At 40.4% G+C, this 62,280-nt stretch overlaps 1 protein-coding gene across 1 annotated transcript; it reads left to right on the top strand.

The window, feature by feature from the left end:
• Nucleotides 1–5,541: 5,541 nt before the first annotated feature.
• Nucleotides 5,542–34,195, top strand: LOC104626741 (neurexin-3-like; the record flags this gene model as incomplete). Its single annotated transcript, XM_010294753.1, has 6 exons — nucleotides 5,542–5,661; nucleotides 13,075–13,456; nucleotides 14,814–15,004; nucleotides 15,490–15,663; nucleotides 32,443–32,562; nucleotides 34,042–34,195. Coding segments are annotated over 6 exons (1,141 nt in total), but the record flags the coding sequence as incomplete, so codon positions are not given.
• Between the last annotated feature and the right edge of the window lie 28,085 nt (nucleotides 34,196–62,280).

A 62,280-nucleotide genomic window follows, 5' to 3' on the forward strand; every position in this document is an offset into this window, starting at 1 on the left:
CATTCCTGAGGGTTGTTGCCCTGTATAAAACAGACACAAAAATGCATCTTGCCACTGAACAAAGCTGAGATGGCAGCTGAGCATTTTAATTAAAAAGAAAAAAAAAGCAGATAAAACCTTTTTATTGCTATTGAGGGTTGTCTTCTCTAAAAAGCACTAGTGTGTCATTGTAGAATTATTTACTGTTGTCATTGTAATGAGGAAGAGCTTTTTTCATTTTCACCAATCTGGCAATGTCCTTTCTGGTCATCTCTTCTGCTGTTCTGTAGCCTTGAATGAGCTCTTCTGTAATGTTTGGTAAGATATGCAGTAGTGAAGATAGTCTGTTTTCATGAAGGTCATTTCAATCATATGAATGGATCAGATAATGACAGCCTGCACTAATGGTAAAAGCACACTTTTTGATCTACCTGTGAGATACTGGTGAGGGGATTAACCCTCTTTCTCCTTTGCCTTTCACAGGTGGAAAATTTTGTGTACTGTTAACCACTGAGGGTGGATAACAGCTGGTGTTTTCAGAGCTATTGTTTTAACTGCATCTCTCTGACTAGTTGTTTGTTCTAAATGAGAGGGTTCTTGGAGGCCAGATGGAAAGTAACTTGGCATTTTCAGAAGGCATGAACTGCGTTTTGATTCTTGATAATTTGGCATGGCTATTCTTGGCACTTTTATATAGTCTATTTGGGCCAAGCTATTAATTAGCAGCAGTGCACCTTTGATACAGAGATAACGACTGTGACATCCTGGGCAGACTGGATGGAGTTCTTCCATGTTTGAAAGCATATACTAGTTGTTTTTTATGAACAATATGCACACAAGTTTTGAGCAGATGTCAAAGGAGTCATGAGAGCATAAGGAGTCGCTGCTGCAGCTGAATCAAGTAATACTTGCTCAAGAAGCTTGAACTGCAGCTGGACAAATGTCCAGAATATGGGGGTGCCAGAGAGAAATATTTCTGCTTCTGATTAAATGGTGTTTGCCACTTGTCCTGGTTTCAGCCAGGATAGAGCTGGTTTTCTTCATAGAAGCTAGTGTGAGACTGTGTTTTGGATTTGGGATGAGAAACTGTTGATAATGTGCTGATGTTTTGGGTTGTTGCTGAGCAGTCAAGGACAGTCCAGCTTCTTGTGCTGGCCTGCCAGCGAGCAGGCTGGGGGTGCATGGGGAGCTGGGAGGGGACACAGCCGGGACAGCTGAGCCAGGCTGGCCAAAGAGATATTCCCTACCATACGACGTCATGCCCAGTACATAAACTGGAGTTGGCCGGGGGGTGGAAATCGCTGCTCGGGGACAGGCTGTCGATCGCCGGGTGGTGAGCAATTGCTGTATTGGGCATCACTTGTTCTTGTACATTCCTTTGTTGGTATTATCATTGTTGTTTCCTTCTTTCTTTCTGTCCTATTAAACCGTGTTTATCTCAACCCACGAGTTTTTTTTCCCAATTTTCTCCCCCGTCCTACTGCGGGAGGGGGAGTGAGCGAGCAGCTGCGTGGTGCTTAGTTGCCGGCTGGGGCTAAACCACGACAATACTGCAAAGTACCAAAGGAATATGTGCTAGTCTGCCTCATTTGAATTTGAAAATGAGAGTTAGTGATCAGTTCTATATGATATACAGTTTATTAGAGGACATTCAGAAGGGGAATGCAATGACCAAGAAGGCTAGAGACACCAATCTGAGTCATGCTCTGGCAGCTTAACTATTAAGCTATTGCTACGGTAGAAGCTTATTCTTTCTACTCTTATGTTGGTTTTTACTTTTCTCACACATAAAAATTAAATAAATTGCAAAAATTACCTAATGCCCAACTGCCATCTCATCGAAAGTGTTATAAATAGAACGTGTTTCCAGGCATCCAGCTCATAACACTGCTCCAAGATTTCCTTGTCTTTCCTTGTCTTTTATCATAAAAGACTGTTGCACAAAGGGAAGATATAAATATTAGAGGGTTTTTTTTCTCTGTCCAGCTAACCTTCTGCTTTGCTTCATCTGCATTATTTGAGTTGAAGGGTGATGTAGGTGCAAGTAGCTTGAAAGGAGGAAAAAACCAAAATACAAGACCACAAAAACCCCACCAGCCTTCTTCTAAACACTTGGTTTTGCATATTTGCTGTCTGACCACAGAAATGCTTTACTGGGTAGGAGATGGTATTTAGGGAGCGCATTATTCTTCTTCTACATGTGGCCCTTTTCCTTTCTATTTGCCCCAGAATCTGCAACTGTTGGATTAGGAATCTTCAAGTCATCTTTTAAAAATGGATCACACGTAAATGTCTGTATAGTAACAGCACATGTAGTAATCATGCTCAGTGAAATGAAGGTTGGTGTCCAGATGTGGGAGTCCCTCTGTATGCAGTTCCTGGAACCACTCAGAATTCAGTGGGAGCTTACACAGGGAGCAGCAATTCATTTGCACACTGTCAGTGTGCATTGAAATATGGGGGCACAATTTTGCTGCGTTTCAGGTCAACCCACCTGCTCTGTAAATGTCTTGAAAGCATTTGAAAAGGAAACAGTTTGAATAGAGTAAAATAATGCTTGTTTAGTGCTATTTAAACTGAAATGTGCCTGGTTTGAAAAAACTTAACTGAATGCTCTTGAGCATGCTGATGTATTGAATTTTTTGCATGTAGTGTTTTTTGAGTAACCCTACTAAAGGAAGCCGATGCCTGTTGTTGCATACAAAATGGAGGTTTGTGAGGTTTAATACTTTTGTGAACAAAAGTATTAAAACCTTCTATTTTTTTTCTACTGATCAAATATTAAATTGGCTGATCAAAACACGGTCTTAGATAACATGGAATAGTTTGCATTCACAGTGCTTAAATTTCAAATTTATTAGACTAAGCTATTAATCATTTACCTCTAAATAACAATCTTATTTGTAGACAACCTTATTCATTTGGAAAAAGAAGTTGGAAAGCTGAAACTTTCTACTCACTTATTTCTGAACTGGTTAAGTTAGATTTGCTGAGAATCTAGTCAGATAACTTCTCTTGGTGTCACATTTTTCTTTTGAAAGTATTACAGTGGGCCTCAAGAGAGTAATGACAAGCCAAACCAGCTTGTTTTGGCTGACCCCTATTTTGTCAGCCTAGGGTTGAAAATTGGGAACTAGAAGGTCGGCAACTTTTGAGTTACTCAACCATGTTGAACACAGAGCTGCTGCATAGAAAGTGGTGTATCGTCAGCTGAGCAAAGTCAGCACACCTGACTTTCTCTTGACTGTGCTCTCCATAGCTCTAATAGATCCATGGAAAAGTTGGGGGTTTTTGTTAAGGTTTTGTTTTGTTTTTAAAAAGCATTTGCTGCCCCTCTGCCCCACTTCCAGGTGACATTATAAAAACACACAGGTCCAGATGAACTGTTTTATCTCCCTACCTGGGAAGTGGCTGTATGAAACTATAGTTGATGGAGTATATTTTGATGTAGGCTGGCCATCCAGACATGACATTTTGTGGTATGTACCCTGGGATAAAATGTACTCACTCACTGATGGAAATCTAGCACAACTTTCTTGGACTCTATTTAATAGTGTTTTGGTTGTCTGGTTCCAGAGAACTTAAGCTTTCTGGCCATGATCTAGCTGCCTTTTACAGCTGGATTTACATGCTTGGTACAGCATGCCTTTGGCACACGGCTGAGGAACTGCAGAGGTTATGGCTTTCTCTTGTTAAGGAGATATTTTCTATAACTGCAATACATGACTCCCCATCCTTTTAATCCAAGAATGGCTCTCTTATTTTTAAGGTCCCTGTAGAAAAACACTGTTTTTTCCCCTCTTGCTCTGCAGTAAAATTGGCTAGCAATGGGCTTTATTTGAAGGGGTATTAAACTCCCTTTTTACTAATGTGAACTGCATGATCTGTTAAGGGGAATAACAGAATATTCATTTTGGTTTGGTCTCCTTCCATAGGATTCCCCTACTACACATGTTACGTGCTAGCTGAATGAGACACCACCTCCTTTGCCCACATCCCCACTCAGTAAGAAGCAGTTACAGTAATGTTGCTAATTAGGCAATGTGCATGCTGTGGACTATGTAAAGTCCCTGGATTATTTTTCCTACCCCTTCCTGCAATTCTTTCTCACTACAGAATAAGCTACTCTTGGTTGTTAGTCCACACCATGACACAGATCAGAGTGGGTGCATCCCCTCGTGCAGAGTTTCACTTGAAGTTGTGAACAACATTTTATTCTGTTACGTAACCAGTCCATTGAAAACTGATCAAAATAAATGTTATTCACAGGCTATCTGAATAAAAAGGTTGATTTGCTTGTGTTGAACAAACATAGAGAAATAATCTACATATCTGACATTAATTTTACCAATGCAGTAAGCTGAGCTGTAGCAGTGCCTCTTGTTGTCCTGTCTCTCTTAGTATGTTCAATGTTTCTTGCTTTTTCTTTCTTGGGTTCCTCCTTTGACAGTTTGGGCAATGGGCCCAGACCTGATGTGCAACAAGTTCTGCTGTCCTCATTCTGTGTTTCTCTGATATACCTGGGTCAAAAAATAGTCTAGTACTGTGCTGAAATGAGCATAGATGCTTTTAATTTAGCACACACCATTATTCAGTTTCACTTACCATTTGACATGAGTGAGACACTCCAGTCCTGTAATCTGAACAATTAATATTTTAAGTAATTGCCTGTCAGCTGTGATGGGTGAGCAGCAAAACTGGACAAGTATGGGTAGCACTAATGCTGTTTTACCAGGAGCATTGTTTGCAAGGGCAACTGTGGTTTTACCTTTTGGAGAAGAAAGGGCTCCTCTTTCCCTTTTGACCTGTAATTCAGGGGGTGAAGTAAGCCCCTTATACCCAGGCTGCTTTGCTAAAGAACTTTAGCGCAATCAGCCAGGTTGGTGAGTGGTTGTCTTTCTGTGGTTTTAAATTATATTTTTTTCATTGTTATTTTTTGGGGGTGGGTTTGAGGTTTTGTGGGATTTTTTGGTCAGGAGTTTTTGGGCTTGTGTGGTAGGTTTTTGTGTTGTGGGTCTTTTTTGTTGTTTTGTTTCTTTTTGGGGGTGACGGGTGGGTTTTTTGGAGAAGAAAGACTGAAACCAACGTGGTGTTTGATACTGAAGTGTTGAGAGACCAGTGTGATTAACTTTGAAAAGAATCCTGAGCATCTCGGGGCTGTTGTAAATCCACATTCTTGGGAGAGCAAAATTCTGCTGTAATGGCTCCACTCTAGAGATGTTTCTGTTACCAGCTTGTGTTTTTAATACTGCAGTGCCCTGTATGATGTGACATTTGGAAATGAGTGCCATAGCACAAGAGAGGTTTCTATCCCTGTTTTAAATGGACGTGGCCTCTGGGCCCTGTGGAGGAAGGCACTTAACCGAGTGGAAGGGTTTGTGACCCCGACTCCCTCTGAGCGGGGAAGGTGTAGGTGCGAGGGTTGATTACAGGGTCATAACGCACCTACACGATCTACTGGTCTGTATCACACCAGGTTGATTTTGGTGACTTTTCCCATTGAGCATATACCGAATTAATTGGGGGTTTGGCTTTAACTGTTGTACCTGTCACCATCCCCAGGCAAGGGACCTGAAACCCTTTATGCTGGGCAGAAACTGAACGACAACGAGTGGCACACTGTCCGGGTAGTTCGGCGAGGAAAGAGCCTCAAGCTGATGGTGGATGATGATGTTGCTGAGGGTAAGTGTGATGTATGCATATTTTTTGGTCATTATCTTTGTATACCTGTTCCCAGTCTTGTCTCTGCTGTTACACCTGTTCTCCCTGTTCTTGTGTGTGTATCTCCACCCCCCGCCCCCTGCCCCCCGCCTCTTCCTGTTACTTCTTGTGTATTTATTGTTACTGTGTTGAAAACGAATGTTCAGTTTTGAGAGACTAACTGTTCCTAGCACCAGGTATTTCTGTGACGACTATACCGATGTGGAAATGTGGGATTAGGGGACAGATGAGCTTGCACACACCCCAGAGTGCTGAGGTGCTAAGCAGCGCTCTCTTGTGCCGGGCTCTGCTTGGGGTACACTGTGAGTATAGCTCATTCCTGAGCTGCAGATGTCATGGTTTCCAATGCTGTGGAATCAAAACCAGGGTTCTCTAAACCATTCCTCTGCACCAGACTTTTCCTTGATGGTAAACCCACATTTGGTAGATACGTTAGAAAATACGGATTTCTGTCTCTGCTGGGTTTTGGTTTTGTGGGTTTATTTACTTATTTATTTATTTTTCTCATGTTGCTGTGTTCATCCAGAACACAGAAGAAAGAAGAAAAAGAAGAAAAAGCAAATCAAGCAGTTTGTTACCAACCTTGTTTTAGAGATTAGGGAGGACCCTGACTCATCAAAGTATATCATATCGTAATGTATAGAGTGTTTGACTCCTTCCCCCTCCGCCGCCTACTTTTCTGCATTTCCTGACAGCTTTTTGAGCTCCTGCTTCTTTTTTGTAGAGAAATGTAGTTGAAAGGGGGAAGAAAAGATCAATTGCTCGGGAAAGTTGGTGTTTCCCACGTTATGAGATTCGCATTGAGATGATGCAGGGTACTTTAGATAGATGTGTTTGTTTTGTTTGTTGTGGTTTTTTGGTTTGGGTTGGGGGGGGACTGTTCAAATTTTGAGAGGGGACACTTTTCTGGTCCATTTCCCCACAGCTGCCAGAAACTTATTTTTCTTTTTTTGAAGACCTAAAATTCTCATAGCTGTATATAAATGTAGGAATTGGGTTTTTGAGGAAAACACTAGCGGTCTGAAGGCTGATAACACAATCAAAGAACAGTAACCCTGGATGCAACACTGACATGGGTATGTTCATTTAGTTGTAATCCATGCTGTTTTGCCAAATGGTGACGTCCTCTCCTCTGAGTAGCTTCTGCTCAGAGGGCGACTAGAAGGAACGACTGCCATAGGCAATGCCAGAATATTGTATCCTATCACTGCAAAAAGTTCTTTTCTACTGTGTGAATGCAATTAATTTTAATGTGGTAATTAGATTATTTGGAAAGCCACGAGTCAGGATTTTGAATTAAGCCCAAAGAAGTGGGTCTGCAGGAAAATTACTTGATGTATATTTTTCCCACTGAAGTAACTACGTATTGTGCTATATAGGCTGAGACTTTGTAAGAGAGAATCAGAAGCATATGAAAGAAGAATCTGTCTCTCTCCTTGTTGGAATTGGCAGATGCTTGGTCAACACTAGCTTGTAGGAAAACGAAAATCTGTTTAAGAGCGAACTTTCTGAATTAGTGAAACATGCTGGTAAACACTTAATCCTGATTACTTCTGCATTTAAGAATTCTTCTGGATATGCTTTTTCAGCAAGCACCATGAGGTGGCGCGCTCTGCATTGCCAACTCAAGACCCAAAAGCCATCTGTTTTTGAAATCTCTTTTTCATGAAACTGAATTTATAAATAATAACGATACAATCCTATACTAAAATAGGATGTGCATATGTACATGGATATGAATTACATAATTAAAGATGCATTACAGCTAAAAATACCTATTAAAAGGATGCCATCATGGTAAAGTCAAAAGTCAGAAAAACCAGAGTTAAGATTTTCTGTGCAATCTACATCCCACTTCCTTGTGCAGATGATACAGTCTTCAACGATGTGGTTACATAGATTTTTCCACAGGATTCTTGCCGTCTTTAGGCATAGATCAGAAATCTAAATTGGGGCCCCAGTACAAATAAACAACCTATTAGATTGCCTCTTCCTTTCTTATTGCTTGTTTAGAACAATGCATGCCAACTAAGTTTTGTTCTAAATATACAGCTGCCTTCCCTCTTTTTGGTGTGTGTGTTGTGTGCTACCCATCAATATGTTCATATAGATCTAAGAAGCTGTAACTGGATTTATTCCCATGTCTACATTTTATATGAAGCGTGTAGGCATCTCCTGTTTTACGGGTTTGGAAACAGTGCACAGGATTAAAGTTGGACGTATTTGGTACCGATTTGGCATGATTTTTCAGTCTCTTGCATGCACAAATATTCAACATGTCTACAGATTGGATCCTGTAACCGTACCACTTGGAGAATTAGGTCTAGACAATTAATGACCACCTGTGAAAAATTTGTAATGAAGTGATTGACTTGGCTTCCTGCAGGACATCTAAGGCAGAGACAGAATCCAATTCCCCTGGACAGCGTTTTGCTGCGTTATCACAAAACCCTCCTCCCACATAACCCACCCCCCTCAGAACATACCTCAGAACATCAGTGATAAATGAGAGACAAATATAGCAAATATCCCTCCCTACAACATCTTGCTAGCACCCCGATACTGCAGTGGAGGCAGGATTTTTTTCTGTGTGCTAACACTTGAACTAAAGAGCTGCTGGTTGCTGTAGTAGTTACAATACTCTCTACAGAGCACAGCAGAGGAATTAGAGGTGAACTCTGCAGGTGGGTCTGACAGCTAATGAGATCAGAAAATACTGGGTTTCATTCCATGATTTCTTAGGAAAATACATCTCTGTCCTGATTCTGGTCTTACATTGGCATGTCCTTTTCAGCTTTTCACTGAACTACTGCTAATTTTTTGCACTACCACTGCTATCAGTGTCCTATTTTTCTTAAGCCAGTCTGAGTTTTCTCATTTTCTAAAATAAGAAGATTTCGAAATTTTTTTTCCTAAGTTTCTAGGTTCTTTAGAAAATGAATTATTTTTAAAGAAATTCCTTTTTTAAAAGGAATTCTGGAAGAATTCCTTTTCTAAAATTCTAGGTTCACCTCTTCCAACCTCCCTCACTCCATTTCTAGTGCCCCCTATATTTGGGTTCTCTGTCCCAGTGTACGGCAGATCTCACAGGCCTGACTTTTCTCTGCTACTGTGGCAACAACAGCTTCTTTGCATTTATCTAAGAGTAGAAGAGCTAAGGAGAAGAGTTTTCTTATTCTTGGTCCTCAATATATCTACATAATATTTTTCTAATCTTTTGAAGTAAAGCAGCATAGTTCTCTTTTAAAAGTGATTATTTTTTTTTAATTTTATTTTTAAGAAAACATAATTCTTCTGGCTTGGAAAATCAGAAGTTTTCATTTGATAACAATACAACTGAAACAGCCTCTGACAATCACAGTAGCAGAAGTGAGATGGTTTGTCTAAACAAACTTTCCCATATACAGTTTCAGGTCCTGTGAACTGGCATTTTTCAAACTAAAATATTGTTATTTCTGGTAAAGAACTGTTTCAAGACTTAAAAACATTTGCATTGATACTGACTCTTGAATTTCTGAATAGTCAGAGATATCACAGAATCACAGAATCATTAAGGTTGGAAAAGACCTTCAAGATCATCAAGTCCAACCGTCTACCCAACAGCACCGTGCCCACTAAACCGTGTCCCGAAGTGCCATGTCCACACATTTTTTGAACACTTCCAGTGATGGTGACTCCACCACCTCCCTGGGCAGCCTGTTCCAATGCTTGACCATTCTCTCCGTAAAGAAATTTTTCCTAGTATCTAATCTAAACCTTCCCTAATATGTGACTCTTCATCTGCTTGTAAGTTTGTCCACCTGTATCTGCTTGGGTTGAAGCTTTCCATGTCAATGGTCTTTACATAATTGTCTTTAAATTTAAATCCACTGCTAAAATTGGGAATAAGTGAAAAAAATACATCATTTTGCATAATATTTTCTCTTCCTTTTTGGCATAGACACTTGAAAACATTTTTTCTAGTAACAACTGTGCTTGTTTGCTACCATTGCAAAAACTTGATCACATTTGGACAAAGTATAAACTGAAGAATTGCATTTTGTACATGATCATGAGATGTGAGTTAGGTATATATCAGTGTTTCAAGAGAACCTAAACAAGAAAGAGAGCATCCATTAATTTAATGTGACTTTTTACACACCATAAGCCAGGATGTATTATCCAAGTGTCTTAAACATTTTCAGCTTTCATTCTATCCCCAACAGAAAAAGAACAAAGAATGTGAATAGGAGGAAAAGTCATGAAAGGCCTATCTTTTTTTCTTTTTTTTTTTAGGTGAGAAATGCTAGGGGATTTCAGGAGATAGCACAGAATATGAGAAAGCTTGTAAGTCCCAGTTTATATGACCTGAGGGAATTAAAAGAGGAGTTTGTCCTGGAATCAGCTATGGTGATCAGTGTGACTCCCAGGTATAATCCCCATGACTCAGAAATGCCTCTTGCAGTGCCTAGTCGAGCCGTGTATATATGCTAACTGACTAACAGATGGGATCAAGCAGGATATTATTGCTAAATTTTGTCTGTCTATAGCACACTGGAAGCATTTATTCAGATCTAAATCCAGGTGTCATTTTTTCACAAAATTAGTATGAATTGATATATTTTTGACATTCTGTCCTTCTGTTCTTTTAAACCTGATTGAATTTGACCAGCATGTTAAAATGTTGTTGGAGATAGAAGGACCAACAGGTAGCATGGCCATTTCCTTTGGAAAACCTAAAATGAAGGACTTTACTTGTGCAGTAATTATGTTAGCAACATACTAGAAGATTAAGTAGAGAAATGTGCAAAAGCAGGGAAAAGTTGGAAGTAGATAGGTCTGTGTTTGTATGTGTTTTGATGTTGTCTAATTTCATATTTGCCGCTATCCTTTTTCCCACAGGAGCTTTGTTCTTCTCCTTATATTAAGAAAGAACAGTACAGCAAAACGGTTGACATTAGGTCTCTGTAGTAAAGGAGGTGCCTGTTTTTAAGATCCCCTTTGAAAAGTCTGTAGTGAATGAGACAGCATGTTAAAAGAGGAAAGGAACCTCTGTATAAGGCATGTGAAAACAGCCCAGGGGAATTGACTTCTCTACCTTAGAATTCCTGTGGAAAGCTGGATAAGTCACTTGAAGTCAGATCCTTCACAGTTGATTGTACCTGACCTTTTGAGGAGTACTTATTTGGCATTGTGGATCTTATTTCTGGAAGTACTAGGCCTCAAAACCAGTGAGTGCTCTGAAGTTGTTACATATTCCACTATTTCTTCTTTGAGATCCAAAACTATTTATATGTTGATCTCTCTGTTCCTCAGCTTTGCGTATATAAAATTGAAAGTAATGTTCCTTAGTCTTGCAGGAGGAATGCAAGGAATGCAATAATTCTCTTGTTCTAGAAGACTAGTATTTGAGGATAATTTGCATACTGTGCTGCTGAACTTGTGGGTTGACTGTGGCTGGCTGCCAGACACCCACCCAGCTGCTCTCTCACTCCCTCTCCTCAATAGGGCAGGGGGGAAAACAGGATAAGAGGGCTCATGGTTCAAGATAAAGATAGGAAAGTCACTTACCAATTCCTGTCATGGACAAAACAGACTTGACTTGGGGAAAATTAATTTTAATTTATTGCCAGTTAAAAATAGAATTGGATGGTCAGGGGAAAAAATCCCCAGAAAGTAAAACACCTTCCCTCGCCCCCTCCTTTTCTCAGGTTTGCTCCATCATTCCTGACTCTTCTACCTCCCCCCACCACCCGTGGTGCAGGGGGATGAGGTATGGTGGCTGTGGTCAGCCTGTAACAGCTCTTCTCTTCTGCTCCTTCCTCCTCGCACTTTTCCCCTGCTCCAGTGTGGATCCTTCCCATGGGTGGCAGGAAGTGCTCCAGCATGAGTCCTCCACAGGCTGTCAGGAAAACCTGCTTCACTGTGGGGGCTCTGTGGGATGCAGTTCCTTCAGGAAATATCCACCTGCTGTGGCATAGGGGTCCTCCATGGGCTGCACTGTGGGTGTCTGCTCTACCATGGTCTTCTCCATGGGCTGCCAGAGAACTTCCACTCTGGTGCCTGGAGTGCCTCCTCCAACTCCTCCTTTTCTGACCTTGGTGTTCACAGGATTGTTTCTTTTTTCCCTTTGTTCCTTACTCATGGGCAGCATTTTGCCCCTTCTTAAATATGTTTTCACAGACGTAGCATCATGGCAGAGGGGCTCAGCTCTGCCGTGTGGTGGGTCTGTTGTAGAACCATCTGAGTTTGGCACAGGGCAGTTGTGGCCTCTCCTCACAGATGCTGCCCTGCAGCCACCCCGCAGCCAGCACCTTACCACGTAAACTCAGTATAACACTGCAGAAAATGTCATAAGAGAAAAATAACAGCACATTTGTAGATTTGTAGCAGAGTTGGAATAATTGTTGTATGTTGAATGATGAGAAAACAATTAAATGTTGAGTGTTTGTTCATTAATGTTATTACTGTTGTATAGTAAACAACACAAGGTCTTTGTAGAAAGGATATGTGCTTGTGTGACCAAATAGTTAAAACTATCGTAATGAAGAACTATAGAGGACTAAAATAAAGTTGCTTGTAATAGTATGCATTCTGATATGTCACCCAGTTTGTCTTTGTATTCAAACTAGTCGTTTAGCATACTGTTGTATTTCATCTGTCTGTGCGGGTTCTGTGTCTGTGCTGATGCCTAGTGTGCTCATTGAAACATTTAAATATGCTTCAAGAGTAGTCTGATGTATTTGGTATCCTGAATAACTTGATTATTTTAATTGAGAGGTTAAAATCCGTCACAATGTGACAAAAAGCCCAAGTGGTAAATTGATTATTTGAATATGTAGAGGCCTTTTTGCCTGTTGCATTCTTGTGTATTTCCCTCCTGCCATGCTCTTAAAACAAGGGAAATAACATCAGGTACCAGGACAGAACAGCAGCATAAAGATTACTAGATTTATGACTGTTCTCACTTCGTGTTCTTCTCGTTTTATATTAATGTATGTTTATTGAGTGTTTTAAGGAAGCACACTTGTAAAAGTTGGTTCAGAAGTTTTTTTGGCAGATGGACTGTTGGATCAAATGGATCACTGTAGGCTTTAAGGGAGAGAACTACTTTTCTTTGCAGACAAGAAAGCCTGTGAAGCACAGGGAGAAATACAGAGCTTGCTGCCCATGGCCCTTTAGTCCTGTCTTCTCTCTTCTGCCAGGTTTTGCCAACTGCTGGACTCAAGCCTCTCCACCAAGAGTTTGTACATTCTTTCTTATGCAAGCTGGTGAACAGCGATCAGATAGGATTAATTACTGCTATTAGTCTGGAAGCTGGAGAGTGAACCTAACATATAACCTGTTACTGATCCCTGGCCTTTCTGCATGTTCCTCCTTGTTTCTGTCCTTCAGGCACAATGATTGGTGATCACACCCGCTTGGAATTTCACAACATCGAAACAGGGATCATGACGGAGAAACGGTACATTTCTGTCATACCCTCCAGCTTCATTGGCCACCTCCAGAGCCTCATGTTCAACGGGATGCTCTACATTGACCTGTGCAAGAATGGTGACATTGACTATTGCGAGCTGAAGGCACGCTTTGGTCTCCGCAACATTATAGCTGACCCTGTGACGTTCAAGACGAAGAGCAGCTACCTGAGCTTGGCCACCTTACAGGCTTACACATCCATGCACCTCTTCTTTCAGTTCAAGACTACTTCGGCTGATGGTTTCATTCTCTTTAACAGTGGTGATGGCAATGACTTTATCGCAGTTGAACTAGTCAAGGGGTAAGTAAAGTTTCTGCTATGTTCTACTGGTTCGCTATATAAAAACTTACTTACAGGTAAACTTAAAACGTGTAAAGAGAAATTCACCTCATACCCATGTTTTCTGTTTGCTGAGATGTATGACAAAGCACTTAGACATAAACACTGAAGCTTAATATTCCTGATTTTATCACTGACTTCCCCCTATGGCTGAGGAAAAGACACTTTTCTAGCGTGAGACATTACTGTTTTAAGTCCTTTGGATTTGATTAGGCCAAGTTTTGTCCTGTAAACCTTGCAGAATATCACAGAGGAGGAAATGTGAGTGTCTCTCCCTCTATTTTATTTTTTTTTCCTTTAACAGACCTGTTTTGTTTCTGCCACCTCTACTTAAGGAAAAAAGAGCATGTGGGTTGCTGAATTTGTATTTCTGCTGGTGATGCTTGAGGAAAAGCAAACTCAGCTTGCTTTTGAGCCACTATATTCTTTTTGCAAGACCAAGAGCTTATTAAAAAAAAAAATCCTTTGTTAGCTGAACAAATTTTAGACTCATCTAGTCACAGTAGACATGTTTTCGACAAATACAGTGTACTAGTCCTGTTTATTTCAGTATAACTATAGTTCAATCTGTTTCATTTTTAACTTTGCACATATTTCTGTAAGTGGGACACTGAGCAATAAAAAAAGCAGGAGTCACGAGCTCCTGGTGATCTGAGGGTTTAATTTTGTTGGATCTTTTTTTTCCTTTCTAAGAAGAATATTTCTTTTCTATCCTCAGGTGGATTTCTGTGTTTGAACTATATAAATAATTCAGGGTAACACTCCTATGACTTCAGTCTTCGTTAGGGTCTTTTCTTTTTGCTGAAATCTTTGCTAATTGTTTTCCAGCTGTTTGAATAAACCTAGAATCTTATGTGAATCTTAGTACAATATTTTGAGTGAGTTTCCCAATTAACTTCTTAAGGGAGTTATTAAAAACTCAGAATGAATCTGGGGAATATATGCCCCAAATAAGCATATCTAGTGTTGCTCCCCAGCACATTTATTGATCTTACCAATTTTAAAAAATAATTACATGCACAGAGAGGGTTTTTGTGGATCTGCAAGAACTTTGTGAAAAAGAGGAGCTTTATAGCTAGAATTTGATTACTGAAAATGTTGTCATCTCAAAATACTAATTGTTACACTTTCTTGGTAGAAAAGAAACAACTATATCTTTTCAAATCAGTGGCTAATATTTGGGCTTACTAGAACCTTCTAACCCAGAGATACCTCACTTCATGACTTTTGTAAGTTAATGCATCAAGTCTGGCTGGAATAAGGGTCAGTACTGCTGCAGTTCTCACACAATTTTAACTAGTTCTTGCTATGATTATAGGTATATACACTATGTGTTTGACCTTGGAAATGGACCTAATGTTATCAAAGGCAACAGTGATCGTCCTCTTAATGACAACCAATGGCACAATGTCGTCATCACCAGAGATAACAGCAACACACACAGCCTAAAGGTGGACACTAAGATGGTCACTCAGGTTATCAATGGTGCCAAAAATCTGGATCTTAAAGGTAAATTCTACAAGCCTGAGAGTTCCCCCCGTTATTCTTGCAGGGCTCAACCAGTAAACAAGAAAAAGCTTGCAGAAACTATTCATTACAGAACACTAAATCTGGAATTTGCTGATTTGGGCTTTCAATTTATTTTTTCTCTTTCTCTGTTTGGCAACTTCCTGTAGCAGAATAGTTTGTCATATTTTGCTTTTTCAGAAATTGATTGTCATTGTATAGTTTTTCCTAGTTAGAACGCAATTACAACTGTTTTTTGTCTTGGGGGGGCAAGTAGTGGTGTTTATTTGTCTTAGGTTTGGTGGTGGTGGTTTTTTTTCGTGTAGGAAAGGAGGCAGAAATGACTTCTTGCACAATATCTTGCTCTGTTTTTAACCTTTTCTGAGCAGCTGTTCAGCTTGCTATATTCATGTCTGGACAGGGAGGGAAGCCATTTTAGAAGGTATGTAAACTCCTCCTTCTTGTATGTTTACCACTTTCTCTTCCAGGTGATCTCTACATTGCTGGCCTAGCTCAAGGCATGTACAGCAACCTCCCAAAGCTTGTGGCCTCACGTGATGGATTTCAAGGCTGTCTAGCATCTGTGGACTTGAATGGGCGCCTGCCTGATCTAATCAATGATGCTCTGCACCGCAGTGGGCAGATAGAACGTGGATGCGAAGGTATAATTGATTTCAGAAGTTTCTCTTTCAAGCACTGCCTTCTTCGTTGCTATCCTCTGTGCATCTACGTGTCCACCTTACTGTCCATTTCATTAGTTTGCTTTCATCGTGACATCCCTCACTACACTTGTGTGTCTCATGCAGTTTAAGGATAGCTAACTTGTGCAAGCAGCTTAGCAGCTGTTCTCTTGCATACTCCATACCCTATGAGGTGGTACTTCCAGTAGCAGAAAGGATGGTACTGGGATGGACTACTATTTGCTAGTGCTTTTCTCAGAGTGGTTTATTAACATTACAGTACTCTTAAAATACTTTGAAAGAGCCTTCAATTCACTTGTGCTTCAGAATGCCCTTTTGTGGGAACCACAGAAGTAAGTATTTTGAAGACCAAGTAGAGGCAGGGGAATGGAAGATAGAAGGAACTGAAGGGTGAAGATTGGACCAAAACGGGAGTTCCATTTGGAGCAGGTGGGCCTCCAATGAAAGCACTGAGGGCTATTCCCTAGCATTGTCTCTGCTGTCTGGAAAACCTTTCTCTTCTGTAGTTTCTTTTTTCCAGCCAGTTTAGAAATAAATGTGCTGAGTGACTTTTTGAAGCATGTAAATAGTAGTAATTTCTTGAAGCTTCTTTAAATAATTTACTGTTCCTGCTAAGCTCCCATTAATGAAAAGAATATTGACATCAGCAGCACTGACTCAGTAACATGCATCTGGCATCAATTGCCAAAGCACTTGAGATACTTAGCATCAAAAACCCCAAGATTTTGCTGGCTGGGTTAAACGAAAAATCACCGTTATGTCTAGCTCCACTGAATACCAGTCTGCCGTGTTGGCTACCAGTCACCAGAGGAAGATAGTTTTATCAGTAAAGTTGTCTGGTATGTATGTTTCCATGAAGATGAATGTTCCTAACTGATCCTTCAAGACAGGACTTCACAAAGCGAAATTACTCTTTGATCATATTTCCCTGCTGTGTCAAGATTATAGGTTACATTATGCCTTGCCACTTGCTGAGACTGTCCCTTCTTAGGATTGAAAGTATCATCATAGTGCTGTCTTTAAGTATTCATGAAACATCAAGCTGGCAGTCCACGCCCTTCTTTGTCTCCCAGTGTTCTTATTGGCTGGGAGCTCCTGTGCCTCAGATCTCCTTCCACTCTCCCACAATAATACTCTGGTTTGTGAGAATTTTGTGTCCTGTCACAGGAGCTTGCTCAATGTCGAGTCTAATTTCACAGTATCGGAAGGTGCTGCACAGCTATAGGCTGTTCTTTTTTCTGCCTCTGCAGTGTTTAATAGCATCTGTTAACCACACCATTCCTTGTGGGAATGAGCATAGTGTAGCAGAACTTGTGGCTTTGCCCATTTGTAGCAGAGCTAAAATTCCAAAAGTAGAGTACTTTTTTCTGTGGTGTTGTTTACAAGGTTCAAGGAAAAAAGAAAATCCGTTTGGGTTTTTTTGAAAATGTCTTTTCTGATTATTCTTGGTGCAGTGAAAGCTATTCTTTAATATTAGTGATTTCTGGTAATTCTATTTAAAATTAACTTAAAATTATCTAAAATTATTTAAAATTATCTGTTGGTTCTATAGCCTGCATGTTATCTCTACTAGTTCTTCTCCTTCAGAGGATCTCTCATTAGACTAACCTGGTGTTCTGTGGCTCAGGAACAGAATAATGATGCTTTCCTGGAAGACTACACCATTATTGGAGCTACGAGGTTTCCTTCCTCTGTACCCAGTGTAGTTCTTTGCTTTAGTGTCCTATTGTGATGGTTGTGTATTGTCAGTGCTGCTCCCAAAACATGTAACACCGTGTGTGCTAATCTGGTACCAGCACAGCTGCTACCTGAATGTGGAGATTGATTCACTCTTAGAAATGTCAGCAATGTGACTTCCCCTTCTCTTCTAAAGACCTTCAAACAAGATTCAAAACTGGAGACAGACCTAAAAATCTGTGTGGGAAGCTCAATGACGGGCCTTGTTCTGCCTTTAGAAGAACTTGATCTTGCAAAGCAGTGCCCATGCTGTCTTCCTGAATGGTCCCTGCTTATACCAAGGGAACTGCTGAAGACGAATCCATTTTCTTTGCCAAAATGTTTAGGATTAGTAAAAAAACCTGAGAAATAGGTCACCAGAAAGCTGTTTCATTTGGGTTTTTTTTTTTACAGCAATCCCCAAGGCTTTATCTCGCATCTTGACTGCTGCCTGCTGGTGCCTGTTCTTTCTGCCAGTGAAAGTCATGCCTATCTCTCATTTTTCTAAGGAAAGAAAAACTCAAAGCATGTTCAGTCCTTATTTAAGTCTCCCTGTTTCGTTTCTGTCTGAAGTGATCTTGGGTGTAGTCTTAACAACATTTTGAAGTTCTTGCTGTCTCATGATGTTTAAATGTGTTTGTAATACTTGCAGGCTTTTTGGGTGAGAATAGTTGTGCTGTGAGTTGATTTGCAGAACATGTCCTTATTTCATCATGAAGGGTAGTAGGACCGTGCATATGATGAGAACATGCATGCCTAAAGGAATGTCATCCCATCCCCTCATATGAACCTTACCTTCCAAATGCAGTGTGAGAAAGAATTCTGCTAATGCTTGTCTCTTGTTGCAGCTTTGCTTTCAGAAGCAGAGGAGGTTACAAGATGGCAGCCATTTTCTCTGAAACTGTCAGTTTGATCTTGGGTAGAATCAAAGGATGTGGGGAGGAAGGAAGCCTGGAGAACAGTAGAATGTGAGGTGTAGGTCAGCAGACAGCACTGTCCCACCTAAGACAGACCAGTACTGCCGCAAATAGGTGACATTGTTACATCCTGTTTGCATTTGTTATCTCTATTCATATATTTCAGTACCCTATATTTCCATACCACCAATTAAGACTCACAAGTTTTAATAGGAAAATAACATTATTTTTCTTGGTTCTACTGCCACCTTTTATTCGGTCTGAGTAAGCCATTGAACTTCCTTGGCCACACTGTTCCTCTTATGTGCTTGAGCATAATTCAGCCTTATTGTGCACCACAAAGCACAAACCTACCACATTACGCAACTAGCTGCATTCCAGTGATGGGTAAAGCAGTGCTCCTATTTGAGCAGGAGCAGGAAGCACTTTCAATATAAATGATATTTATGTAAGATTTCTTTTAGGACCTGGAGAATCCCAAAGCATTGTTAAGCCATATATAGGAGTCATTAACTGAATTGCAGGCATACATGACACTGAAAGTGGCTGGGGTTTAATAGCGTGTAGTAGTGCTAAAAAAAAAAAAAAAAAAGAATTCGAAGACCTAAGGCAAGAATTACTTTATATCTGATTGCCTATCAGTTTTATTACTATAATTTCTTTAAATTATCTATGTTTAAGATTTGTTTAAGATAGCACAGCCAAGTAATCTTTTTATCCTGTTTGTTGGCTGAATGTCAGCTTCGTTTTGCATTATGTGGCTTTCTTGTGTGCCGGACAAACTTAAGGTCTCAGCATTTGAAGTCTGCCTCTCAGTCACCAGTGTGCTGGACAAGGTGTTAGCTGCCACACTGACCCATTTTGTGTTTTGATGTGTCCTGTAGGACCATCTCTTTTGGCAAAGAATTTTGTGGGTAATTATCTGGAAGAAGAGAACCCAAAAGTGTCTGAAGTGAAAGGAGCCCATGGAGTTAAGGCGCCACAACACACCCTCCCTTCTTTTTTTATTGTGGTGGTCTGGTTTATTTTCATTGCTCTTTTGCTATTGCTGCATTTCTGATTTTTCATGAACAACAGGCAGCTCTTCATTGATCTTGAAGGTCTGGTCAGATCTGTAGTGGCAGCTTGTGTTTCCCTGGAAGGTATTTAGCAAAGCCAGAAACCTTCCTGCTGCCTGGTGTGTAAAATCTGGTCTGGGTTGATGTGCTATATAGAACTGTGGGAAGAATGAAGTTTCAGGATAATGACATTATACCAATATATTTATTAATTTTCCACAGAGTATCGTTAGCTCTCATGCTAACTGTACCTTTCATCACCATCTTTTACATAACAAGAGGGGCCTTTCCCTACCACCACCCAAAAAAAGAGGTTGGTGAGAAGGCCTGAGAGAAAAGGTACAAAAGGTAGGGAAGTGGTTAAGACTTAACTAGTCCTTATGTCGGTGTTGTGTCAGGCTACCAATCACTTTGAAGAGATGAAATCAATTCTCAGAAAGGACTTAATATCAAGGGACCACTTCTACTGGAAGCTTGCAGGCAAGTCTGCCACTTTGGGCCTTGCTCTTCCCCACCCATAAAATATGTGCATGGTGTTCATCTATTTGTGATGAGAGTATGAAATTCAACAATGTCTTGCAGAGCAACTTTGAGGTAGTGAGTGGAGGTGTCTAGAGAGGAGCAAATCACTAGAAACGGAGGAAAAGAAGCCCTCTGTCATGACCTGGTTCTCTCCAGTCTCCAGCTGTGGGCTGATGTTGGAAATTTTTATACAGCTCCTGAGTTTGAGTAACACAGGCTGAATATTTGTCCTGTGGTGTGTATGCAAGAGTTGGAGGATGGAATAAGTTGTTCCAGGTGATCTTCTTTCCCTGCTTGAAAGTAAAGAAATTTAAACTTCACATCAGCTCCGTCTTGATTCTAGACTTGTAAAATCAATCCTCTTTGTTGAGCACTTCATATCAGGTGAATGGATCAGTTTATTCCATCCACAAAAGTCAAGAATGAGTGACTCACTGTTTTTTTTCCTCATTAGTCAAGCAGATGTCCAACCTTTTGTAGAGTTTAAAGATATTGCCCTAAATATTACTAAATACCTCCTGCATTTGGGGTGTTTTTTCACCTCTTTATTTGTTTGCCATATGTTCTCCTGTGTTTTCCCTTCCTTTATTTGGACGTCTTTATGTTGCTTACCTTGGACCTTAGAGCTATCTGAAATTCAGCTGCACATTCTAAATACTCACATTCACCCCACCCTGCCCCCAGCCAATCAAACTGAACAGCAGTTGTTAAAGAACATTGTATTTCTTCTACAAGGTGGTTTTCTATGTGCTTTAGAGGTGTGGAGGCTTCTTCTGTTCACCTTTCCTCACCTGTTCCACTGATAACAGCTTCTCACAAAGGAGAGTGATTATTACTAAACTGGCTGACACTGTACCAGATGTTTTGGGACTTTTTTTGTCCTGATTTAATCTTCTTCCCGTTCCTGCAGTAAAATCATCATCTTGTGCTATTTTCCATGGAATATTATAGTTAACCTTTGGAATTCACTGGTGCATGAAAAGCATGAATGACACATACAGGCTGGATAATCAGAAACATGTTCTGCATATTAAGCAGTATGTGGGGGGAAAAAAAGCGCTAATATCATGCTTAAAATCTCACAGCAGGCTAATGTCAGAAAGGATTTCACCCTTCATCTGCTCAGTAGTGAAACTTCAAATCTGGTGATACTTCACTTTCTCTGTGGAATCAAAGGTTGTCCATTGAGGAGTGGAGTGTTAATTTATTCCATGATGGTTTGACAGCTCTCCTGTTCTTTATGCTTTTATATTCCATTGTCAGAATGGTACTGGCATTATGGAATAAATATAAACTTTGCTCCAGCTCAGCTACAAAGAAGATGAGAAGCAGGGCAGTTAGGAAAAGTTTTTGTTACACAGAAATTACTTCGTTAGCATACATGTCGAGGAAGATGCATGCATCCATGCATCATCTTCCTCCTTCCACCCCTCCCTGCCCTTCTTTTGCATTTTGTTTAAAGAACTCTGGAGATTTTATGGCTCTATGTAGTAGAGCAATTCTGGAATTGGAAAGAAAAGTCTAACTAGCTCAAAAGGGAAGGTAATTGCCATCTTGTGTCATTTGTGAGCTGTAAAACAATAGCAAAGATTCAAAATGTTAAAATTCATAGGAACCATAAGAAATGGCATCTGTTCATGCCAGTTCTAATTTATTGGGTTGTGAATGTAAAAAGAGACAATGGGAGAAAGGGAGAGCTGCCCATCTCTCTTCAATATCAGCTGTTGATATTAGAACTTTTTGAGAACAAAAGGTTATAAAGGTGAGTATGTGCTTCTTAAATACCCATGTTTTGAGCAATGAGGTCAGTGATTTGATGTTTTGTTGTTCCCATTGTGCTGTATAATCGAAATATATAACCGTCAGTGGCAAGAGGTTCAGGACCTGCTGCCTGTACTCCCATGTTTGTCCTCTGCCTTTTCCATGCTGAAAGAGAAAACTTAGAATCAAGGTATAACACGTCAAAAATCTATGTGGCTTCATTGTGACCTGGATTCCTTTAAAAAGAAAAAAAAAAATTCTGGGCCTAAATGAAGAGCATTAGTGGTATTGTTTTGTTTTGCTTTTTATGCGCTGCAATTTTCAGAAAGTGAATCAGTCAGACTTGGTAGCTTTATGATTCCCTTTTGCCATGTGGACTATGACGACCACAGATAAGAAGATCATTCTCATCTGGGTGAAACAGTAAGCTTGTACTACTGTCCCTTCTGTTGACTGCTCTGATGAGACTGATGAAGATGATAAGGGTCTAAAGCCTGAGCTACCTCCTTGCTTATCAATGCAAATTTTCTTAAGGATGTGTTGAAATTCATGAGCAGGCCACAGCTTGTGAAGGGGCAAGGTTTTACTTTCACTTTACTTCCAGTGTCAAGCTCAGTTCTTGGGATAAACAGAGATGGTTGTCTTCCAGAGTTATCAGTCCCCTCTGGTTTTCTGGCAATAAATCCACTTGGGACAAAAAGCCAGGGCAATCTGCTTTAATGAGAGACAGCAGATTTCAGTTCAGATCTGGATCCTGGATGTAGAAACAACAGAAAAATGTTGTTGCCTAGTGTGTTGAAAGTCAAAACAGATTTTTTTTTTTTTTTTTTTTTTTACTTAAATGGATTCTAAGTATTTCTCAAATGACACAAGCTCTCTTAAATTATTGGTAAATGCTGAGAGGTGGGTGTTAAGAATGTGATTTTTTTTTTCCTTCTCTTCCTATTGTCTGTAAATTCTGTGACCTTGTGTGTGTGAATGAAATGCATTTCCTTTCTTGTATGTGGTTTTGTTTTCTGTTGCTTCGTTGGTTGGAGGTAGCCACATCACTCTGTCTTTGTTGCTTATGTTGTCATTCCTGCATGTATTGATTATGCATGTTGGCTGTGATGGTTATACTAATTGCTTTCATTTGTTTAAAGTTATGTGACCCTGGTTTATCTGCCTTTATACTAACCTGTTGTTTCTTGTTTTTGCTTTTTTTGTTTGTTTGTTTGTTTTATTATTTTTTGCTAACAAAGTTGAGTTGACCAAAGCTGACCTGCAAGGTAGAGAAGGTTCTTCTTCCCCATTACTGGTTTGAACTGAAAGATGCTTTTATGCAACGTTTTGTGCCTTTTACTGGATGCAGTCACACCTCTGAGACAGGAACATGAATGACAAACCTCAGCCCCTCTGGAGGGGATATCTTGGGTTGAAGAAGGACATGGCAAACAATGGAGGGGTTTTTGTTGACCTGGGGGGTTTGACTGTATCAATCTCTGGATAGCCATAAAAACACAGGTTGATTTCCTGAAATGCCTAATGATTGTTCAGGCAAATAGCTGCTGTGTGTAAAGACATAGAATGCCCTCAGAGCTTTACAACACGAAAAGCTTACTTGGATTCTTCAGTAGTGATCTTGAGGAGTGAGACCAGGAGGTAAAAACTAGTTTTTTAACTTAGACTTGTGGGGGAGTTGGTGGGGAAAAAAACCCAAAAACAAAAACAAAACACCCAAACCACATAAATAACTTTATGGAATTTCAGTTTAAAAAAACCCACGAACTAGTAACTATAAATTCCCTTAGTAGTTATATGGCATTTTATAAGCCATAATTCATCAAACATACGAGTGGTCATGCATGATCCTTTTGTACCTGCAAATTTTTTTGTCTCTCAAGTCTTTTTAGAAACTTTTACTGGGTAATCTCTAATTTTTTACAAAGCAGATGGAGATCTCTTATGATGTTGATGCTCACATGAAACTTACTGATGTCTTTTGTTACTATTGCCTGCTAAGTAAAAAGGGATCAATCAGTAATGTTGGAGGTTGCTGAAAGGTTGAGGACTATGTGGATGGTGTTAAAATACTAAAGTTACTCAAATGAAAAAACACTGAAAATAGCTTCAGGAGAAAAGGGGGGAAAAGCTGGGAGAAACCAAGAAAGATGGCTCAGAGAGGAGAGGCCTGATAGTAATTGAGAACATGCCCCTTGAATTAGAGACTTGATAGGGTAAAGAGTGCTGACAGAAAACCAGTTTGATGAAGGATAATTCTTAGGAGACATATCATGAAGGAAGGATTAATGGTACCGTTATGTACAAATACTTTGTTTCCCCAGGATGTGAGGAAACTTGTTTATTAGGAATTAATAGGACTTTAATCCTAGTATAACTGCAGAGATGTTTTCCATGGTGTTGAAAGTTTATTTTTTTAAACATGATAGTGAAAGCATACTTCCCAACTCATCTAAAAAGACTGCAATATAGAGTACAAAATTAACTTGTTCCTGAATGTTGTGGAAGTTTAAGAAAATGCTCTTCCTTTTTGATGGAAAATGAGAGAATGTTCTCAGGTATAAGGGGAAGTCAGAGGCATTGAACAGTGTGTCTCTGTTTAACAGTCCAAAGCCCCAAATGGTATCTGTTATGGTATCAGCTTAATCACCGTGAAATTTTGTGTCTAAGCCACAGGCTTAGTCTAAGATTTTGCTGTCAGAGGAAAACATGTGGAGTGTTCCTCTTTCATTCTCTGAGATAGAGACAAGACTTCCCAGCGTTTTACATATCACTAGAATTCAGTTTTTATGGCTTTAACCATGCATTTCATAATTTCCTTTTATATTCACCATGTTCACTGTGGAGACCTGGTGCCATTGCTGACCTGATGTAATGCAATAGATACAATTTTCAAATTAAACTATTCCTGTTCCATATTCTAGGTGTAGGCAAGTAGCAATTACCTTTGCTTCAGAATATCATCTGTGTTTTTAAGTAGGGTTTGTCATTCTATGGCTCACTAGAAAAGAATAAAAATATATTTGAAGGAACCAAGGAAATTTTAATGGGTAAATAGTTTATCACTGTAGCAGTTGTTAATAGGCAGAAGCATATTAGGAGGCATCCTCTTACCCAACAGATAAAGATACTGACAGCCTGAGGTAATTTTAGCCATTGGATGTATATGAAACATTGAATCTAGAAAGGTCTAACAGCCCAGAGGTAGGCAGAAGTTAGTGTGATGTATTGTGCTCTATGCATGTGGAGCATCTGACTGCAGCTACATTTTGCTGGCATCTCTGGCCTATTCCCAGCTATAAAAAGTTGAAGTACCCTGTTCTACAGAGGTTAGGTATTTAGAGAGTATTAGGTGCTACCTCTAGGGGATTTCTGAAGTTTATGTAAATGAAAGTGGTAAAGGATGAGATTTGAAAGAATAGGAAAGATACATAGGCTGGGACTGATATGAGGAGAAAAAGCATCCTGGAAGTATGCCGGGGTGTAATTAGCTTTAGGATTAAGGTGGTTTGTGCCATCCATTCAAACTGACAGGAAATCTGGGACTCATGTTAGATATCAGCAAGTATTGTGTCTCTCTGGCCACAGCCCCTGCGGTTATCTCCAGCCACTTGTGTGCCCATCAGAATTCAGAATGCATTCCAAGGAGTTCCTGCTTGATATTTAACATCCAGTGGGGTGGATGCAGGATGAAGAAGAGGTCCCAGAACAAACAGATTTGTTTGTTGTTTTGATTTTTCCTCAGAAAACCTAAAGGCTTCAGAACCTAAAGGCTTGTCACAGTTGTGGAGATTCCAGCTCAAGCTTATATTGTTACAGAGGTCTTAACCCTACAGGAATATTTGCCCTTCAGATGGAGACACCTGATCACATTGAAGCCTAAGAGGAAACATTTGTTTTGAGTACACAATGTGGATTATTGGCTTTTCAGGAAACCAACCTTTGCTGAATAGGTTTGGCTATTTCAGAATAGGCCATGAGGCCTGGTACTTCTGTACTGCTATGATTTGCAGTGGAGGCTGTTCACATACCGTCCTTTCAGGTTTTTCTTTCTGCTTTTAGTTTCTGTGTTTGAATGGTGTTTACTTCCTTTACTCCATTTGCATTTTCTTGTCCCGTTTTAGGTCAAGACATACTTCTTTTTTATGCAGTTGACTTTTTGTTGTACGGCTGGGGTTTTTTGGTAGGGTGTTTTTTTGTTTGTTTTTTTTTTTTTTCCCCCTCACCAGCATGTGTATGAGCACTTTGCTTAAGACTTCTTAGGTTGCTTAGAGATGGTAAGTGGCAGAGTGAAAAGAGAAAGGAAGATAGGCATATGCCAGGTTTCATGGAGGGGAAAAAAACCCCCACCACCTTCTAGATCCGTCCTCTGTAAATTGTAATTGCTGCTGATTCCCTCCTCCTGTCACCTTGAGGTAAATGTACTTTCTGTAAGAGACTTGCATATTGGTTGTTTTAACAAGTCCCAGTCCCTGAAATTTTTAGACCAGCCCCATATTTGGAATAGGAAGACTTGGTGCCATAACAGACATCAGGTGAATGAAGAGTTCAGGTTCTATTGATGCACTGAAATAAATGGCTGTATTTTCAGAGGACTGCAGAATGCTGGGTTTTGATTTTTTTCTGACAATGGGTAACTTTAAATATGGAACCTGCCACATGTCTAACCTTTTTTAGGTGATGAAAGGGACAATGAGTTCGTAACAAAATCTGGAACTGAGAGAGCTTGAAGAGCTGGCCTTGCAATCCTTGAAAATCCCTTTGTTTTTTTGGTTCTAGTTTGCTAAATTAAAGTCACTCTGATATTCCTGCTTTCTGCCACCTGTGACTCAAAATACAGGTTCTAACTTTTTGAATTGTGCCTTGAAACTTGACTACACTTTAGTTTCTTAACTTTGTGTAAAGTACGTGTCAACATGCCACCATTGGTATTTGACAGCTGCAGCATACGAGGTGTGGTCCATTCAGTGAAGTGATGGTTCCATGGGATTCAGTCTCAATTTTGCTCACTTCTTCCTCAGGAAAAAAAGCCAATTACAAGTTATTCTAAAATTGGAACACTTAGCTGGATTAATTTCATTTCCTGCTTAACCTGCACTAACAGTGAGTCCTGGAACAAGTTTATATTGTGCCTAATGCATATGGTTTACAAGACTTGATGCCTCTCTGTGCTGTACTGGGCCTGCACTTTGAATTAAAAAAAGCAGATTATCACTGGTTATGAAAGAGGAGTGCTGATAGAAGTAGACTGTACATTTATCACAGGTATAAATTGCCCATCCATAATGTCTGACTGGTAGTGGTAAAGATATTTCAGTGCTTGATGGCATTTGCAATTTAAGAGCTGTAGGACAAAAGCAGCACCTTACTCTGCAAAGACAGTAAAGATGTCTTGTGTGTGTTACTTTCCTATTTCTTCCTAACCTCTTTGAAGTTACAAGGAAAAAAGATAGGAGCACTTAAGGAGATGGAGAGTGAAAATGGACCTATGGTGCCATTGAAACCTGCCTGTTGCAGAACTTCATCTTACTGAGAAAATAACATTAACACAAATGGTATTTTCTTTTCAATAGAAGTGAATTTTCGATGTGTGAAGGAAGGTGTTATGTGCAAGACCAAGAATGATGTGCTTAGCTTAATGCTTATTGCTAGTTATGATCAAAGCATGAAGTAGCTGTGTTATAATCCTGCAGCTGTTGTATAAAGAAACCAAATTCCTCATGTAACTCAGAAGAATGATAAACAAATACTGTCTTATTCCTAAAGTTCCTTTTGCTGTAAAGAGCTTTGAAATGACACAGTGTGAATGACTTCTTTTGCCAGTGAAATGCACCCACCTGTGGAATGAAACGTGGCAGTTTTAGCAATCCTGAGCAGTAGAATTCAATTTTTTTAGTTTCAGGGCAAAGAGAAGCCTACCATACTGCTGAAAGTACCAGAAATAGTTAGGGCAACAAAGTACTTTTTCCAAGCAGAATATGTATGAGAGATCTGGCTACTGTACTCTAAGGTGATTTTCTTCAAATACATAGAGGTAAAACTAATAAATCATACATCTAGCTATGTAACTTGGAAGATAAGTGTAATACTGAACTCCTTCCCAGGGAGGGAGACCCAAAAAGATCTCAGATCCTGCAAGTCCTTAGATACTGAGCTGTTTCAGTAAAAATTAGAGATGTAGAAATAAAGATCAAATGGACATTGTTGAAGAATTCTGCTTCGCCATCTCATGTTCCTGAGGAGTTGCCTCTGTTGGTAGGCTTAATCTGGACAGGAGGAGATGGAGCAAGTCGTGCTTCTGCTAGCAGGGATGCTTTTCTACACTGGAGACTTCTCCACTTTTATTCTAGATGTACTGCACACTCCACTTTCCACTGTGCGTGTGGCATGAAGAAGACAATGCACCAAGCCCAGCTACAAACAGACAACAAAAACAAGGTCTTTGAACAAAAAGCACTCAACAGAAATAGCAAGTGTTGCCAGGGTGGTAGAAACTTAAGGAGAAAATTAGTCAGCATGTGTATTTTTTTAATTAGTAAGTATAGTATGATTTTTTTTCAGATGTATCTCAGATTATTACGTGAAGATTAGTTCTGAAACTTTGCTTTTAAATACTTTCAGATGCTGTAAGTGTTGCCAAAGGAATGAGATTAAAAATAGATCTGAACCCTGATGACATTGGTATTTTAGAACCAGTTCTCCTACTGTATATATAAATTGTTTGTTGTCTTCTCTTTCCTTCTTCGTTAACACTAAAAGATATGTGCATTGTAACACAATCTTCATGTTTTATAAGTCTTTCTGTGCTTCAGTTGCTTTGTTCCCTAATCCAAAATCCTAATCACCTGTGACATCCCTGTTAGTTGCTCTGAACAAAATGCTGTCGCCACAGATGGAGGATTATGACACCAGGCAATGACTGTAAGCAGCAGGGAGTAGATGAACTCTCAGAGACAAAGATCCTTTTACTATGCCAATGGCCCATAGTACTAAGCAGTGAGGTAAAGCATAATACCCAGGATCTACGCTGTGCCATCACAACCAACTCTAAAGATGGCAGATCAGGCTTCAAGCTTCCTTGTGGTATTGTCAGGCTTTCAAAATTCCTCATCATTGTGTGGTTTTTTCTTTTTTTTTTTTTTCTGGCTCCTTTGAAAGTACTGTTTCCATCTTCACAGCTGGCTTCTGTAAAATACAATGCAGAAACCACAATACTGGTCATGAATTCAAGTCCCTTGGCTCTGTGGACTCTCTCACTGTGAACACCTCAAGCCGCAGGTACTAGGCCTCATGCAGTCTTAGTCCTTGAGTAGACTTCTGGTCCTTTTTCTTGTGGTATCTAGACAAAGGATATCTCCATTAGATGATGCCCATTGTCGAGTCCAGTTACTGATTAACCTGAGTGCTCTCATAAGAGTGTAGGAAGAGAAGAGAAACATCATTGAAAATGCTATTCTGCTTTGCTTCTATGTAGGGGTGTTTACAGTATGCTGTAGCAAGTTTCCATAGTCACAATTGCTTTCTGTTTTTATTTTTTAAATATATTTAACTTGTCTGTTTATACCTCTAGGAGTATTGGCATTCATATTTAGGGTTAGAGGTTAGATAATGGAATAGTAACGTGCAGGAGAGGTATCGGTTCCCTGTTCCTTATCCTCCATTTTAGGCAAAGTGACAACTAATACTCTATTTCAGATTGTTAAATGTCATCCCTTCTTTTGCTGGGCCATAGTACGTCTGAAGCAAGTGTTGGACAGCAGCCTGATGCATGTATATCTATATAGTTATATCCATGTCTTTTATACATATAAAGGCAGGAGGGAAGCATGTACATACATGTGCCTACCAGCCCACACTGTATAGTTTGTCAGCACTGTTGTAATCCTAGAAGTGATCTGTTAACTTCACATTGTGCCAGTGAGACCACTGGGATTCATACAGCTGCAAATAAGAGTCAGGTGGGTGGGTAGAAGAGGCAGAGGGAAGGAGAAAAGTGTTGAAAAATGCTGCTCAACTTCCTTTAAGTATGGTAACATGCTGTGGCTGCTGCTGCGGCGTCGGTTCAATACGTGAATTTTTGTTCAGGGATTTTGTTGTCTGCTTTTGTTATTTACATTTATGCTTCTACTTCAAGGTTTTGGGGTTTTGGTTTGTTGTGGTTTTTTGGTTTTGGGTTTTTTTTTCCCAACAGTGTAACAGACCGTAAAAGAAGCTCAGGTTTTGGTTAATGTTCAGTTAAACTCTCTCTATACTGACAGCGACATGTTCCTTCTCATTGCAGGAGAGATGTAAGGAAACAAATAGCTAAAAAGCTACTGAAATTCACCCATTCTGTTCTTGCAGTGGGGAAAGATGATTTGGTGGAAAGAACAGGAGCCCTGCACCAAAGCTATGAGTCCCTTCCTGGCTTGGTCTTCGAATTGTTGGGAGGATCATGGCATGACTCGAGAAGTGGGCCTGTGTGAACCTCATCAGGTTTAACAAGGCCAAGTGCAAGGTCGTGCACCTGGGTAGGGGTAACCCACAGTATCAATACAGGCTGGGGGATGAAGGGATTGAGAGCAGCCCTGCTGAGAAGGACTTGGGGGTACTGGTGGATGAAAAGCTGGACATGGGCCCGGAATGTGTGCTCGTAGCCCAGAAGGCCAGCTGTGTCCTGGTCCGCATCAAAAGAAGTGTGACCAGCAGGTCAAGGGAGGGGATTCTGCCCCTCTACTCCGCTCTGGTGAGACCCCACCTGGGGTACTGCGTCCAGCTCTGGAGCCTTCAGCACAGGAAGACATGGACCTGTTGGAGAGGGTCCAGAGGAGAGCCACAGAAATGATCGGAGGGATGGAACACCTCTCCTATGAGGACACACTGAGAGAGTTGGGGTTGCTGAGAGCCTGGAGAAGAGAAGGCTCCGGGGATACCTTATTGCAGCCTTCTAGTACTTAAAGGGGGCTTCTGAGAAAGATGGGGACCGACTTTTTATAGCAGTGCCTGTTGCAATAGGAAAAGGGGTAATGGTTTTAAACTAAAAGAGAGCAGATTTAGACTAGTGATAAGGAAGAAATTTTTCACCATGAGGGTGGTGAAACCCTGGCAGAGGTTGCCCAGAGAGGTGGTAAATGCCCCATCCCTGGCAACATTCCAGGTCAGGTTGGATGGGGCTCTGAGCAGCCTGATCTAGTTGAAGATGTCCCTGCTCATTGCAGGGGGGGTGGACTAGATGACCTTTAAAGGTCCTTTCCAATCCAAACCATTCTGCCGTTCTATGTGGGGCTTCCAGTTAGAAGGGTTCTACAAAGGCTGTTAAATGTGGAAGTGCCTAGATGCACAGTCTGAAAATCAAAGACATTGTATAACTATAGGACTCAGTGAAAACAGTGTGGGTGGTGTCAGATGGAGGTTGAAGGGTTTCATTGAAAACATTTGAAAATGCTATCTCCACTTTAGTGTCTCCTATCTCATCTATGAAGTACGGATGGTGGTGCTGATGTGATGAAGAGCAGGGTGAGCCTCATAGAATTGCTGTTGCTGACAAAGACTGTGATGGAAGGTGCTGGGATGGGTAGAACAGTTGTGGCTTTATCTTTATACTATTGACCTTTGAGTTACACTGGAGGTGGTTAACAAACTGATCTCAGTTTGCCTAGCCAGTTGATCTTCTACTCTATTTCTTTTGTTTCTTCTTCTTTTCCAATAAGTGCAAGATATAGAATAGTAGGTATGTCAACTATAATTGTACACTTTAAATACGTCACAACAGGAGTGGCATATCTTTGTTTAGAATGCTGAAGATAAAATACTTTCTCAGAAAGTAACTTCTAAACTTATGTTCTTATAATCTGTGACTTGCAGCTTCACGTTTGCTCTCAGGTGATCCAGAATCCAGCTACCTCCTTGTGGATCACATGCTAGCTGTCATTCAGAGTCTGTCTTATCTAAAGATCACATTTTTGCCTCTTGCTTGGGTTGTGTCTTTGCAAGGTTTATCTGAGTAGGATAGAAACTGTTAGCTCCAAACCACAGAACAATGAAAAGCTGTTCTGTTAGTAGTGGCTGCTTCCTTCTTGGCTTCCCCCAAAGGCTGTGGAAACCAATACAGAATAGAGAGGTGTCATGGACTAATGTTATGTCCTTCTGAGGACTTTATTGACATGTTTCCAGAGGGACCTGTGTAATGGGACTGGTCAGAGTCTCTGATGGTGGTTGGGTTGGTTTTTTTTTTTTTTTGTTTTGTTTTGTTTGTTTTGTTTTGTTTTGTTTTGTTTGTTTTTTCTGAACCTATGAAACAAAGTTGTTGCCAACTGAGTCTTCAAAACCTCAGTTTGAATCCACACATCAGGATGGTTTGGGTAGGATGAAGCATTTTTCATGTGTCCATTTCCTAGCCTGCATTTCTACAAGGGAATCAAACTTCCAGAGAAGCACAACAACCTGGCAGTGTTTGTTATCCTTGCATCACACCGTATTTTACAGTAAATTTCTTTGAGCAAGCACCGAATGTATGAGTTGAGTCTGCTTAAGAGGGAATATGTTGCTGTTTACTCTTCCTCTTTGCTCTGTGTTTGCTGTTTTGTCATGGAGCATACAGTTGTCTTTGTGCTCTTTTTATCTGAGTTTGTTGCATGTCCAAGAGTGGAAAAGTGTTTGGTTAGTGCTTTTCCTCTTCTGCATGAGGGTGCTGATAGTAATGGTAATGATGAATTGGAGCTTTTGTGGGCTTGACTAAAATTATCTCTCAGCTTTATTTCATGCTTTTCTTGTCTTCCTTTCTCCAGGACCAAGTACTACCTGCCAGGAAGATTCCTGTGCGAATCAGGGCATCTGTAATCAGCAATGGGAAGGCTTTACCTGTGACTGTTCCATGACTTCGTATTCTGGGAGCCAGTGTAATGACCGTAAGTAGATGTTTCCATTGGATTGGTGAGCTGTCAGTTCTGACAGACGGGAACACAGAGAACACATAATTAGCTTTACTAGCAATCAAAATACAACTTTTCCAGTGTCAAAGCCAAACTTTGTTTCCTGGAAAGCTTCTTTGAAGCATACAGCAGGTTATCTTTTTTCCTTGTTAGAATGAAAATACGCAATTTGTTATGTGTTAGGGTTGAGGTTTTTTCCTTCTTTTTAAAAGCTAACTCAACCAGACTAATGATGGTAATTGATACTAATGGATTTCCTGTTTCAGAGGAAGAATGACTTAAATGTATTCTGTGTAATACTTACATAGGTACAAAATGGTTAGGTTTTGTGTACTGAATTATGCTTTGAGATTTTCATTCAAACCTCAGTGACAAAGACATGGAATCCATGTAAAACTGCTGAGCAGTGCTCTAGATTGTCTTCTACTGACTTACTAGTTGTATGCTAAGATGAAAAATAGGGTACTGTTTCCTACACTGTTCAGTTAAAAGCAGGTTGTCAACTGAACATACAACAACGGTGTTGTGCTTCTTGGCATATTGATTAGCTTCATCTCAAAACATTGTATGTTCTTTTCCTGGACAATTACTCTTAAGATCTCTCATAAAATAATTGAACAAAACCTATAAGTCTTCCTGTAAGGGGCAGATAATCAGCTTTCAGACGTTCCCTCTGCTCATCCTCATATGGTCTTTGCTCCTGCCTTGAGCGAGCAGATCAGCTCTATTCTCTTCCCACTATTGTTATTTAAGGCGACAGTTAGTCCCCTTTTCCTCCCCACTCCAAGGCACTGAATAAAGGAGAACACTGAGCGCTGTACTAAGCATAATGGTAGGCCTCAATAATTCGGTTCGTTGTGTGTGTAAATTTTAAGACCAGAAGGGACTCTGGTCCCCTTTCTCTCAGCATAGTTCTCCCAAATGGGTATTGGAGAGGCTTATTAGCATTTGTTCTTTGACAAGGACAGTATCAGAAGGGCACTACAGACACAGATTTATAGGCTGTAATGCCACGTCTGGTTTTGGGTTGTTTTGGAATCCAGAATGACTCCTTTGGGTCCAGAAGACACATTTCATATTGGAGCCACAAGATTTGGCTCTGATTTTCTGCATTTTTGTTTTGGTTTGCTTTTGTCAATTGGACACCCAGTTTCCTATTCTCGCACTACTTGTTCAGCCATTCAGTTTAGACTTGCTAACCACAGCACGTTATAAACCTGTTGTGTAAAAGAAATCCTACTTCGAAACTTGTTGGGCTGCATTTAAGTCAATGTCCTGGAAATCTCTGAAGAGATTATTGATACTGTCTGTTCTGTTTCTGAAGTGCTGGACTTCACAGCTCCAGAATGTTGCAGTGTCCTTGTTATGCTGTTGCTAATGTCTTTGAGCAGGCTCTGAAGTGGCAGCAAGACAAGTTCCTATGTCTGTAATTGGGGATTCCTTGCTGCATTTTAGAGTTGGCAGCTAGAAACCATGCAGAGAAGAGATGGGGGTTTGATATGAGTGCAGGTGGCATGGGCAATGTAGTAGCCAGCCTCCCAGTGTCAGGCCTGGCTGGTGATTTAAAAGTGTTTACAGAGGGGTGTGGGTTTCAAAATGGTCTGGAAAGGTAAGTCATGTGGACTCCTCCTGGAACACAATGAGACTTCAGCAAGGATCTTCAAAAAGTGCGTATAATATCTTTCTGTGTTTTTCTTTTTAGTCATTGCCTTGTATCAGGACACTGAAAACAGAATTCTACTCCTGGTTACCTGATGAAGTTATGGTGTGGGTTGTGGAGAGGGAGAAGGCTTCCTTCCTGTTCCTGTTTTGGAACAGGATATGATAGATATAGTTGCTATTATACCCGAGTCTAATGGAAATACAGGCACTTGTATGTTAATTGAATTACATGTTCTTTAGACTGGATTTTAGTGCAAGTAATGTCAGGGGGAGAGAACTTCTCTGTAACTCTAAATAATAGCCTTGCTGCTGTTTAGAAATGCATCAGGCTCTTTGGTAGAACTTTTTTTACCACAGGACTCTAATTCTATTAATTTGGTAGATGGCTATTTTTATTTTATGAGCAAATTGTGGTCTCCCACTGATGTAAATATGGAATATTTAAGTCAATAGAACAGGTCTAGTTTTACACAGTGGAAATGGTAGCAAAAGGAGAACTAGCTGAATATATTTTGTCTTTCTGTTAATCAGCTCAAACACCCACGCTGGAAAAATCTGCATTACCATGTGTTTCATGCAAAATATTTCAGTGCCTCTGAGTTAAATGGCATGTCTGGTGTTCTCTTAAATTATTCTTGGTGATCTTTTTAGATCATCCCCAGTTAACTGTTGGTAAGTGTGATTTTTTGTTTCCTAGTATAAACTTTGCAAAGTAATTCAATCTTATCAGTACTCAAGAAAGCTTGATGTGCTCATATGCTTTTGTTGTTTTAAGTTTTGTCCCAGTACTGGGCTGTTAAGATTCCCAATTCAGATGCAACTGTCTTAGAACTGCTGTTTCTGAGCTCAGGTGGCAGAAATGCACGTTGTACATCTATAGACACGTTTGTACATTCACTAATGTTTAATAAGACAAGGATTTAAAGACATAGTGCAAGTGATGACACAAATTTTTAGCTGTTGCTGTGTAGATCTGTTTCAGATTTTTTTTTTACTCTGTAGGAATCAAGATTCCTCAGGGTAAGAATTTATGGCCCCATAGCTTCCATTAATTTCAGTTTTAATATGCTTCATTTGGAGTTGTATAATTTCTTGTACCAATGTTAAAAAACACCACCAAAAAACCCCACAGACAACCCCTACCCTCAAATTTATTTGAGAAGGTCTGTGGTACAAAAGTGTGTTTAAAGGTTTGCCCTGCATACTAGCCAGTACTAACACCTATAAAGAAAGTTAGAAATAGACGCAATGGTGCTATTTGGCATATGTTAGTTCCATTCTCCTTGCCATTTAAGATCTGTTTTAATTTTTTGAAGTGGTTCCTCATTCTTCAATCTTTACAGATGTTTTATTGAGTCCAGCATCACATTCAATAAATCTGGGCTTTCAACCTATTTTTAGAATTCGTTTATTACTCTAAGATGTAGGAAGTCAGCCTTAATATACTGCAGTTGATACTGAGGGATGTTAAACAACCTTGGCATGCCAAATTGTTGCTTAGGCTGTTCGAATGTGTAACTTTGAGCAGATAAAGTATCAGAATTAGAAGTTAACACGCAATGTTAATGAAGTGTCTTGCATGTGGAGGGAACTCTACCCTGTCACTGTTTTTCACCACAATACAAGATGAAAACGTGGTAGCCAAAGACTCCAAGTTACCTGAGATGCAGCATGTATTTAAACTGTTGTCCTATGAACAGCTTTACAAATTCTTTAACTTCTGTTATCTATCAGGTCAAACAATGACATTTCCTTTTCTGTACAGAGAGAATGTATAAAAAAGAGGCTTCAGCAATCTAGCAAATGGGAATGGTATATGTATGTCAAACTAGATCATAGGAAACACTGCTTGTTACTCAGTGCCTCATGCAGATGGGTCACGCTGAGGGTCAAGCTTTCCAGGAGAAATTGCCAGGCTGACACAAGTATGTATTAATGTAGGCTGTTTGTCTGTAAAAGATCAATAACCTGCAGCAACGACTAGTGCAAACTGGGTATAAAGCACTTTTTCAAACAGCTGTTTTTTGTTGTTGTTGTTGAAACAGTTAAGTCCATCTGCTGACTGTTGATTGGCTTTCTAGGGGTGTTATTTATTAATTTATTTATAAACTCTGGCTTGTTACATCCACCTGGCTTAAAAACAAGCTTCTGTTCGGTGAAAAAGCAGCCCATGTTTGTCCTCTTGTGTGCGTATCTTCATATGCTTTTAGTCTGCATACTTTTCAAAGAGCCTGTTGATAAACGGAGCAATCCTCTAACCTTGCAATGTGATTGTTTGGTTAAGTGGTGTTTGTTTTTTGTCTGGGGGAGATGTAATATACAGGGCTGTTGTTCTTTTTGTGTAACAAGTTAAGTTTTCATCCAAGATCCCTTTCCACGTCAACATATATGCTTCTACTGTCTTTCTGTGAATCACGTTTGGAGGAGGGAAGGATTAGAGGGAAAGGGAGTCATGGTGACTTTGCTCCTTTGTTCATTAATTTACCACTGTCACAGGAAGAGCTTTTGATAACTGTAATCATAGAGAGTGAGGCTTACTCACTAGCCAAACTTTTTTTTTCCCCCTCCTTGACTTAAGAGGAAAGATGTCAAAATTAGCAGAATAAGTCTAAGGCTAATACTTCAGCATGAAGCACAGAGCATTTTGGATTGAGTGAGGAAGACTGAAGCTGGCGCCTGTGCCACATGTATGTTCTAGGTGAGGTGCCAGGGATGTCAGAGCAGACCTATCCCTCTTCCACTAATGTCCTTCCTTCCCCTGCCCCCCATGTAAGTGAATGAGTACCTAAGTGGATTGGTGCTTCTGGACCATAACCTGCAGACTAGGTCGCAAAAAGGCAGTAGCAGAACCAGCTTCTCTCACCCCTGCTTAAATAGCATGGCAGAACAGTCATTAGAAGAGACCGCTAGCAGAGCAAATGGCTAAAGTAGTAACTGGTGGTGGTGGCTTTATTCTGATGCGCTCATGAGCCGTTTGCACTCTACACTTGTGTTGTCTGTGCCACTGAGAAGTTACAGCTATCTCCGTGGCAGAATTAAGAACCCTGGTTGGGAGATGGACCCTACTCCCTCTCCCTCAGTATTTTGTGCTTTTTACCATCTGGGCCAATTTTTCTCCAGATTTCATGACCTCCCTTAATGTCAATGCCCCCCGCATGCTCAGCTTGATTTACTTACAGAAACTCTCTTTGTAGTTCATGTTAAATTAACACCCATTCATTTCTGATGTACCCAGCTTATCATTTACTGAGTCAGAGAGCAAGAGGTTGCTAGTGTGTAGAAGATAAATCTGCATAGACTTCATTAGTCATGCATGGCTAAACCAGTCAGCTGTTTAAATATCAGCATGCTTAGGGATTTGCCTTTGATACTACAGAGACATCGCCCTACATGAAGCAAGAGTCACCTCTGATTTATCGTGAGTGAATCATGCTTCATTACAGCAGGTCAGGCACCCTGCCCACATCTTACTTGCTTCATGCTTTGTCCATGCTTACTCAGTGCTCTTTTACATACCCTCTAGTATAACTAGTGTTTTCTGTCTGATGGTTCATTTTCAGTTCCTACCCTAAGCCTTTGATGTCTCCTGTCTCTGAATGACCTTATCCTATGAGAATTGGGATAAAAGGGGAGGGAAGTGCAACTGCATACTTCAGTACATGATGTAAAGTGTACCATTGTGATTTAGGTTGTGGACCCTGCCTTTGCCCTTCTTACCCCTGTTTATTTTCATTTGTGCTGCAACTTCAAGAACTGTAACATCTTTAGGGCAAGGATCTCATGCTACTTATTAAAGCACCATGTATTTTTTTGATGCTTAGTAATAACCCACTACATAACTGCTTTAGCACTTGAATGGTTTAAGAATGCTTGTTGATTTTCTGTGTACTGATGAAGGGCATTTCCCCTCCCTTCAGTAACAGCTGTAAAACATGAGATCAGACTGCTTGTCAAGATCTTGCTTGCCCCATGTTCCCTTTGGGAGTCATCTGGGATGGGTAGTGTTGTCAACATCAGGGGGAGGAATTTGGGTGTTCCTGTTTTGGCTGAGAAAGAGGGAATTTGAGTGACAGGTGCTTTTTGCAATTGCTTCTTCTGCACATTTCAACTTCTCAAGGTGCCCTGACAGAAGTGCGTTTCCTTTTTTCAATTGTGAAAGCTAGCCAACTTTATCCTTTTGTGATCCCCAAAATGCAGCTAGGTCTCTAGTGAGTAATTTAATTACGATTGCTTCAACAGCGTGGCAGAAGGAGCATTTAGGATGAGAGCTGCAATCAGTCACTGATATCTGCGCACACCTGGCTGCTGTCAGCACATAAGCTATGGTCCAGCTGTGCTACAGACTTCAATAGGATGGAAGGCGAGAGGCTTTTTACAGGTGGCAATGATTACAGCTTCTGTATCAACCTTTGGGTGGTTCAAGCAGCTACTTAATTCTCTGCCTGACACTGCTCAGAAGCTATGCCATTTTCGTAAACATGTCACAGAGGGCTCTTACCATAATTCTGTTCCTTGTGATCTCTGCTCTGTTTGACAATAATTTTTTTTTTAACATGTTACCTTTTGGTAGTCATGGCAATAATTATCAATTTTCAGTTATAAGTAGCTGAGTGAGTGGTACTGTGTCCTGGGTATTTTGCCCCGTGAAAGAGCTGGCCTCCAAAACTGTTCCTTCAGTAATGGCACACCCAGGGTATGATCTCTGAGAAGACGCTGACATAAGTTGACAGCAGTAACAGTTTGGTACAGCAAAATAGGAGTCTCTATTCTGTCACCCCAAGCCTCATTTGCTGATGATGATCTCTAAGCACATCTTTCCACTAAACGTAAGTGAATAAATTAAGTTTTCTAAATTGCTAATTGTAACAAGGATTTGATTAATTTTTAATGTGGCTTTTTCCTTGTAATATCCTGCACATCTTTATATTTGCTTTAAGAAGCTGTAAATACAAAAATTTAGGAAAACACCAAAACAGGCTTTAACCGTCAGTTTCACTCTTTAAACCTTCTTTTCTTGTATTGGGTTTTCCACAGAAGATGGTACAGTACTGAATTTGGAAGCTGATGACAAACATATATGGTGTTGGATTTTGTAGGCAAAAGTCACCCTGAACTTGAGAACCATTAAGTGGATTTTTTTTTTTTCTTCACATAATTCTGTGAAAATTCTATCCTCAATTGTATTGCCCAAATATACTAGGTGAATCTCACACCAGCTACGGTTTCATCAGCGTGAGATATTTTGGGTGCCACGTGGTGTGCAGATGGTACCTATACTTTCTGTGGAGAGGGTAAAAACCTTTGCAAAAGCCTTCTTGCAGCTGTTGATCTGCAACAGGGTACCCCAGTTACTAATCCAGGTGAAAGTACAGGTGGCTTTGATTGTTGCCTCCATTCCCCTATGAATCTGCCATAACTGGCACTATGGATTATGAAAACTTGATTCTCATGTTGGGCCTAACATCCTGCATGGAAGTTCTGGCTTTCAATAATCTCCAGGCCATTTTTTGCCCCAGTTGGGTTTTGTGTGCTCTCCCACCTTTGCAGTACCCAACTGAATTAGGTATCTGTGCTTTTAAGCCATTCCTCTAAGTCTAGTGTGTGGTAAGTGGAGTGTAACAGTGTTAATGGGATGGGATAGGGTTCACTTAATGCTTTCCCAGACAGCATGGAGTTGTCTGTTGTAGCACATGCTGTATTGCCCCCTTATTCCTGTAGGGTCTTCAAGGTGATTCTTGTTTATTTCCCAGGGTGCCTATGTAGAAAACAGTTTGCAAAGAGGAGACCATTAATGGGTGAGAACAGATAGATGGAGATTGAAGTTGGTCTTTGTATTTTATGGACTAGACTTTGTTAGTAGTAACACTTATTTACAAATACAAAATAATTCCTTTGATTTCAATGAGGTAACTTGAGCTTTATGCCAGTATTGCTGAGATCAAAATCTGGCATGGGATTCTGAGTCCACATATCAAATATGCCTAATTATTTTGTATTTAAGATTTATATATATGTTTTATACCTTAGACTGAAAGTTACTTTTAAGATTACAGTCATTAGCGTGGACAAATCTATGTTATAAAATATTTACAGGGTACAAATAGCTGAGGGAATGCCAACATGCAGAGGGATGCAGGCAGTGCTAGAATTTTTTTCTTCTTGCTGGCTTTTGAGCCTTCAAGTCTGGGGCTACATAAGGGATGAGGGTGGGGTGAGTGTGGAGAAAGAGAGATCTTGTATGCTTATACTGTTTTTTACAATGGAAATTATTAACAGAAAAGCAAAAGCAGGAGGAGTCAGAGTTCCTGAAGGAGATTCTTGTTCACTATCCAGCCTGCCTAATGTACTAATTTTTGCCTATCATTGGAAGAAGGCTACCGATTGATCCCCAGTGGAGTTTAGCTGTGTATAGGGACATGTCTTTATTACATTGCAATCTTGCTACCTAGGAGCTGGTATAATCATCTCAGCTGTGGAACATAGGGGATTAGATGCAATATCTTAATTACTGTTATCTTAATAATCATCCTCGAAGGGCACGTGAAACTGGCTGCTTGGGTACCTGTGAAACAAAGTTTGCAAGGGGGAGCATTTTTTGGTAGATTTGATTATTTTTGTGGAGGTGTCTCACTGTGTACTGACATCTGAGGCCTGTGCAAACATTGGGAGTGGAGCCTGGGACTTCAGTTGCCTTGTGCTGTCCTTGGAGATTTTGAGTCCCAAGGGAGTTTCCCCGATTGTGGAAAGAAAAAAGCTTTCATTAAAAAAGTAAGAATAATCAAATGACATGAATTCTCTTGGGTGGGAAGTGTTAACTGAAACCCCAGTTAGCTAATGGGTGTCCACAGAAGAAAAAGCTTCCAAATATGAATGTGTGTTCATGTAAAACTCTTGGGTACATATAGAACTGAAAATTTTTCTTGTATGGTAACTTAATCAGTAGAATCGGTACATTTAGGGCAAGCAAAACTGCATAGTTCAGTGAAAAATCTTAGAATAGTTCTGAACAGAAAAAAATGAAGAAGAAATTAAAAAGTGGGATGTGATTGATTTCATGATTTTCAAAATGAAGTTCAGGATTCATTGGCTGCATCAAAATGATGAACTTATCTTGAAAATTAACAGAGAGTGATTTAAAAATGTGAGAAGGATGACAGCTAATCTTTGTTTCAAAGTGTTGACTTAAGTTAGTTAATCCTCCTCTGTCTAGAGGTTTATGATTTAGTCAGTCACAGTGCTGTGACTCCTGCTGGGGCTTTTCCTAGATCTGTGTTTGAGATAAGCAGCATGGACTTGTGGTGGCATCCCTGGCCTGGGAGATGCCTTTCAGGATGTTTCTGTTACCAGCCGGGTGCTCCAAAGTGTGATTTTTGAGTGGGATGGGGTAATGAAAGCAGAAGATGTCTCCTTCCCTAGGAAAGCAGAGTTGTCCAATCTTTGTAATGTGCTTTTGTCAAAATGTCTCTAGCCTCAATCTGAGAGTAGTTGTGCTTGTGTCCATTGAGTATCTGTCTCAGATAATATAACTGACCTCTAGACTAGAGTGTCTTGACTAGACTCTGGCTTTAATAATACACCTGCCAACTATAAGCAATTTTTTCTTCCAGAGAGACTCTGGCATGTTGATTTTGAAGAAATTGTGGTTGGAGCTCTATTCTTCCTCTTGCCTCCGATCTGAAACCTAATCACAGTGCTTGGCCACAGCAAAGCTGGTGTCAGGTTTGCTGTCTTCCCATAACTGTCATATTTCTTTTTTTCTTTTTTTTCTTTTTCAGATTGCACTGAATGACCTTCTGTCTGTTACATTTCTGCCCTACTGATCTCAGGCAAATGATGAAGATAGATAGCAATATCACAAGCCATCCATCATACAGTTTGTAGGTCCCTTAGAAGCATCTGTGTCTTTAACAGTTCATCAGTCACAGATATTCCCATAATTGAAGACCACAAAATACTGAAGAGAGGGCTAATATTGGTGTTTCTTTATACTATTGGAGGCTTCAGCAGTCAGGTATCTGCCACCTGGAAACGCAGACTGTCATGAGAACTGCATATGCACCAGGATTTAAATTAAGGGTCCAAGCCAACTGCATGTTGCAGAAGGCAGCACTACTGCTGACGTCAGCAAAGGCTTTGCTGTTTTAACACTGGATTGCTTGTCTTAAACTGAGCAGACCTGGTTTTGAAGCCCTTTCTCTGTGTGAATGAGCAGAAGTTCTCAGAAGCAGTAGCTGTGCATCTGAGTGCTGGCAAATGGTTGTAGGCACTCCAGCTATGTGATGTGGGACAAGAGAAAATCTGGTCAAGGGAGGGAGTGTGTGTGAGAGATACTGATATTGATCTCAAAGTCAATGGGCATAATGTTTGACTCCAGAAGACACGCAAAGTTACCCAATGGGGCATGATGTTGATCTCTTACAAGAGTACTGTCAGCTGAGCTGGACATATATGCAGTAGATGAGTTGCCATACACAGATACCTGAAATACCTATCCAAAGTATTGTTGAGTTGGACACATTTGCATGGTTTGTTAGACCAGGCAGGACACCATGTTAATCACACATGCTTAAGTTCAGGGTTAGCCTGGATTTCTCCACATTATAGTGCAGCAGATAGTGCTGCAGCATGGAGAATATACTGAGAATTCATCTTGTTATAGTTACTTGAATGCTGAGAACTCAGGTGAGGCAGAACTGTCTATGCTTCCCATTTTTTAAACAAAAATCACAGGAATTAAGTGTTTGTATTGGGAGTAAAAAAGAAAAGTTATCAGCCCCTTTTTCTCTATTTTTTTTCCTCTATTTTTTGCATTGTTACCAGTGATGAATTTACTATGCATTCTTCACAACTGGAAAAGGCTGGAGGTTGAAAACCCTTGCCTCATCCTGCTAGAACCCTTTGGACATGACTTAGTGCTTTGTCTCAAGGGAAGCATCCTCACAGAGATACCCACTTGGCTGTGGAATTGCTACTGATGGCTCATGTGTGCACATGGAAGATTGATAGATCAAGTAATTTAAACTTAATTTAGGCACACCAGAGAACATACTTAGCCCAAATATCACACTTGAGAGACCTGTACTAAACTCATTACGGGAGTTACTCAAAATGCATGGCTAGTATATCATAATGTTTCCTGTTTGAAACAAATTTCATCCTGGAGACCAGGATGAAAAAAGAGTAAACACAGAAGTATTTGCTAAAGTGGAGCAAGGTATAGGACAATACTTGGGATGGAGCAGATCAACTTCTCCCTCCTGTGCAGAGACCCCTGCACTGGCCTACCTTCTTGGTAGAGAAGAAGCCAGGACACTTAAATGCTTTCTTTGCAGAGACTAATTTCTAACTCAGTTCAGTCAATGAAGTAGAAACTAACCAGGTTTTCACACTTTCACTGGTGCCAGGAGATTCTTATTTATGACCAGTAAGATGTGAGCCAGCTGGGTAACTTCAGTTGCTTGTTCTCAGATGCTCTGTAAGCATACCTCCATGTTAGGGAGCAAATACTGGAAAGGATGGTATAGCTGCCTTTCCGAGTTTCCTCCAACTCCTCCTAAACGGAAAAGACCTTTTTTCTTTTCCAGTACTGAACAAATGGAAGCATAGGTGGTCTTTAGTCCTGGCGAGTTTAGTATTTGAAGACTTGTTTTCTTTGCCCACCTTAAGCATAGGAGATTCAGACATGCAAGAAAAGGGTGCTCACAGCTGCGCTAGCCCTGCTGGCAAATAGCATTCAGTACAGATGGTTGTCTGCCCACACGTCTCTATTTATGAAGAGGCCCCTAGTGTTTATGTTAATGGTGATGAGTTTGAGAGATAAAAATAGGGAGTTGTTTGTTGTTCATTTGTTCTTTATAGATCTGCAGTGAATTTTTTTATAAAGCACAAATTCGATAGAGAGATTTGTTAACCTGCTAGAAGAGCAGGCTGTCAAAAAGCCAAGCTGCAGATGTCTGAAGTGCTGAAATACTTATTCCTTGTTTCTTACACTTCTTCACTCCACGAGATGGTGCTGTGTTTCCACCAGACCCCAGGCATCCTTTCGTTCCTTTTCCCAGCCCCTTTGTGAGAGTTTGGAATCCAAAAACCCGAAATGAAGTTAGAAAAGATCTCTGTCTCTCCAGTTGCCTTTTTCTCCTCTCCAAATTAATCTCAAAAAGAGGCTTTCCAAAATCACTGAAGGCTTTGTATAGTCTTCTGCAGTTTACGTTTCCCTCAATGTTTATTGTGGCTTTGCCATGACTTAGGAGGTCTTAGGAAACCCTCAGTAGGCTACTTCAAGATGCCATAGTTTCAGAGCAGCCATACTAAATAGCAAACGGTAGAACTGAGACTGTATCTTATTGTCTGTGGTCATTCCTTGTTGGTAGTCTGCTAAGTCATGAAGATGTTTGCAAATTGCAGGGGTCTGTCTAGTTCCACATTTTTTCATTTATTTATTTATTTAGGTCTTGTGCAAAATGTTCCAGGGATTCAACCCAGGAAACTTGAATGATCTGATCATGTTACTTAAAATATTAGCAGCTCTGCTCTCCTCATTCTCCCACCACATGCTTTCCTATTTTTGTGGAAGCGCTGATTTTGGGAGCTCTGGTGGGTTTTATTTCTCCCGCTTTCAATTAGATTTGGAGTAGAGAACTACTGTCTTTTAAAGGAGGGGATGCTGTCCTTTCAAGGAGGAAACATTGGAAGCTGGTGTTTGAAAAGGCTGAAATACACCAAGTTTCTGTCAAAAGGTAGAAAGAAACTCTTGGGGAATAAGAAAAAAAGTTGCTTTTCACAAGCTGGCCAGGGTATTAGCCTGCCTTTGGTTGCTAAAATGAGTTTAATGTCAGTGTGGAAAGTGATAGAAGTGACTCATTAGCTATTTTTGAACTCATGGATAGAGAACTTCCTTGTTTCTTTACAGAAACAGGTGCCTGGGGTGAAGGCTTCTTCACCCATTGTGTGTCCCTGGAGTCTGCTGTTTTGGCTTCCTGATTACCACACATACCTTCGTGTGTTGTAGATGTGTGTTCAGAATCTTCACAGTTCTGCCTCTCATTTCCTCCTGCTTCCATAAAGAACAGTCTGACCTCACTTGTCCTCCTCCTGTTGTTCTTAGTATCTTCCAAAAGCTTGAACTTGCACTTTCCTGTTTTTCTGCTGACTGAGAGTGCATTCCTGATTTATAATTTCTAGTCTCAAATCCCCATAAGTGCTGTGGAGGTGATAGTAGAGGTACAAAATCCTTACATGCCTAAATGAGGCTGAGACCAACTTCCCTCCCCCCTTTTTAACTCCTTATAACTGGTCCTGATTAATGTGGAACAACTGCAACTTCAGGGCAAGTCAGTAACAGTTTTCGATTTCAAACACCTTTCATCAGAACTCCTAATGCACATCTTACAATTTTCATAACTGTTACATTTCACTCAACTTGGGAGCTTTAGGACCTAACTAAATTGATGACACCACTGTATAAGGATTGTTTCTTACTCACTTAGCTCAGTACATATTTTGGACATGAGCTGCAGTTTCTGCCAACAGCTATTAATCCCCATGAGCTGTGGCATGGTAATGCCATGTCATGCATCTTCTGCAGGGCAAGAGAAGCTTCTTATCTGGATACCTCTGGCAAGTTTTGTGAAGTTGCTAGTAATTGTTCAAATGCTCAAAGCTCTTCTCTGATTTCTCACTCAAATTTTAATACCTAGATACAACTTCAGAAATACTTCTGAATGTGATCAGATAATACATGAGAGAGATTTTTAATGCCAGAGGTAGTGGTTGTCATCACTTCTTGGTCAGTGTCCTGCCTCTGCTACTAAGAAAATTTAGCTAAAAAACATCCAACCTGATTGTTTTTTCTCTCTAAGTCCTCCCCCGAACCTTACCTAGGGATGTGTTACCTTGGTGGAGTAGTTATGGCTTCAAGGCATAGCGTGTTGGAAAGGATGTTCAAGACTTCATGTTAATACTGTGAGAATGTGACATGTCCTTTGCTCTCTTCAAAAATATGTATGTCAGCAAATAACTAGAATGGCAAGAAGAGTTAAGTGATTCATGTTTACTACATATAGGTAGTACACAGTATACTACATATACTGAGCTTTGAAGACCACACTGGATCACAATGTGTGAGGAGCTTGACAGGACTTTGGATGTGAAAGCTAGGGCATGGGTGAGGTAGACTACAAAGCATGGTCTGTTCTGTATGGAGACTTTTGATCTAATGAGAGTAGCATCAGCTAAGTACAGCTTTTGTCCTGGCTCATCCTGTCATCACTGGTATAATACGGACTTCTGACTTCCTTCTCTACTCTTTTCTCTCTGACTCAGGCTTTGCTATTTTCAGGGGAGGAAAGGGTTTTTTGTTTTTTTCCATGTGCTTCATTCTAAAGGCAGCCCAGGGCCTGCACAGAGCAGCAGCTGTGAGTCGACAGAGCTTGCAGTTAAACAGCAGGAGGACACATCATGGCAGAAGGAATTGAATTTTCCAGGGACAGAATTTTTAAACTATTAAGCACTGAGCAAAGTTTCCCTTGCTCCTTGTTTGCTTGCTTGGTTTTGGGTTGGTGGGTTGGTTTTTTTTGTTTTTGTTTTTTAAGGGCTCTAGGTTCCCTTTGGCATTTGCTGCTGGTGCCTTATACATCTTTTCAATCTGGGAACTGCAAACTGCAGTAGGCAGTGAGACTGTTTCATGTCAAGGGGAGATTCCTGTTCAAAAAGCAGTTGGAAGGTGGCAGGGAATAGCTAGTTTGGGCTTAGGTACACATCTTCCTCTGCTTCAAATATGGCTCAGGCTCTGAGAAAATAACAGCTGTTATACTTTGATGGAGAGTAGGTTGCTTATGTTGGGGGATGTTTTGGGAAATTGGAAGGAGATCTTGAAGAGTTCCTGAGGAAAAACTTCAACATCAGAACAATTCTCTTGCTTTTTGGCTCTGATTAGGGCTTGTGGTCACAGCAGAGAGGTCAAAAGCTGAATAAGCTTCCTATGTTGCTCAGGTGAGCAAATGTGATTCAGGAAATGCTGAAAACCATAGTTTCTTTTTATTGGGAATCCAACAGGAAATTTTGACTGAGCCACTGTTCATGATCTCTAGCATTTGCTCTTTGCAGGCTTTTACTTGGTTGATGTTTTGTTATTACTAGTCCTCCTGCAAAACAAAGGTTAAGCTCAGGTGTTCTTGGAAACCTGATAGTGAAACCTTGTAAAACTGATAGTGGAAGTGTCTCTTCCTAACTGAAATAAGAAGGTCCTTGGTACCAGCAATGCAATGATTTCAGTCACTTGCCAGCACAACACAAACGCCAGCAAGCACAGTGATAGGCTGCAGTAATCCCCAAAGACATTTCTGAATATCTCTGATGAATCCACCTGACAATTATCTTATGTTTCAAACACCAAAGAAAAGGAAGTAGCATAGCAAGGCCCACAATCCTCCTATGCCTTGAACCTTCTGGCCTGGGCAGTAAAGCTGTCTGTTCCCATTTAATCCAGGAAATCTCCCATGGCAGAGTTCTGCTGGACTGTCTGAGGAAACCTAAGTTTTTCTCTTTTAATGTTAGTGCTGGTATTCATTTAACTCCTTCCTTTCAGTATGGAAGTTAGAGAACCCTGTCCCCTGTAATTTGTGGGGAGGAAATTCTGATGAAGATTTTCCCTTATTAGTAATCATGCGGTCTTGTGAAGGCCTTCTACTGGGCTGTTGCAATTCATGTGTACTGTCTTTGCTTTATCTGTTCACCTATCTGTCCATGAGCTCAACTAACTACATTGGTTTGCATCATAAGTAGGTGTAATCTTAGGTCCTTTTGAATCTTCTGCATGCTGCCTGGTGTGAGTGTCTTTGTAGACACAGCTCAAGAACCTGAAAATGCATATTTGAATTTAGATGGGTATACTGTGTAAGTTCATCACTGGTTCCTAGAACAGTATGCCCACTGTTGGTCAGTTCATCTAAAGACACTAATTAATAAACTTTAAGAAAAAGAAGAAAAAATTAAGTTTATTCTAGTAAAATAAAGGATTAAGTATTTAGAAAAGAATTTGAAAACAGTTGTGGGACAGGCGCTTCTGAAAGCCTAATTTATAAGCTTATTTTGAAACCCTTTCAAAAAGCAATTTTATACTCCTGAATTTGCTTTATTATTCTCCTGTACCTAATGTTAGTGTTACGTACATCCCTCAGATTTGCAAAGAGGTGAGTCCAATAAAATTTTAAATCTCTGCCTGCCTCTTCAGCTCTCTGTATGGGTTTCCTTCTATATTTTATCACAATTTGCCACTTGGTTATTAGAGTTGGTGGCAGTTTAAGCAGGCATTTTCTTCTCCAGAAGGCAGCTGTGGAGGATCACCATCAGAGTGTTTGCTTCACTGTTCAGAAGCCAAGTAGAGGATGCTTCTGCTGCTCTTGTCTGCCTTTCTGTTTCAGAAGAAATGAACCTAAAAATGTTTCACTTGTATATTTACTGATCAGCAGTAGACAGTGCTAAATTGTTTAAGAATGCTTATGTTCAGACTGCATGGGAACATCCTCCTACTTTGCAAACTAAATGGAGAACTTAATGATGTCAGCTTGCTCCAGCACTATGAGGAAGCTAAATTTGATCATGACTAAGCATAGCTGGGGGAAAAAAAAAAAAAATCTGTTTCCTGTCTCCTGTCATACATGTTACCAGTTTCAAGGGATCCTATTTCAGCTTTTCTGACTTCAAAGGATCTGTTCCTGATTGTGTGAATGAAGTTTGCAAGTTATCTCATATGAAGAACAGGAAATCATTTCTGTCAGCTGGGCAAGGGTGCTGAGGGACCTTAAAAGCTGAGAAGATTCAGCAAGGAAGGTGACTGAAGGCATGAGTATATATATAAAAAAAGAGTAAAGGAGTAATTCTTCTGTGTCACAGCTGAAGTATTTTTCAGTTTTCTGAGAGCATCTCTGGATGAAGAGGAAGGATTTTCACTTTTTAAAAGAAGGAAATTTAATGGTCAATAGTAATGAATAAGGCAATTCTGAAACAAGCCCTGGAAGAACCCAGCAGTCAAAAACAATCAAACACCAACCCTTGTGCCCCCCCGCCCTCAAAAAAACCAAACAACCAACACCTGTATCTGCCCTGTTTCTAATGGTCAGATGCTTTCTGGTGATGAAGGTTGGTGGGTAGAAGATGCAGATTATTTCCCTACCCGTTCTGCTGCTGCTTTTCTAGTAATTACAGTACATTAGTATGTAGTCAATCAGAAGGCAAATGTACTAGGAATGTCTCCTCTCCTCCCACCATCAATCTCTTTGCCTCAGTTCACAAAAGAAATTATTCTTTCTTTGAGTGAGGAGTTAGTAATAAAATGACTTGCTGTCATGAAGGTTAGTTCTCGATATCTCTAGAAGTAGGTATACCTACTCAGGGTTAGGCCTTTTTGATGCAGCAAATAAACCGTTTGACTCTATGATGCTTATGCATTCTAACTTCACTGAAGGTAAAAGGTTATTTTGTGGATGGACACTGGGCAGCAATGAATATCTACGCCATTGCCTAAGCTGTTCCTGAAGCTCTGGAGGTATTTGATATGGTAAGCAGCTGGAGATTTGCCTCATTTTACATAGGTTGAGGCTATTCCTCTTTGGTTTCCTTCAGGTGGTTAGATACACTGTGTTGAGACAATATTTTTATTTCCTTGAAAGGGTAGTGTCACAATGCGATGTACCAATGTTCTCAGGACCAATGCAACTCTCTCCCTGAAGTACAAATCCAAAGTGTTAGTTGGGGGGTACTTCCCTTCCTTACTTCTTGTGTGGGGATTTCTGTCTGTGAGCAACCTTGGAGAGCCACTATTGCTTTTCATTTTGCAGTCTTCCTCTTCTTGTCGGGAGAGCACCCCGACTCAGGAGAGTGCCAAGCATTTGCTGTATTATTTGGTTAATGTGATGGATGCCTCTTTCTCTGCCTTCTCACTGTTTGGAGCCAAAATGTGGGATTGTAAGTTGGAAGGTGATTAATCTTTTCTAATGGGACTGTGTACTGCAAGCAGGATCTCACCCACTGCGTCTTCATTAGCTTCGACCAAAGCCTGCATTACCTCAGATTAGGTAATTGGTCATTTATAACACATGAGAAGGAGGAGGGAAACGGCTTATGAAAAAGTGTCAACTAGATTAAGGGTGTTAAAATTTAATTCCTGTTATCCAAGAGTTCTGTGAGGCAGCATTTAATCAGGCATGCAGTTGAAAACCTCCCATCACCAGAGGATTTGGTCACAGTGAGAATGGTTTTAATCTGTGGAAGGAGGCGTGTAGTAGTAATGGATATGGCCTCTGCATGTATCATGCTATGAAACAGTAAGTCATTTTATGGTTATTTCTGTAAGTTTAGAAGCTCTTCAAATTCACCCAGTGGGATAGAGCTTGCAACTTGAAATCACACATTTTCTCTTCTATTGCTTAGCTGAAGATTTTTTGAAGAAGCAATGAAGTTTGTGTTCCACAAAAAACCCTCATCTGTTTCCACGCTTTCCCAGGAACACCCTTGTTCAAATAAGTTTTCCATAGCCTATTGTTGACTGAGTATCCCAGAGAACATCTGCTGAGGGTCTAGGGCTTTTCAAGCACTACTTTTGCCCTCAGTGGTCAGAATATCTACAGCTGCCCTGATAATATGGACTGTAGGAATGTCTGTCAAGAGGGAGTTGCTTAGATGCAATACAGTCTTTGTGGCAAATTCACTTTTTTTTTTGTTTTGCTGGGTGTTTTTGATGATCCCAAAATAATGATAAAGTGTTGCATATGGCATGTCTGCAGACAGTAAACATGATGCAGCCATAACTAAGGAATGAAGCGAATGGGGCAAGCCATGTAGTTCTGCAGTACTTTTCAGAGTCCATGAAAATTATTTTCCTACTGTGCTGTAACAACTTTTGGCACATACACATGTTGGAAAAATCAAACATTTACAAATGTCTATGGGCCTGCAAAAGACTCTGTTCTACTTACAAAGAATGAAGACCATGTGTGATGATAATATTCCTAGCCATGCTGTTAATCTTGAGCTCTGTCTTTGTATTTTATGGAAAACCGTAATCAAAGAAAGAAATGAGGGAGAAAACTAATTGGTCTTTTGATAAATATATTGCATGGCCAGAAGAGAAAAGTGAATCTTCCTGTGACTGGTGGTCATCAGGAGGGCTGCCTGGCATGCAGCAATGTGTTGAGAAGCTTTCCTTAATCCAGAAGCCCCTGGGATTTTTTAAGAGTTTTGTTTTACGAGTTCTAAAAGAGATTACATGTACTCTCCGCACTTGCCCCCTTTGTGTGGCTTTCTTATTAAGATAATGTAAAAATTCAGCTCAGGACTTCATCCCAGGTTTGGCTGCTCCAGAAGTCTCTCCCTCAGAAGCAGTCATGCTTCACCTTTCAGCAGAGTCCAGCTGGAATGGCTCTCCATGTAGTTGTTCTGGGAGGTCAAGGTATTTCAGAACTGTACTTTTGATATGTTGATGGTGCTATGAATGGATTTTAGTGTGAAATGCAGAGCAGCAGAAGGCTGCAAGGGACCTCAGGAGTCATTGCCTCCAGTACTGTGCTTTGGTAGGGAACCATATTTCATAATACCTTTCAGAAATGCATGAAGCTTTATCCCTCAATTAGAGCAGCTTTTTGCCCCTGTTCCCTGTAAAGGCTTTTTAAAAGCTTCATTGCTCTGCTGATTAGAAACCTTTGTCTAATTTCCAGTCTAAATTTATTCTTTGGCAGTTTATAACCATCTGTTCTTGTACCAGTATTGTCCTTTAGTTAAATAGTCATTTCCACTCCTCAGCTATTTCTACCCCTGGGTATTTGTGCACCACAAATGTATCCCCTCTCAACATTTATTTAGCTGGTCTGAACAAGCCAAGCTCTCTTAATATTTTTTTTTATCAGATAAGCTTGTCAGTCTCCCCGTAGCCTTTCTCTGCATCTGTTTCAGTTCATTTTTCTTGACCAGTATTGTACCTGCATTGGCATTTGTTTATGTTTAGAAAGCACAGCCATGACTTTTTAAAAAAAGTTTTTGTGGCTTTCTGGTTATTGTGTGGAAGTGACACTTATCCAAATTGTGCTACTGGTTTTCCTGGCAAATTTTACCATGCTCTGGAAATAGGGCTAAATAATGGTGGTAATGCCTGTCCAGTGCTGGCACAAGACTAGATGAAGGCTTGTTAGTAAACCTTGGGGTATGTTGTTTTTCTCCCAGCTTTTCCATGAGCAGCTGCAGTCCACTGCTGCTGCTGTCCTCTTCAGAGGTGCCTTGTGGTGCCTGGGTGGTCTGGCGGAGTTGCTTCTTGGTAAGCAAACCTTGGTGAAACTTGGCAGATGTGGTTACACTGTAGACTTACTCGTATAGATGTTACGTAGATACCTGCTGCATAGGCACATTTGAACTGGTCAAATTCCCATTATGGTCAATGAAGAACAACAAAATCCTGAAGGGCCTGAATCGTCTAATTCTAAAATAGGTATCTTTAAAGCCTGTTACTGTATGTTGCTTATGAACTAAACTTGTGAACACCCTTATAACTGGGATGGTGTGTTCTGTTAGTTGGTTAAACCCACCTTTGTACTGTTTCCCCTACCCTGTATTAGCAAAATGGAGCTAGTAGCAGTTACATGCCTTTCAGATATGTGGTAAGCAAAAGCACAAAGGGCTGCCAACCCTTTCAGGGTTTGGAAACCGTGAAAGAAAGATAGTTGGGGAAAAGCAGAGAATAAATGACAATCTGGTTGAATGATTGCCGGTGGGAAGATCTTGTCTTTGGGACAAGAAGATTATGCAGTCTCTCTCTGCTGGAAACTGAGAGCATGTCTTGAGGAAAAAGGGCAAAGAAAAGCAAAAGGAAGAATAAAAACCTGCAAGAGCTCAAGGGGTTGGAGGAGTCCAGGGTGGATGTAGTCCTGAAGTGTGTGGTCTGTGGTATCCTTGTGAAATCCAGGGTTTCAGTTTTTCTGTAGAACACAAACAAGAACCTCCCTTTTCTTTAATCCCTATTCTCCTGCACTTCTCCACAATGGATTAAGTGATTACCATTTCTCTTGGCAAGTTTGGTAGCAAGCCAAGATAGAACAGATTCAGCATGTTAGGGGCTAATGTCTCTCCTCTGAAAGGGCATACAAAGAAGAAATTGGATGTATGGAGCATACCTCAGAAGATTTGCTCTAATGCTGAACTTACTCAATGGAAACAGGTCTGTATCATGAGCCAGTTCTTCCCAGGAGCATGGCAAGATGATTTGTTTAAGGGATTGGGGAGAGACAGATGAAGGATAACAAGCCAGGAGATAAGCTGATGTGCCCTTGTTTTGGCTCTACACCATTTCAGAGAAACAGAATAAGGTTACTTGTCAGCCACTTCGTTAAAAGAAGCGAAGTCTCTTAAAGGAGCCTCATCTGTTGAGAAGGTAGTGTGGATCCTAATGAAAAGGAAGACTGATTAGGAACTGTCTAGTAGCTAATGTACTGTTTACTGGTATAAATGAGTAGAATTTAGGGAGTGACAGATAAAAGTAAGTAACATATGGCATGAGTGTAAATGGTTCCCAAGACTTGAACATCTAAGGATAGTCCTGAACATGTAAGGAGAGCAAGAAGTTGGGAAGTGTTGGACTTTTGAAGTCAACCCTGTTGAAGCAGGGGGCCTGAGTGAGCATACTGCTTGATTTCTTTGATTATTTCTCTCTAGTCTGCTCAAATAGGGCTTACATCAAGAGCTAAGTATATCACTTTTGGAATGTAGAACTGTTCCTGCCTAGAGGGAGAATCTGCTAAATAACCAAGCCGCTAGAAGGGGAAAAAGAATGTGAATGCTGTAGGATATGTGGGATTTTAAGGCATTTATGCTGTTGTCATATGCCACCAAAATATAGGCAGTGTGAACTCAATCTGAAGAACAAGAGGCCATTTCTTGCGTGTAGTGCTTTTGAGATATTGAGGAGCTGTTTGCAGAATTAGGCTGTATAGATGTATAACCCTTTATAAAGTAATTCTAATGTTTTTATACTTCATGATTAGTTTTTATAGACTGTGATAAATAAGTACAAGTATACAGGAAAAAGGAAAAGACCTAACTATAAGTCTTAGCAAAAGTCAATAATCATGGTGTTTTTTTAATTTAATTTTTTTTAATATAAGCTTTCCTACAGCATTGCTGAAATCCCAAAGCAGCAAAATCATCTCTCTTTGCCCGCAATGTACTGCCTTTATAGAGTTCCTTTTTCTTTATTGCATGGCTGTTAATAACTGTGTGGCTTTCCCTGTTACATGAAATCCAGGATCCAAAATGGACAAGCCTTGTTTTTCAGCCCAGTTTGAATGAAATGCTAAGCACGGACAACGTGTCACTGGTGAGCAAAGAAATCACAGTGTTTTTTTGTTGGTTTTTTTTTTTTTTTTTTAAATGCTATTATGGTAGTATCAGTTGGTACAAAGAAAGAATGACTTATTTCAAGTACAGTTATAGCATTGGCTTTTCCCCTTTAACAATCTATTTATGTTATTTTCTTGTTCTTGGAGGATTTTAATCTTAATGTTGGAACCATGTGACATTTTTGGTCTTTCTGTGCCAGGAGAGGTAGTAATTGGCACCCAGGTTCTGCTCTGCCAGACCAGGCTATCATTCTGTGTGCTGTCTTTCTGATTGTGCAGTTTTCCACCCTTAAGGAATGAGATTCTGTCCTGGCTTAGTCTGGGGTAGAGTTAATTTTCTTCCTAGTAGCTGGTATAGTGCTGTGTTTTGGATTTAGTATGAGGATAATGTTGATAACACACTGATGTTTTGGTTGTTGCGAAGTAGCTCTTACACTAGTCAAGGACTTTCCAGCTTCTCATACTCTGCCAGCAAGAAGCTGAGAGGGGGCACAGCTGGGAGAGCTGACCCAAACTGGCCAAAGGAGTATTCCATACCATATGACATCACGCCCAATATATAAACTGGGGGGAGTTGGCTGGGGGCACTGCAGCTTGGGACCTGGCTGGGCATCAGTCAGCGGGTGGTGAACAGTTGTATGGTGCATCATTTAATTTGTATGTTCTTTTATCATGATTATTATTATTTTCTCTTCCCTTGCTGCCCTATTAAACTTTTTTTTTCTTTTTTTTTTTTTTATTCTCCTCCCCATCCCACTGGCAGGGTGGAGGAGGAGTGAGTGAGCAGCTGCACAGTTCTTAGTTGCTGGCTGGGTTTAAACCACAACAGATTCCCAAGTCCTCTTGCCTAGCCAAAGTGTAGGATCATTTCATGCACTCTAGGGCCTGACTCTTCTCTGGAAGTTTCTCTGGAACTTCCGTTATCATTTACATCCACAAGATATAGACATTAAAGCTTAGCGAAAATGGAGCAGTTGTATTTTATGTCTCTGAAAATGAATACAAGGAGTAAAGTGTTGGAAAGACTCTGTGGGTCTTTCAGTAACGTATGATCACTGGTACTTGTGCTCCTGTAGCACCTTTCATTGCAAAGTGCTTTTCGGACTAGTTACATACCATAATAATTCTCCACACCTTTGGGATGGACTATGCTATCTCTTCAATAGTGTGTAGCACTGCCACCCACATAATTTAAAGAAATAGATGAAGGAAAATTCCACACCCTCCTAAAAGCAAAAGAATTCAGGGAGGTAAAATATATTTGGTCACAATGGAACTGGATATGCCCACCCTTTTGTTGCCAGAAGTTCTGCAAGGTCTTAGGAGACATGCTGTTTTATTATTAAGACATGTTGTAAAAACCTTTCCACCCTGAAGTCCAATGAACTGATGAGAATAGTGTAGAACAGAAATGTAAACAAACATAAGATGATTCAAAAGACCAATACAGTAATGAAGTGTTGCATCTCCAGTACTGGCTCATCAGTGATGGATTCAACACTCCGACCAGCACCACCTGAACTGCTTGGGTTCATTTGCAGCATCCTGGAGGGAACACAGTTTGTTTGAAATGTGTGTGTATATATATATGTGTGTGTGTGTGTGAAACTACAGGAAGTAATTTCTTTACTTTTTTTTCAGCACCTCTTTTCAGAGATGGTCTGATTTTTGGCAATATCTTCATGAAATTAGTCTGGGGTAGGAATCTTAGTAAAGCAGAGACCTGATTAAAACTCATGAAGTAATAGAATTAAAGCAAATAAATGTCTTAATATAAACATAGCTGTTTCTTATAAACTAAGGAGGTTTTTCTCTTTGTGTGCAGAAAGAAGCAACCACCTTGCATTCCATGAAATGACGCTCCTAGCCTTTCTGAGCAGTTTCAATTACTATCTAGATAGAAGTCCTCATTTTACAATTATGAGGTCCCATGTATTTCTGGGTTTATATCCAGAAGTGCCCCCTTTGACAAGGGGCTACTGCTCTTCTTTTCCAAACCATTTTTCTCAAGTTACTCACAAAAAATAAGATTTTTATCCCTAACAGACAGAGGATACAGTCATATGTTAGCAATAGCCAGTGTTCTTAGCTACCAGCTACTTAGCTACCAGCTCAGAGACCACATCTTGATTTGGGTGTATTTGATTTGAACCTGCCTTCTTATTAAACCTACTGCTAAAATCCTTTAGTTCCTTCCAGCAGTTTCTTATTAGTTTTTTTTATTATTAGCAAAATATAAATATTGGTAATTTCCAGAGATATTCCCTTCAAGACTCAAGCTTCTTTCCATAGCCTATTATCACACCTTAACTTATGCTACTGCCAGAGGACTGTACAGGCAAATATCTCTAAAGCAGGGACTGCTTTTACTGTTAAATCTCCTGAACAACTTTAAATCTGTTCAACTGTTGAGCTGCCATAGGACCATGCTTTGAGATGGCTTATTCATGAAGGACCGCTATGGTCACACTGATGGCCTGTTCTGATGGTCTGTCCTGCTCCGCCTGGCAGTAGCAGCAGGCCCTCTGAGGGTATTGGCCAGAGCTTGGTGTCGGCTGGAGAAGTTGGTTTATTAGTAATAAACCAGGGAAGTAGGTTTGTTTGTACAGCGTCAGTCAACGCAGGAAGAACAGATGGGCACTGACAGGGCGGCAGCACTGTTCTGTGATGTTGGGATTGGAAAATGCAGGCATGTAGAGGAAGGCAAAATTTAAAGCATGATCTTTGGGGAAAAGGAAAAGCAGTGAGAAGATTTCTGAAGATGTAAAAACTAAGTTTTCCAACACCAAGGGTGCAAAACACTTCGTTATCATTTATAAAGAAGTTAAAAAAAGGGGTGGATAAGGACATACAGATTGGCAGCCAGGTTGTGGTTTATGGTAATGACAGTCCTAGAGGAGCATCTTTCTCTTGGTGACATTGAAGTAAATTGCATTACTCAAGATATACACTAAGGATGGATAATGAGAGGTGTGCATGGGAAAGAAGAGACCGCTGCTTTTATGGTGGGATCAAATGACTGAGATGAGTCTATCCAGGTATGTGTGTCTGTGCAGGCGCATTTGAGAGGGGATGCAGGGGAGGGGAGCACGCAGCAGAGCAGGATGGGCTGAATGATAACTGTTTGAAAGCCCCGTAGTTGAACTTGTTAGAAGAAAGGGACTTGGGTCATAAGTACTGACCTAAACTTTTTTTTCCAAACTTTAGGCTTTAAATGACTAAAGCTTTGCCTTACCTTTATCTGAACAAAGATGCTTATTACATTGTAGTGATGTTTTGTGCTTTGAACTGCAATTGGAAATGTGGAAAGTGTCTGGAAAGTTGTTTTTGTGAGACTGATGACTGGAAAATCCTGGGTAAAGTTTATAGCCTGGACGTCCAGGCTGAAACAGATTGGCTGTGGCTGAGAATTGAACCACTCCTCCTAGCCTAACTACTCCAAAGTCTTGTGTGCCTGAAAGAAAAGAAATGCTGGTGGGTGGAGAGCACCCATATCTGTGTTCTCTTCAGTATGCCAGGGTAGGAAAACTTGTACCAGGGCTTTCAGAGTAGATCCATTGTTCATCAAGTCATTGATCCTGGTTCTGTGATGCATTAGATTTGCCCGATGACCTGCTTACTCTCGCAGAAACTTCAGAGGCGGTGCACCTCTTGCACTGAGCTTGACACTACACATCGTTGCACCTTATTGCTGTTAACTGCTTTAACTGGCTCTTGAACAAAATGCCTATATTTCGGTTTTGGTGGGAAGGTGTTTGTACATTTTCTTTATACTAGCTTATTAAGGAGTTTTTGGATAATTTGTGATTTAGAAATCACAAATGAAGTGGGTAACAGGGTATTTGGAATATCATATCCGTGTTCACATACAATCAAACTGGTTATCAGCTCAACAGTGTACAGGCTATGCCAGGGAAAGGGTGAGGGCTATGGCTTCACTGGTATAAACTGTTTCTTTGTCTACAGAGAGAACTGCAGAACAGACATAGTTGTAGGCACGTAGCCTTTTACATCCAGAGACTGACCTGCCATGGCAAAGCTCCCTCTTAAATTTGGCCCCTTGAATGGAGATTAGTGGCACTTGAGTGCTGGTGTACATACCACTGCTCACTGAAAAGGAGGAGAAGCAGCGAAGGCCTAGGAGCTTAGCAGTTGTGATACCTGCCAAACAGGTGCAGTAGTGGTGCCTTCAGCTACAGTAGGGAGGGAGGAATGTCATTAGCATCTATCTAAAATGTAGGATGCTGGCGTGTCAAATGCTTTAAGCAAAGATGTCACCCTACTAGTCTGGGCCAGCTGACTAGTTGTGTACCATGCCATTCAAGGATTCTTGCATTAGCCATGTAATGGCTACTCAACTCTTCAATTATTATCCTTTCGGCTATGTGAAAGGGAAATGTCTACCAGTGCCATCCTCAAGGGTGTGCAACAACACCTTGCAAGAAACCTCAGGCAGCTGCTGTGGAAAAAGAGTGATGTTGTGTGTGTCTTTCACTGCTCCTCCAAGTTTTTAAAATAACTCAGTATTTTTTTCTCTTTATCCTGAACTGCAGGCAACTGTCCACTTTTCAAACAGGCATGGTTTTGGGTTTGGGTGGCGGGATTTCTGCACTGTGGGTGGTGGGTTTTTTTGATTCTTCAGGTTTTAAAGTGGTAGTCTTAAAGTGAAGTTTTGTCACTGGAATAACTGTGCACTTAAATTTTTGATGAGCGGGATTCTTAGTTCAGGTTTCTAAACCTTTGAGACGCATCTGAATACATGGAAGAGACTTGCTGATATTTAGGCACATCACTGCCTTTCAAGGATGTCGGTTTTGGTCATTCCTTCCCATTGCAGTGCCTTTTTTTTTTTTCCTAAAAGCAACGAGGAACTTTACCTTGAAGAACGTGTCATCTTAAAGCTGACTTGTTCCCAAGAGCAGCGAGAGAGTCTTTGCCAACGCTGGCTGGAGTAAATTCACTCAGGCTGATGGCTGATGAAGGGATGGAGGATTTATAACTTATTTGAGTTCCCATACATCACCCTCTGTGTTGCTTGCTTATGATGGCCCTGCCAAAAGATAAAGAAGTGCAGGACGCTCAGTACAGGCCATGGTGACAGGCCAGGGACAAATGTCTCTGTTGGGTAAATTGATTTGAATGGCTCTAGTGAAATATCAGGCTGGGCTGAAAATATGATTGGGTTTAATGATCCTGCTAGCTTTGTATCCTGGTGGAATTCCAAATGCAGGAGAAGTTAATTAAAGTCATGTGTCTATGTATTTTGTCTAGAATAGCAGAACATGGATTTTTTTTTTTTTAGACATCTATGTATACTAATCTTTTACCCATATCTTACCTATCTAAATACAGTCTTGTACTATTTCTAATGTAGTGAAATTGCCATGAGGCTGATAAATATCAGTTGTAATTTATAGGGTGTTTATCCAGGTAATGGTGTACAGAATACTTTTTAGAGCCCCTAGAGTCTAAACAGTCAGAGACCTAGAGGCATAAAAATGCATTATGAAAAGGCAGAAAACAGACAAACAGTTTTATTTTCTGCTGGTAAAATTTAATGGACATAAAACTTAATACGGTGTTAAGAATGTGTTGGGTTTTTTCTTTTTTTGTTCTGTGAACAATGGATGCAGAGCTTGAGAAAAAGTGACTGGCATGAGGACTGTTTAATTACATTTTTCTAAGGCAGAATACCTTGTTTGCTTTTTACTGTTGCCATTGCGTCCCCAGTGAGTCTGAGCCAGCGTTTTCCCTCCCAGCTGCAAGATGTCTGACAGTGAGGGGCCGAGAAGGTGGGGCTGCACAGAAGGGCAACCTGCTGGCTCTGCAAGCTGTGCCTGCAGAGTGGCTGGCGCCCAGCTGCTCCTTCAGGCTCTCACCCCTTTTAGATGCTCTGTGGTGCCCATCAGGCCTTTTGATCACTTCAAGGCTTTAAGGAAAGTGAACTGCTCCATGTCAGCACATCTCTCTACCTTCTCTGTTACGAGAACATCCCTATAGAGCCCCTTATAGCAGAGAGTTGTGGGATATAGCCATCCTGGGGTGGGTGTTGTGTCAGTGCCCTGCAAGGCACCAGGATTGAAGCCGTTCATGGCTCTTCATCAAGGGAGTGCAATTTGAGGAGCTTTCTTTTATGTGTGTAAATTAATAGATTTCTTAACACTGCTGGAAAATTGCTAACTGTTGTAACTCCCATAATTGTGGTCAGGGAAACTGAGGCATGGGGCAGAAGTGACACATCACTAAGTTCACTTGCCACAAAACTGAGAGGCAGGTCAGGAACCCGAGATTGATCCAGTTTTTCAAAGATTGGTAGCCTTTTCACCAAGGTACCCATGATACATGTTTTTTCTGATCATAGTTCTTTGTTGCTGCATCTTATATTTAATAAGGGCATGGTTTTAGAAAGCACTGATAGCTGGCAAATCAGTTTCAACCTTTTCTGAGATAAATCTTTTCTTTTCCTTCATGTAGGTTCCCCATCTACTTCAGCCTGTAAATGACAGTCACAGTTGGGATCACTGTTCTTTTCTGGTTCAGCTGATTCTGCAGCAGCCTTAAATTGCCGGCCTCTCCTGAGGGTTGAGATGCCTTTAGGATGCTGCCAGGAAAGCCTGGAGCATGCAGATTTGAGAACAATCCAGCGAGAACTTGCTAGAGCTTAGTCTGAAAATCATGTGGTCTCCCTCCTAATCTGTCATTTCCCATCAGTACAATTATACAGGAGATTATCCTTAGTGGAATTGAGAATGCAGAGGGCTTTGGCCAGTGGGCCATGGATAATTGGGGGAGACATTAGTGCAGGGCTCAGTCTCCTGTAGCCAGCGGTGGTGACAAGTGGCATGTCTCCGTGGCACGGTGTTGTGGCATGGAGACACAATGTCAATCAATCATGTTTTATTGCTTCAAATTTTCTCAGAGCAGAAACACAACTAAATAAAACCACAGTACTTGCTATAAATGAACAGTAAAAATACAAGAAATGCATCGCAAATTGCCAAAACTGCTGGCCCAGCAAATGCTATATTAATACCTATTAGAGAGTATTCTGAACTCAGATGTGGTTCTGAGGTGAGACTTCATTCTACAGCCCAGCTCTATCACTGTGCCAAGTGCAGGAGTTTCAGTTTAGACATACTCTCTTTTCTTTTAAAGATGCTGAATGTTCTTTTCAGACCTTGGAACTATAATTTGAAGACTTCTGCTTGATGAGTTTTTTCCATTTCTTTCCCAGTAAAGAATCCACAGGTGGGGCAGTAATTGACCAGATCATCCTGTGACTAGTTATTTTTCATCATTTGTTCAAAAGCAGTTAGCATGAGGATTCATTGTCTGATTATAAACTGCTTTAATTTAATATAAATTATAGAGTTTTTAATATGTTTATGGATTGGATGGACACTAGCATTTAATATCAGGGTTTTGGGTGTGAATAGTGTAATTAAAGTATCATTTTCAACCCTGTAAGTGGTTGCATTTTAACAATAGTAACTAATGTTACAACTCTACCTCACAGGGACATTGCTAATGTTTCCAAATACATTTCACAGTCCTTTGAAAAATGTAAAATAATGCAAAGCATCTATTCCTAATAAGTATATTATTGTGGCAAGTGTTCATTTTAAGCAAAAGTCTATTCAAGTTGGTTGAAAGA

The sequence above is a fragment of the Phaethon lepturus genome, unplaced genomic scaffold (assembly GCF_000687285.1).
Source record: "Phaethon lepturus isolate BGI_N335 unplaced genomic scaffold, ASM68728v1 scaffold6529, whole genome shotgun sequence".
Taxonomy (NCBI): domain Eukaryota; kingdom Metazoa; phylum Chordata; class Aves; order Phaethontiformes; family Phaethontidae; genus Phaethon; species Phaethon lepturus.